The 53,410-nt window shown below is 43.6% G+C and overlaps 3 protein-coding genes across 3 annotated transcripts; 1 reads left to right on the forward strand and 2 right to left on the reverse strand.

The window, feature by feature from the left end:
- Positions 1-17,728: 17,728 nt before the first annotated feature.
- Positions 17,729-18,169, reverse strand: LOC141041886 (uncharacterized). Its single transcript, XM_073509449.1, has one exon. It carries the CDS (start codon positions 18,167-18,169, stop codon positions 17,729-17,731), a length of 441 nt encoding a protein of 146 aa, XP_073365550.1.
- A 16,633-nt stretch (positions 18,170-34,802) lies between these two features.
- On the reverse strand, positions 34,803-37,338 carry LOC109736056 (phenylalanine ammonia-lyase-like). Its single transcript, XM_020295274.2, has 2 exons — positions 36,878-37,338; positions 34,803-36,757 (listed from the first exon to the last, which is right to left on the reverse strand). Exons 1-2 carry the CDS (start codon positions 37,253-37,255, stop codon positions 35,015-35,017), a joined length of 2,121 nt encoding a protein of 706 aa, XP_020150863.1. The 5' UTR covers positions 37,256-37,338; the 3' UTR covers positions 34,803-35,014.
- Positions 37,339-38,554: 1,216 nt separating this feature from the next.
- On the forward strand, positions 38,555-40,779 carry LOC109736039 (uncharacterized). The gene is made up of 2 exons (XM_020295255.1): positions 38,555-39,411; positions 39,762-40,779. Exons 1-2 carry the CDS (start codon positions 38,555-38,557, stop codon positions 40,777-40,779), a joined length of 1,875 nt encoding a protein of 624 aa, XP_020150844.1.
- The last annotated feature ends 12,631 nt before the right edge of the window (positions 40,780-53,410 follow it).

Below are 53,410 nucleotides of genomic sequence, written 5' to 3' on the forward strand. Positions count from 1 at the left end.
ACGTTTTGAATAAACGGATCTACGAAAAAAGGGAAACTCACAGGTTGCGACAAGTGGCGCGCTGCATGTGTGCCACTTGTCGCGATCTGGGAAAGTGGAGTGTTCTTTGCAACGAGTACTCCTTAATTAGTGATTTCGCAGTCAACCCGCCTATATTATATTTTTATTTTTATTTTTTTATAAAGCAAGGTGCGTTTCTTCAATTTTTCATCCGTTCATCGCCAAATTTCTTTTTCCTATCCGAAGTGATACTAATTTTTTGTGTGTCCACTACAAAAGAAAAAGGTTTGTCCAGAATTCTACAATTGGACCGCACGCGCTCCTGCCCAACGAAGCCAGCCCAGTAATTATCCTTCCCAGGCAGTTGGAAAGACCTTTTTGTCGACCAGGGCGACAAATAGTTGAAGCTAGGCAGATGTCGCCCATGACTGGGTCGGACCATTTTTATTTTTCTAGTGTTTTGTTTATATTTTTCTTTTTCTGTTACTTTCCTTTCCTTTTTCTTTTTCATTTTTAACTTATTTATTTTTACTTTTCCATGAACTAAGAATTTACAAAAAATTATTCAGAATTTCAATTTGTTTTCAAATATCCGAAAAATGTTCGTAATTACAAATTTTTGTTTCTGTTTTGCAAAATATTCGAAACCTTCAAAAGAATCCAGTTTAGAAATTTTCTTAACATTTAAAAAAATATTCCTGTTTTGTTTTTAAGAAAATCGTGTTTTTCACAATTGTTCTAGATTTTATATTTTATAAAATGTTCCACACTCAAAGAATATTCCTGTTTTAGTGAAATATTCAGAAATAAAAATAATGTGTATGTCAAAGATTTTTTTCCTAAAATTGATCTAAATGTTCCCCTTTTCAGAAAAAAGTCAAAAATGTTTTTGTTTTTATAAAAGGTTGGTTTTTCATAATATTGCTTGCGAATTTAAGAAAATATTCATGTTTCTAATTTTGTTCATGTTTTTTGGAAAAATATACATAATTTGCAAAAAAAAAACAAATGTTCGCATATTTGAAAACTGATCGGGGTTTCAAAAATTTTAACATTTCCAAACAATTTCGGCAGTTCATATTTCTTTGAATGTTCAAAAAGAATCAAATAATATTTCGAATCTGACACCAGAGTATTTTCTTAAATATATGCGTTGGCCATTGGTTAGCAGCACACGATTGTCCTATGCTGGTTAGTTATAAATTAAAGAAATTGTGGGCATGTGCCAATAAAAGAGAATATGTTGTTTGCCTCTAATTAGGAAAAAAATGTGAGCATGTGAGCGCTAAAATAATCAAAGAGAATAAACCGTCATAAAGAAGTAACATTCATTGTTACGCCGTTGTGGGAGAGAGTGGTCGAAGCAACTGTGCCGCGAACATCGCCGCACATCCACCAAATAAGGAGGCATGCACAATCCTGAGATGTAGGCGGACCAGGAAGAAAAATGGCACGAGTAGATGCTGGCCGCCACGCCGACCAAAATTTCGCGGGTCAAACATGTCCACCAAGAAGACCACAACTCCTTACTCTGTCACCTACCATTGTGGAGACCATTTTTTATGGACACATTAGTTATCTTTCCGTTGATTGTCGAAAAAAAAATCTCTTCGTTGCAACGCACGAGCATATGTTTTAGTGTTAAATAATCCCACATGGCTCCCTTAAATTAATTCTCATCATTTATATACATTCAACATCATTGTCTGGTGTGAGCTAATTAAAGGGATCATTCATATTCAAGGTGGGAGACTGGGAGGTGCGTTGCCTCGTGGTGCATAAAAGGCATGTTTGAAATCAATAAACCAAGAAGATACCCAAGATTCTTGAAACATGCATGATCTTGAATTAATGGGAGAGGGACCATCGGCTCATGCATGGTGCAATCATGTTGTGGGCAAACGTTGTGGACTGAGAGAAGAGTTGTGTTGTGATTTTCAGCCGAAAAACGGATTTTGGCCAAATTTCGGCCATCTCGGCCTTGGGTGGAAAGTACCTTTAGGCCGAAAAATAGATTTTAGTCAAATGTGGCAAACTTTGGTCAAATTTCAGCCAAAGTTCGGTCAAATTTCAGCCCATTTTTTTTAAATGGCCGCAATCCAGACATCTCGGCATGGGGCAAAACATTCACAAACCGAAAATCAAAACTTTGGAGAAGAAACCCCTGATTAAGTTGGAAAGTTGGCTAATTAAAAGGGATTTGTGAGAACCACATGACACATGCGGTAAGCAATCCAAACAATTCAAAAAGAAATTAAAAAAAGGGATTTGAGAGAGTGTGATTCGTGAGACTTGCATCTGTTGGATGAGAGACTTTGAAATTAAATAGGCGCTCATGCGCACATAGTTGGCTAATTAAATCGATAGATAGATAAAATTATTGGGCAAGAGAGATCGGATTAAATAGGACATCAATTAAATGTAGCATGTCCAATTGGTAAGTGAACCAAATGATCTTTTTTAGTATTTGTTTGAATTAAAAGTGGAGCATACATGGTAAAATTGCTTTAAATAATGTGAGACTATTTGATAATAAATTCTGTAGTGGCCTTATAATTCTTGTCAAGCTAATTTGTTTCTGGATCATGGGGTGGTCTATATTGCAGATAAAGGAGAAAAACAAAGAGGTGTTGATGATGGGAACAAGGTTGCTAGAGCAAGTAGCAGGTGAACTGTACTAATTAATCGTCACAAGGTTGGAGATACAACATGCTACGAATTGCTGGCTTGATGTCAAAGGTGGTGGTGATCTGTTCACGTGATGCTTCTATTCTGCGTGATGTTTCAATGCTACCCAGTGGGGGGTGTTTCATCTTTTGTTGCTTTTATTCCCAGTAGTAGTTTGTATTAGGGGCTTAAAAGATCATGTGGTTTAGCGAACTTTGGGCGTAGCGGGGATAGCACTACATGCTGATTTAACCAACCCCCTACCGATGCTGCGGAACTTGTCGCTTCCGATTGTAATCCTGTGACTATGGAATAAATACCCTATATTCCCCTGCAAAAAAATAGACCATGTGGTTTCTTATAATGTAAATGGAAGGGGGTGGCCCTCCTTATGATAAAAAAGACTGTCTCACCATCGATACAATCCAGGGAACACAATACAATTCTACCGCAGGTCCATAGATCAATGCTCCTCTTGGATACAACAACAGAAAAAGGGATACCGCCAATGGTTCGGCTGACAAAGCAAACCATGTCCTCCAGCCCACAAACAGCTAGCAACAGTTGCATTGTGTCTCCTTACCTGAACTGAAGAAAGATGAATGTGTGACATTTATTCATTGTTCTTCAGTTCAAGTAAGGAGATATGTTGCATTTGTTTACAGAAAGAGGAAAAAAAATTGCACTACATAGACGTGTGTGCCCATACGTAGTTTACCACTGCACACGAGTAAAATACGCCCTTCCCACCACTTCATAGTAGGGGATCACATTCGGTTCAAGACAGCCTCGATTAGGACTGAACAAATTTCCGACACCTAGCCAGTTCAATCATAGATAAATACTCATCCTCACTGATTTCTTGTCTCCCAAGTCCCAAAATCCAGATTTATGTTGAGACTATAAATTTGCAGTTAATCTGGACTATTTAAGTTGGATTATGTTGCTGTGCGAGAAGATATTGCAGTCTTTAGTCATTGTACTTGCACATACTTTGACTGATTGTTTTTCGCATCAAGCCAGTGCTATATAATGCTTTAATTTTTTATTTATTTAGATGAGGTCAAAGAGTTAGGGGGCACTTCATTGACACTTTCTTTTTGTAGCGAAACTCTAATGCGATCCAACAATTATGTATGATATTTTCTAAGTTTTTATGCGTGCTGACCTCCCGTAACTTTCGACTTGTAGTATCGGTTTTACAGGGAATACATATGCGGGACTGGAGACAAAGATGAAGAGCATACCTGGAGGTGAGACGTCGATTCTTCTGAAATGCAGCATCCCTTGTGTCACCCCGTTTATGATCTCGAGTCTTCTGAGCCGAGCATTGCCTCGATAGCACCCTGCAGCCCTTGTTGTGTCTACTCTTCCTAATGCGGTAGTGTCGTGTGTTAACTGCTGCCTTGCTGCAATCACCCACCATTGATAAAAGTGTGAGTAAAGCCAAGATGCTCTGTCCATTGGCTACAGAAATAGGATCAATATGGTGTAGGACAAGAAGGAGATTGAAGCCATCCGTCGGGCAAACACGGTGTAAGTCAAGTTCACATGGAGGAGAACAAAAGCTTGTATCGACTTCAGGGCATCGTGTCCTGCCGCTGACATCTGCTGCAATATCAACAGAAACAAGACAACCGTTATTCTTCCAGGTGCCATAGAATGAACACGCTCGAAACAGCATGGAGAACTTGAGGGCGGCACGAGTGCAACTTATCATATATATTATATAGAATGAATACTCACCTCCTTTCTGCAGTGAATTATCGGTGATGCTGCAATTCACACCTTCAGTCCCTGAACTCTTCATGGACAGCAGCTTTTGCAGAGGTTTCCGGCGCACGCTAGTTAGCAAAGACGTGGCAAGTTCTTTAGTTCAGGCAAGGGGGAAAAAAGTTGCCACGGTTTAGATAAAAATAATTACATCACTAGGATGCATGTATTATGCATGTAATACCTCCTACGCCTTTTCACCCATAACAATGAATTCAAAGTTGTAGGGAGAATGTCGGGGCCAACTGAAAATTGGGCGTGCTTGTTTTGTTGAGCAAAGGCGTCAACAATACACCACATGATGTCCATGTCGATTCCTTTTGTCCTTTAATGGTATAACAAAAACAAGTTTGTGAGAATGAATATGAAAGACATACTGTCAGTCCATCTGAGTAATGAAGTTAGCAAGTCACCTAAGGACAATAAGGACAATACTTTGTATCAGCAGAATTGCATAACCTGTCATAAACTGTGCTTAGCTGCCTACCTTTCTGTCCCAAACTTACTAATGATCTCACTGTCAGATCTCTCTGCTTCGAGAGCTTCTGAATTGGTTGTAAGTTGTGATGTAAGATCAAACTACTTTGTTTTCTTGTTGCACTGTTGCAAAAAGGCTAAACAGCAGCCCCCCCCCCCCCCCCCCCCCCAACATATGAAACAAAACCAGAAGCAGAATATCCCGTACCAGATAATTTTTTCCTTGTCGATGCCCAACATGAAATCAGTTGTATACTTTATATTTCTTCTGATACTTCGGTATGAGGCAAAACATTCGTTCAAGGACTGCTGCCTGACTCGGTTAAATATGCTGCATGGTGTTGCTTTGCCATAGGTCTTGAGAAACATTCTGGCCCAGTCAAAATACCGGTACACACACAGCAGGAGGGTATTCTTGTCTATCACTACCATCCCAGTGATGGGCAAGGATTGATGAACTCTGCAGGCACAAAATCGTAGAGTGCGTCAGGTATGCATAGGTACGTACAAAACATGCGCTTAAGACCAAATTATGTTCCTACACGACTAAGTTTTTTTTTTTTTTTTGCGGGAGGACTAAGAATTATCGTGGCAGTAGACAGTGAATGTTGTAATTATCCCGAAATAAACTTTAAAAAGGAAAATGGCTGGAACGATTTAGAGTTTTGTGTATTATTATGGTATATATACCCGTACCTGTTTTTGGCAGGATCATCAGCAAGTATGTTCGTCATCAGCTCATTGTGGAGTCTGTTGACATCATGGTTCACCTTCTTCTGCAGGGTGTTTTCCTCTTTCACCAGCGCTTCCAGCCTAAAAGATGTGCAGAAAACATATAAAGTATGTATATATATATAGTTGCATAGGTTTCTGAACTGAAATTCAGCGACGAGTAAACTAAAGAGGAGAACCCGGCCCAATTAAGACCAGATCTTGCTGCTATTATTACGTTTGGTAGCAAGTAGGGATGATACGGGAAAGAAAGGGGGCAAACATAGCAAAGCAGAAGAGCAAGAAGAAAGCGTGGTCATCCCTTGGATCGATCCGCGGGACTGCGATAAAAGCAGAGGCGGAGCTCCCCCTCGCTCCCTGCAGAGTGGCGGCCATGGAGGAGCCGTTTGCTTTAGATCCCCGCGATCGTAGGAGGTACTATCCATTTCCGTTTGCTCATCAACTTCTCCATAGCGCGCGCGATGGCCAAGAGTTACCCAACGCCTTTTGTGCCGCGCGCGGATCTTGTTATTCTTCCCCCGCCTCATCTACTGCTCCTCTCCATCCAAATCAATTTCTTCGCCCAATTCATATATGTTGCAATTCTGACCCGTTTGTCCTGATGCCCAAGCCGCTTTCTGGTTATTTTTCGTTGCAAATCCATGTCGTTTGTCCAAATCAGAGCTCCCGCTGCCTTGATTGGGGCGACTGGTTTGCTTTTTCTTTATTACATGGAACTTGCAGGTTCAAGTCTACATGTAGTTTTATATATTTCGCTGACTCGACGTCTTTCAACTTGTCTAGCTAGTTACATAATTCTTGTTCTAGAACTCTAATGCAGAGAAACAAGCAATGTAAAACAGGAGTGTTCGTCCAAAATATCATCATTACTACATGTATTTTGTTATTGGCTTTTGCAGTTATGTCACGGCTTGACTAGCTGTTAAGGGAGGCGTTTATTTCGCCATGAAAGCCTCCCTGTGGAATGGCTGTGTAACCAAATTAGAGATGAAATCAGCCTCCTAAGGCCATGTTCGGTTAAGCCACTCCCCAAGTGGATTGGAGTGGAATGAAGGGATTTTGGGCGGAATTTGAACTAGATGGGATTTAATCCCTGTCAATCTCTCTCATTTATCATGGAACCGAACAAGGCCTAAGGGACCCGTGGGAGTAGGGTTTTCCCCATGTACAGCTGACCTGATTTTTTTTCAGTCTCAGGCCCTCTTTTGCATTCTTCTTCTTTCTTAAGGCATCTTGCCTTTGTAAAGCCCCCCCCCCCCCTACTATAATGAAAAGGCAGAGCACCTGCCATTCCGGTCAAAAACAAAGCAAATGATCACTTAGTTTTGTCCTTGAAGAATTATCTAAATCTTTTGGTGAAAACCTCATAGCTACGTCAGTCAGACACAAAGCTCTTATGTGCCATGGACCATTTACATGGTACACAACTACATACATTTGAACATACACTATCATAAAACTTCCAAACTTTGGAAGCAAGTTGCCAATCAATCATGGTCGATTAGTTTGTAGTAAGTTAAACATATGCTAGTTATGCACCAATGTAAAAGAATAATTAAGATACCATTTTATAGAATGCAAATTAATTTAAAATACAATGATGACGAAAACATTCTGATGGCTAAATTAATTTTAAGATATATTAAGTTAAAAGAGAGTACATGTCCTACTCCAATCAATTCAGTAGATACTACATTTTTCCAATACCAAAGTGAAAAACAATTCTAAGCTTGGTTAGCAGTTTTTATTGTACTCAACAACCTATGATGATCGGCAACGCCTTTAAGTTCGCCCATAAACTTGAAGCAACCAAAGAATCATATTGCTCCACACTATTGAGCAGATCAAAAGTATTTCGATCTAGAGTTAACATAAGTTCAGATCTTGTGAAACTATTTTCAGCTCACATTTCTTACCTTATAGATAAACAGCAAAATGGAATAATGATTCCAATTACGCATCTGACATTAATAAATAGTCCCGGGAAAGATCAGTAAGGTAAAACAAAAGTAATTAGTAACATACAAGCAACCCCATTGCCATTGTCACATTGTAAATCAACATAACACATAGAGGGCATACTGTGAAGTTTTTTTAGTTGTATCACTATATAAGGTAGCCAGCATAAATGACATGATAGGCTAATATCGCGGAAAATTCATATATCCAATAAAAGAAACACAAAACAAAGCACAACCATATTTCTTGTAGGTTCAGGAACACGTTAACATGGTCTTTTTCCGGGTTAGCTTCGATTCCACATGCCGGCACGCTGAAACCGAGCAGCTTCCCCAAAGGTGTTGGAACTAATATTGTTATTAGTGCTAGGTTTAGATTATTAGCTTTTTTTTGAGCCATGCATGTAGTAGTAGCTGCGGCAGTGTGCACCCATAGAGGCGTGTTCATGTGCAGGTCGTGAGTAGTGGCTGGTCATACATGGCCAAGTCGTGTGTATACCGAGTTGCCGACTGATTTTAGAAGGTGGTGTGTTACTGCATCAGTTAGTGCGTGCATGCATTACTTAATCCCTTGTATAAATATGACATTGAATGCAGTCCATGTGAGTGCCAAGGGAGAGTCTCGGCAAAGCTTCTGTGTTCTTTCTTGGTGTATATGAGTGTGTGTTCTTGTGTGTAGAGTTTCTCACCGTGAGTGTGTTTGTGAGAGAGAAGAAGTGCACTGTGCGTGCCACGGGAGGTCTCTGGTGTTCATTATCTTCTTCCACCTTGCGTGTGTGCGTGCGTGTGTGCGTTCCTGGGCAGAACCAATAGAAGGCACCCCAAAAACACACGTTTCCGGGTTAAGCTTCATGTCATATCTCATGTGAGATGCAAAGGTCTCTGCCAAATTGGCTATGAGATCAGTCTCCTTGGCCGTTGATGATGATGCCATCGACATATGCTTCCACATTCCTTCTAACCTGCGAATGTAAACAATCTTGACGTATACACTAGTATGTAGCATCTGCATTTTTCAGTCCAAATGGCATGGTGATATAGCAAACAAAAAACAAGGTGATGAATGACGTTTTTATTTGATCCGACAACTTCATCTTAATCTGGTGATAACTAGAATAAGCATCTAAATACATAAGCTCTCGTACACAGCAGTGAAATCAACTATCTGGTCTATGCGAGGCAAAGAAAAATGGTCTTTGGGGTATATACGATTCACATCCTTGAAATGAATGCACATGCACCAAGACTTGTCCCTTTTAGAAACCAAGACTGGATTTGCCAACCATTCCGGGTGAAGAACTTCTTTGATGAATCCGGCTACGAGGAGTCGGGCTATTTCTTCTTCGACCGCCTTATGCTTCGGCTTGGAGAAAGGACAAAGAGTCTTCTTGACCGGCTTGATGCCTTTCGTGATGTTGAGAGAGTGCTCAGCCAGCTCCCTTGGAACACCCGGCGTTTCAGATGGTTGCCACGCAAAGATGGTCGAATTCTCAGGAGGAAGATGATGAGCGCAATTTCCTATTTCTCCCCAAGATTAGTCGCAATCAAGTCCATTTTGGAATAAGTCCTCGGGGTGGACTTGGACCTTCTTGGTATCTTTAACCGACAGAAAAGTGAGTTCAGTATCCGTCTTGTTCACAAGAGAAAGTTCTACTGCATCAACCGCGTTATTGTACTCTTCCAACTCTGTAGTTGCCAGGTGCGACTCAGCAATGTACGCACTCTTTTGGGCGCACTACTCCGCGCTTGGGATCTCCCAAAATGGTGATAACGCTCTTTGATCCCGGCATCTTCAACTTTTGGTAAACATAGCACTACCCATGAACCTCGCATAAGACGACCGCCCAAAGACGGTGTGATACACACTGTCAATGTTGACCACCTCAATGATGAGGTTCCCCAGTCAGAAATTCTGCTTGGTGCCCAAGACAACTTCCAGGGAAATTTGGCCCATAGGCTTATCCTTGATGACTAGGATCACACCCTGAAACATGAGGTTGTTGACCTAGATTTTGGATTATGGATTGCCCATCTTATTCAGAATACTGGCATAGAGAATGTTGATACTGCTGCCCCCATCCATCAAAACTTTGCGCAGTCAGAACCCACTAACAAGTAGATCTCTAACCAGAGCATGCCTGCCCAGGGACGTAACACGACCTGGGTGATCAGACCGATTGAATGACACCTTGGACCAGTTCAAATATTCGGTGACAGCCAACTGAACAACATTAACTTCCCAACTACAAAGCTTACGGAACCAACTAGACTTTAGCCCTGCAAATATCATGAGCACCCCTTTTACCTGGGATACACTAAGGACGAACCATCTGTTGCCTCATTGCCCTCACCATCAGATGCAGGAGGAGGAGCTTTCTCTGATAGAAGATTCTTTAGCACCATACACTGCCGAGTTGTGTAGCCAGCTGGGCCATTTTCGTTCTTGTTGTGAATTAGAGATGGCTTTCAAAGGGTCTCTTAAAATGAATGTTTCTTGGGGGTGGAAGGTCCACTCTTTCTTCTGAACGCCTCCACGCTTGCCTTGTACAACGACGACCACCAGCTCAACACTACTGACACCATCATCACTCAGGGCCTTGCGCTTCTTTTCTTGGTTGTCGTTCCTTCATCCCTGATCTAGTTGTTTCCTAGGCCTCGAGAAGTCAGCTTGCCCCTGCCTTTGGAAGCCTTTGTTTCATACTGCATAACCACTTTGCCATTTGCATACTTATGGGCAATCTCCATAAGTGGCTCATGGTCTGGACATTGGTACGCCCCAGCTTGAGTCGCATGGGCTCATACTTCACTCCTTGCGATAAGGCTTGGACCGCTTGGATTTCAGAGACATTTTTGACTGAATTGTGGAGCACGGTCCACCTCTGTATGTAATCCCGATTTGATTCACCACATTTCTGCACACAAAACCACATGTCTCCTCAAATTCTTGACAAAATGCTCCTTGAAATCTCGCTAGTCATGGATGCTGTCTACAGGCAAGTTGTTGATCCAAACATAATAATAGACCTCGGGCATCAATGGGACATTTAGCATGGCCACTTGATCATTGCCTCTACCAATCATACAAGCAATACGATAATCGTCCAACAATGTATTTGACTTTGAGGTACCATTATATGTTTCGATGCCAGAAGCAATATAGAATTACTTGGGTAGCTACATGGTGCGGATCTCCTAACTTACCTGAGCCACTTAAACGACCATGATCAGTCCTACGTCAAATGGTCCATGCACGACCACCCAATTCCGTGCCAGAACATCCCACACATTCCGAGGCCTACCAGGTGAATAACACCAACGAGGGTTATCTCGACAACGGAGAGAACCATCCCATCGACGAGGAGAAACATCCCCGCACTGCGGTGAACCATCACAGTGCTGAGGGGAATCGTCATTGCATTGCCGGGAGAAACACCCCGAAGGCATGACGAAACATCCTACCTCTAGGAATAAACATCCCGGCGACAATTTGCGCGATCACGGTCAGCACCACCCCGATCATCATGACGCCAATTATTGAGTTGACTTGGCTGAGCTGATTCGAAAGTAACAACATGACTCACCGTGCGCCTACATGCCAATTGGCGATAGAGCGAGAAGGAATCCGTCGATTACTGGGAATATGCATTATTCTCATTGACTGCTGCCTTCACAAAGTTGGCCATCCGATGAATGTTTTTGCGAGGTCCCTTTCCTCTTATTGGCTCATGTCTGCTAGTACGGTGGGTGCAGTCAAGTCTTGCATTGGGGGTGAGGCAAACCCAGAAATCACCTGCATTACCGATCGCCAGGGAGTCATGAACGTCGCGACCCGCCTAACCATCGATGGAGAACACGGTGGCAATGTCGACTTGCTCCGATCGCGCCACGCCCACACGCCTCCATTAACTACCTCAAACGCTCTAGGCGATTACACTTGGCCAAGGTGGCCACACATTGAGCCTCCAGGGCCTTCTCCACCAGGGATTCAATCGTAATAGGCATGCACAGGAGCTGATTGATAGCTCTGGACTTCACCACAGAAGCCACGGTACCATAATCGTTGTCAGCACCATCATTACCCATAGTGACATTGCAAGTAGGATCGCCGTTGCGCGGTGGTGGGGTGTTGGCCATGAAGATCTCTGCCACAGAAGCGTTGCTGCCGAAAGTTTCATCCCCATCAGATCCACACCAAGAGGGTTACAGTGAGTCAGGGTTGATCATATTGACTAGCCAGCAAGCGAGGTTGTTTGGGCTGTCGGTGGTGCTTCCCGGTTCAAATCTTTTTGTAGGGTGACATAGCACAATGAGGCGGGGATGCTGACTTGGAGGCTTGGCATGGGAAGGTCGTCATCCACAAATGCATCAGGCGGTGGTGATCATGGTGCGCTCGTGTGTGCTTGTTGTATGGAGACAGAAGGTCGGACAGGGAGAGTATGGTAAGGGCTAACAGCAAGGCAGGAAAGAAGGAGGCTGGAGGGAAGATCACTAGGTCGGGTGATGTCTATATAGGGCTTGGGTGGGGCATATGGCGACGCATCCATGCCTCGCACCATGGATGGATGGCTGGGGGCATGGGGGGTGGAGGGAGGTGGGTGACGAGGCACAGTGGCTCGGGCTTGGCTGTGGGAAAGAAGCGGAAGATGGGCCAAAAGGGTTGTATAGTGCAGTTGGCGACAGCCCGATATTCAGCTTCAGCGCTGGATCGGGACACCGTGTGCTGCCGTTTAGAAGACCAGGAGACAAGGTTTGCACCGAGAAAGACACAAAAGCCAGAGGTAGATTCGCGGGTATCCGGACAGCCAACCTAGTCGGCATCAGAATAAGAAATGAGGTCATGAGATGGCAACTTATAGAATTGCAAACCGTAGTGCGAAGTGCCCTTAAGATAACGCAAGATGCGCTTAACCAATTGGTAGTGGGTGGTGCGTGGAGCATGCATGAAGAGGCACACATGTTGCACAACGTAGGATATATCTGGGCGGGTGATGGTTAGGTACTGTAGGGCTCCAGCTAGGCTGCGGTACAAGGTGGGATTGGAAAGATCGCCATCGTGAAGGGAGAGTTTGGCTTTGGTGTCTACGGGTGTGGAGATAGGATTGCAGTTGATCATGTTGGCACGTTCTAATATCCCAAGCACATATTGCTATTGGGAAAGAAAGAGGCCAGAGTGGTTACGTGTGACATTGACGCCAAGAAAATGGTGAATATCACCTAAGTCTGACATGGCAAACTCCGTCTTAAGGGAAGTGATAATGGAGTGAAGAGTGGTAGTGGTGTTGGCAGTGAGTATGATATCATCTACATAGAGTAAAAGATATGCAACGGAGGAGCCATGGTGGTAGATAAAGAGGGAAGAGTCACACTTAGAAGCCACGAAGCCCAAAGACAAGATGAAGGCCTGAAAGCGCAAAAAACCAAGTCCGGGGGGCCTGTTTTGACCCATAGAGAGATTTCTGGAGAAGACAAACGTGGTTGGGAAAGGAAGAGTCGACAAAGCCCGCTGGTTGTTGACAATAGACTGTCTCACCAAGATTGCCATGGAGGAACGCGTTCTTGACATCGAGTTGATGAATGGGCCAAGAATGCGCGGTGGCGATGCTGAGAACAACCCGAACGGTGGCCGGTTTCACAACCGGGCTGAAGGTCTTAGTATAATCCACACCTTCCTATTGAGTGAAGCCACGTAGGATCCAACGCGCCTTATATCGTGCCAGCGTACTGTCGGAGTGAAATTTGTGACGGAAGATCCACTTCCCGGTGACCACATTAACACATGCAGGACGGGGAACCAAAATCCAAGAATCGTTCGTTAGCAAAGCATTAAATTCGTCAAGCATTGCGTCATGCCAATGGTGATCTTTGAGAGTAGCTTTGTAAGAGGAGGGAAGAGGAGAAATGGCAGGGGTGGCCGCGAGGGAAAATAAGCGGCATGGTTGAGAAAAGCCCCGCTTGGCTCGGGTTGTCATTTTATGTGAATTGACAGGTGGAGCAACTGGGACAACAGGGAGACGTGGAGGGCTAGGAGTGGCTGGCACAGAGGGCAAGGAAGATATGGTGTGTCGCTGGGCAGATTGGGCGGCAGATCGTAGGTGAGCAGGCGCGGGCGATCCGAGGGAAGCAGGCGCGGGCGATCCGAGGGGAGCAGTATCAGGTGGGTCAGGCGAATCTGGCGATGGCGAACCCGGGGAGGGCGTGTGGCATGTTGTTTTGCGGAGAGGTGTGAGGGCAAGAGAGACGATATACGATACCGTTGGTCGAGAAAAAGTGGCGGAGAGAGGTATTGATGAACTCCCCGCCATTGTCACACTGCATACATTTGATGAGAGTGTGAAATTGTGTGAGGATATAGGTGAAGAAGCGCGTTGTAAGGTAGAAGAGGTGTCGGAGTTGTGGCGCAAGGGGAAGGACCAGGAGTAATGGGAGTAATCATCGAGAATTATGAGATAGTATTGATAACCAGAGAAACTTACAACCGGAGAGGTCCACAAATCACAATGAATAAGTTGAAAAGGTGCACTAGTACAATTTTGGGAAGATGAAAAAGATAAACGGGGCTGCCGTCCTAATTGACATGCCGTACAAGGAGAGCGGGCAGTGTTATTACAATCTGGAAGAAAATCCTTGGAGATAGAGGCAAGGGAAGCTTTGCCCGGATGGCCGAGGCGCTGGTGCCACAAATCGCCTGGAGTGGTGAAGAAAGCAGCGCCATCGACAGACTTATTGCCATAGAACGGGTAGAGGGGACCAGCGCTACTGGACGTCAGAAGAGGAGTCCGGGTTGGAAGTGCCTTCACAGAGAAACCAGAAGGATTAAAGTCAACGGAAACATTATTGTCAGTAGATAATTTGCGAACAGAGATAAGATCTTTGACAATATGAGGACAGACAAGAACATCTTTGAGGAAAAGATTAGAAGGAGGAAGGGTGGTAGATCCTATGCCAATGATAGGGAGACGATCACCATTACCGACGATAATGCTAGATGAATTATGCTTTGGAAAAGAAAGAAACGTAGAGAGGTTACCAGGGTTGCCGGTGACGTGTGTGGCCGTGCTGGAGTCGAGGATCCAGTCAGCTCCGTGGTGAGGAAGGCCCTGCTGGCTGTAGGCGTGCTAGAACAGGGCGGCGTGATCCCACGAAGGCGGGCCGGCCTGGAACGACTGTGTAGACAGAGGCGACGGTGACGGCCCGGACAACATCAGTGGATACGCCTGGGAGTGGACACCAGGACGAGGTCCGAGCACACCGGCAGCATTGGGAGGAACCCACCCGGAGCGAGGGGCGGGGAGGGCCATGCCGTACGGAGCAAAGTACCCTGTCCAAGGGGACGGCTGAGACGGGGCAGACCCACGACCACCCGAGTCAGATCGGCCGCGACCACGCCCGCGATCACCGCTGCCAGAGCCACGACCATTGTTGCCGTCAGAGCCACGGCCCGACGGGGGGGGGGGGGGGGGGGGGGGCGATCGTTGTGGTCGGCGCGGTCACCGCGGTCGTTGTTGGAGTTGAGACCGCCGGAGATGGTGAGAGTGGCAGAGCCGGCCTCCGCCGCCCGGAGGTTGATGTTGTATTCGGCGAGATCCAGGCGGGACCGAGCGACGTGAAACGGTGGCAAGGGCACCGTATCGCCAACGCCACGACACTGGCGACGGCGAGACAGAGGGGAGAAAAGTGGGGAATGGGATCTAATTATTGCAGGTCGGGGTGTGGTGGGTAAGGGCGTGTATAACAGTGACGAGCGCAGGGCAGAGCTTGCCACCGCAGTACATGCACGGTGTAGGCACCAATGTGACCAAATATAGTTGTGGCGGGCGACAGCGAGGACCCGCCACCCCAGCTCTGAAAAGATTTGAATTTTTTTGACGCGTGGGTACCCAAATATAGTTGTGGCGGGCGCGCAACATCACCTGCCACAGCTGCTTGTCACCCATGAAGGAATTAGAAATTGCATAGTTGTGGCGGTTCTCCGGCCGTGCCCGCCACTGTTACATGTGTAGCCGTGGCGAGCTCCTTTTAGCACCCGCCACTGCTTATTCTAAAAAATAGTTGTGGCGGGTGACCCGTCTCGCCCGCCGCTCATTTGGATTCACCTATAAGTCCTTTCCCGGTGGTGTGGTTGCCGGCTGATCGAACATGCAAGTATATATATTTTTTAGGGGTGCAAGTACATATGTATGTTAGTCTTTTGCCTGTTGGGCTCTTATTTTTTTCATAATGCACTGCGAGTCGGTCAAAGGCCTGTTCCACCGGCTTGGTCCACTGCCCACGCGCTGGAATTAGTGTGACTTTGTGTGATCTACTGCTTTGTCTCAAAAAAGAAGTGTGATGTACTGTTGTGTCTATGAATTAGTACCATCTCGCTACTTGACAAGAAAACTGAGATGAGACGACTATACGAAGGGGTCCCGGTGAGTTGCTCGTAGGAGCCCCGCACAGCTAGCTGTTTTTAGCTGCTAGCCGCAGTTCATGCGCGAAGCGCGACAACGCAATAAATCAGGGTGTTGCGCTTTATATAGCATAAAGAAAAAAAATGAAAAACATTGATGTTCTGATTTTTCGGTTCCGTGGTTTTTCGTTACATACCGAAACACCCGCCGATCCAAATGGTATGGAAATCTCATATGATACCGAAAAACTTGGTTTGGTTTTAAAATGCATAGGGTGACCATCGTGACCGTCCAAGTGTTCATGGATTTTAAAATAAATCATCATGTTTGAAAGAAATTGTTCATGAATTTGAAAAAAACAAATCATGAACTTTGAAAAAAGTTTTAAAAATTTAAAAGAGTTCCTGGATTTGCAAAAAAGTTCACTAATTTAAAAAAACAGTTCGCAAGAAAATGTTCACGAATTTGGAAAAAAAAGTTCACTGATTTGAAAACAAAGTTCGTAAATTTAAGAAAATGTTCGCGAATTTAAAATTTCATGGATTTAATAAAAATTCTCGATTTAAATATAGTTCACGGTTTAATAGAAAATAAAATGAAAAAGAAAATAAAGAGAAGAAAACCAGACAAACAAAAACCAAAAAAAGAAAGAAAACCAAACAGGCTTACATTGGTTAGTGTTATATTTGAAGAAGGAAAAATAAGGTAACTAGGCACAACAAGAGAGTAGTCCAGCTGATCAGCGCGCTTGTGCTAAGCTAGTAGTTGCTGGCCGGGTTTGAATCTTGCCAGGCACTCTTTTTTAAAGGGTTTTACAGAAAAGGGAAAACTGGAAATTGTGCCGGCCCAGGCCGGAGGGTGTGTGTGTGCGGGCTGTAGGTGCACAAACTGCGTATCGGAGGCGACGTATTTTCAGAAAAGAGCATCCTACCTTTTATTATGAAGGGGTATGTAGAGATCTTCTTCATTGATGTGTTTAAAGGAGTTGTACAGCAGAAGTGGCATGAGGTCGCCGCGTGAGACATACGATGGCAAGAAACGACCTCACCGCCAACCGTGAGCTACCATCGAAGCCCTTGCAGCCCACAGTCGAGAAGCAGGTGTCGGGTTCAGCGAGCCCGCGGACACCGCGCCTCTGTGAACACCGACACTTGTCGTCAGACTACAAGCCGACCCAAATCTCCCGGGGAATGTGACGAAGGTGATCTATAGGACAGTGGAGCTCCAAGATGACGTGTCTCCAAGTCAAGAGAACGGCTGGATATATAACATTAAGCAACTTGGCCGCCAGAAACGCCAAACTAAAGAAACATTATATAGAGCCGGCTTGATGGAAGAAAACAATCCGATTGAAGCATGTGCAACGATTACAGACTGCAATATTTCGCACAACAACATAATCCGACATACATGGTCCACCATGTGGTGGTGGTGGGTGTCTAAACTGTAAATACATATTGTGGTACATGAGCTTACAAGCCAAATGGCAGTGACAACCGCATCAAACTGAGGTAGAGTCAGTTAAGACGCTAGTGTTGTGTGCATGCACACTCTAATACAAACACGTAGTTCATATAGTGGAATTATTATATATTGTAGCTTATAGAAATACAAATACATACTCCCTCCGTAACTTAATACAAGACGTTTTTTAACACTGTCATGGTTACAAAAAATGTCTTATATTGAGTCACTGAGGGAATAGCTCCCAAAAGCCGGCAGGCGTGTGGATCAGTTGGTGGAAGCAACCCTGAGAAAATCTAGCTCCAGCAGGTAACCATCGCCGTAATGCGCCTTCCCAACAAGATTCATGCCTCCGTCGTCCTTGTAGATGCGGCACCCGTAAGGACCAAGGGCGATGGTGTAGCCAAGTTCTGCGAGCTGGCCAGTGGAGACGAGGTTCGCGTCAAGCCCAGGGATGTAGAGAACATCTTGCAGAATTATGTTGGTGGTGTTCACCGAACCACGGCCATGGACTGCCATACAGCCCATACTAGGCGTATCGATAACTTGATCGCCAGAGGCAGCAGGGGTGTAGTCGACCAAATGGTTGAGGTAACCTGTCATATGTTGCGGAGCAGCAGATGCCACGTGCCAGGTTTGCGCGGGCGGCTCGTCTGGAGTCAATAAGCTCAACTTGTCCGCAGATATAGGGTCAGATCTGTAATTCATAGCAGCCCAAAGAGTTATTATATAGATGGACAAGATTGAGATCTTAACTCGAAGAGAGAAGAGCAGCGTGAGAGATCAATTTTAAGCAGTATTGCACAGGATTTCTCAGAATTTGTTAAATTGAGTGAATCAAACATAGCCATCTCAGATTCAACAATAATAAGCATCAAAGTGCGAAATGCGTGTGGCTCAGATGGTTAGGTTTTGTGTGGTGGAACCAACCTACTAGGGTTCAAGTCCTAGACTTGGCATTGGTGCCCGCATTTTCCTAAATTTATTTCAGCATTTTCGGCGATATTCATTCAATACGAGATACGTTCCTGTTTAAAAGAAAAAGAAAAGAAAGGAACAGTTGAATCTGAGATGCAGCAAAACTAGAGACTTGCTTCCTATAGCTGTCCGCTATTGTTGCCGTTGTTCACCTGCCTGATGCCGCCGAACATTGTCCACATACCCGCCGCCGCCATCAGAATGGTCTAACCGGGTTCTTCACCCGCTCACATGGTGTGGCTACATGCTCTCGATGCCTCATAGCTTGGTCGCAACCAGACCCAAGTTTCACTAGTGACTACCCCTTCCTTTTATCTTAATTTTTCCCCCAGTGATTAGTGACTTCATGCCAAGGTTTACTTTCTCAATATCTTTTTCTTCGTCAAGTCAAAGAGTCTATAAATAGCTTTACAGAAGTTCGTCAGCAAATTCGAAACTAAACACACAGAAAATGATTAAAAACTAGAGACTTGCTTTCTACAGTAATAAACAGAGACCCCAAATTTGGTTGTGTGCATCATGATGATGCAAAGGCAGGGATTATCCCCTTTTCGAAAAAAATAAGTACAAACCCTAAAACCCATAAACCCTAAAGGATTGCGATATCCGCTCGAGAAACTACATGCAATCTACCCTGACATAGAATGAATTAGCTATCACATGCGGAGAAGGGAAAACCGGAGGATCCAGTACATAAGCTGAAGTTGGAGGTGGTAGTTGCCCCGTCCCAAAGACCTCAACTGGTCAAGAGTGTGTTAGTTAGGGTGATTGGGTGAAGGCACTTCGTTGACAGGGCGGAACCAAAGCCTCATACCGTTGAATCGGAAGATTTAATTTCAGCACTACACAACCTGGTAATTGTGAGATCTCGCAACTTAACGGGATCCAACTACCACATGGTGTTCATGCTATGTTCAATTGGAATAGGGCATGGCGAGCTAAGAGCATCTCCAGCCGTTGGCCCCCCAGGGGGCGCCTAAAATCGCCGCCTGGGGGTGACCCGGCGCAAAAATGGGCCGGGGGCGAGTTGGTCCCCAGCCGCCGCCCCCCGGGCCGCCCCCAGGCGCGTTCAAAAAATAAAAATATATAGCAAATTTAGGCAAAGTTCGGCGAAGTTCGGCTAAACACGACAAATTTCGGCAAACTTGGGCATATATTAGACATGTTCACGGATTTTCATTACATACATAGCGAATATATAAACTAATCTAAAAAAACTAGCTGAACGCCGAGTAGTCGCCGTCGTCGCCGCCATCGTCGGCCTTCTCCTCCTTGACGCGGGCGCCCCTGCTGGACCCCTCCCCGGCGTCGCCATGGCGGACTGGTGGCGGCGGCGGCGCGTCGTCGTCGTCGCTGTCGTCGATGACGACTCCTCCTTCGTCGCGGCCTCGGCGGTGCTGCGCGAAGCGCCGCAGGGCGGCGCACTGGTGCTCCCTCGCCATCTTCAGGGAGTCCTGGCGTGCCCATTCAAGGGCCGCGTCGTCGTCGAGCCCGACCTCGCCGTGCTTCGTTTTCACGGCGGGGAGACCCGGCTCCGTCTTCACCGGCGCGAGCCCCGGCTCCGTCTTTGGCTTGACGAAGCGCGTAGGAGGAGCCGACGAGGAGGCGCGCCAGCCGCCCTCGTTGATGACGATGCCGGCGCTGCGAGTGCGCCGGCCGAGCGGCGTCTCCGCCGCGGGCTCGGCCTTGACGCCGAGCAGCGTCGGAGTGCCGGAGGAGTGGGGGGAAGAGCGCGAGGAGGAAGAAGAGGAGGAGGAGCCGAACCTCCTTGGCGCCCATTGCCCGTCGCGTCGGCGGTGCGCCGGGGCGGCCGCCCTCGCCGGGGGGTACGCCAACGGCGGGTTGTTGCCGCCCTCGAGGTGCGTCAGCACGCCCTCAAGTGTGCGGCCGGGGGCGCCCCTCGCTGTTCTTCACGCCGCCGACCACCGGCGCACCGTTGGTGGACGCCAGTTGCTGCTGCTGACGGCGCTCGAAGTACGCCGCCCAAGCCGCGTGGTTGTCGGCGGCGTACTGGGGGAGGGAGAGTTGGGCGTCGGTGAGGGAGGCGCACACGACCTCGACCTCGTCAGCGAAGTAGGAGGGTTTGGCCACGGCATCAGGCAACGGGGGAATGGGCACTCCCCCGTTGCTGAGCCTCCAGCCCGTCGGCCCGGCGCGCATGTCCAGCGGCGCCGGGATGTTCGCCTGGAACAGGAGCCAGGACTCCTGTTCGCGGAGCGAGCGGCGGCCGAAGCCGTTGGCCGCCGCCTCGTCTCCGAGGAAACGCTCGGCCGTCAGGAAAGGGGAGGGAGATGGAGGGGCTGGGCGGCGGCTCACGGGAGAGGGAGGGCTGGGGGAGAGCTCGGCGGCGGCGCTCGGGAGAGGTAGCGCTCATCAGAGGCGAGCGAGGCCATATATAGCCGCACCGCGCCCGTGTGTACGCGTCCGAGGGAGGGGAGGCGTCGGCGCGCCGTCCCGTGACGCGCCGCCCGTGAGGAATCAATGCCAAAGCTGACCGGCGGCAGCCTTGCCATTGATTCCCCGCGGGAAACCGAGGCGTTGGAGAAGACGAGGCGGTGTCGCTGACGCGGCTGGCCCGCGGCTCTTTCGCGCCAAAAACGATTCGCTCGGCGCCCCAGCGCGCCGGGTTCGGGTTGGGTCCGCCGGCGCCAATTTCGGCCCGAGCCGGCGAAAACTGGGCCCTTGGGGCGACTGGGCCGATTTTTTGGCGCCGGCGGCCGAAAAGTCGCCTGGGGGGCCTTGTTGGGGGCGCGGCTGGAGATGCTCTAAGTTTCATTCATGGGAACAACACTTTACTAATGATATTTCCTAATAAAGCTAAACCAGTGGAGTTGAACAATTTAAAGCCTTTTTCCTTGCTAAGGATTGGGGCGGTAATTGCAATGGATTTTGGGAATCCAACCAACAATGCTAAAGGTAAATTGCGTAATGTGTTTGGCTCATATGATTAGGGTACTTGATTCTTTGAGATATTACCTTTGATCTTATGAAATTTGGGTCTGATTTGGGGCTTGTAGTTGATATTGATGTGAAAAACATGAACCCTAGCGAGGAAATCAGATTCAAAGTGGGGGTTAGAGATCTACATAGGATTCATGTGGGTACGGATATTACAACCGAGGAGTTACTGCTATATGATATTGGTTTTGCTATTGAGTCTGTTGCTGAGCAGGGATGGTATAAGAATGAAGAGGGTAACAATAGGAAAACCTTTGATTCCATCAATGTTGAGAGCTTGGAAGGAATTAATAAAGATGAAGTTAGGGGGGAAAAGAGGAAAAATGTCTGAGATTAATGTTGCAAATATGACCTTGGGGAGTATGTCTTTGAAACAGTATGAAGAGGTGTTAAAAGGACAGGAGCAGGTCAATATGTTAACCGGAGGAAGCCACTATGTAAATGCGGGTGAGACTGAGACATCAAACAGTAAGAATGCCAATGAGGATTTACTTATTAGGTTACAAATTGTTGAAGAAACTACTGGTAGACATGCATCACAGTTAGTCATTGAGGAAAGGGGGAGGAAACATATGGAAATTCAGAAGAAAAAAGGTCTAGATAAAGAGGTCAAAAGACAACATGAATTGCTACAACATAACATGCTTGAAGGTATGGGAACTCAGAATGCTATTAAGGATCTGGAAGAAGTGGATGGGGCTCCGAAGAGGAGGAAAAAGATGTTCATGACAATAATAATGATCATGATAGTGAGTATTTGGAGGAGATGCTCCAGATTGAAATATAAACAATTATGGTAAGCCACTTTTCGCCTACTGTTGTGACATTTTCTAATCCCAGCTTGTCCAATATGGCTTCCTGTGTGGATCAATTTGGGCTGTTCTCTTGACATGGTTAATTAATAATATTAATCACTTTAAAATATGTTGAGCAAGCTAGACTTGATCTTGCGATGCAAGCTAGCGTGCAATCACGTGAGCCTCATGTTGAGGAGTCGCAAAGAACATTTTTGTGGTTGAATTATTTAATAAGGGGCTTGATCAGGTTCAATATCGTAGGACTTTTTGGGATGAATCTTTGGATTTATGGGAACATGTAAAAGAAGCTTGGGAACATTTTGAACTTACGGATCAGAGGGACACCATTCAATGGACACTAATCAGAAGTGGTGTTTACCAAGTTAAATCTTACTATAGAAACTTGATTGAGAATGGGGAAGCTGTCACAGGGACGGGGATGGGGGTCCAATACTAGCCCGGGTAATCCTATTGCCACCTCGACTTGTCGTGGCTGATGTTATGGAGGTAACATCTAAATTGTTGCCTAGACTAAAGTTGAATGTTATTCTCATGCTCTTAGCGGCTCTGATGTGTAGTTACCCATATCATGATGTAGTGTTCAGGGGCTCTTTCTTTAGATGTCCCCTTGGGAGGCAGGAGTCGCTTTTGCTCCTATTGCTTCTCTGTGATCTGGTGTAGTTTGGGTGCTTGCTTACCCATGTTGTACAGATCATGCATCGTCTGTCTAGTTCGCCTTTTAGTTTGCTTCGTAGTAGTAGCTTTTAAGACATTACCGTTTTAGTTAAATGAAACCAGAGGGGCCACTATCTTTATAAAAAAAATACATTTCCCTGATATTTTCCAAGATTTTTGTGCATTGACTTAGGATGAAGAAGATGTTGTTTATTTGGGATGGGAGACATAGATGAAGAAGGTACCTGGAGACAAGTCCTCTGATCTTGCGACATGTGTTCTGTCGTTTCTGATCTCGAGCCCTCTGTGCCAAGCATCGTCGTCTTGGTGCCACCCTACGACCCTTGCTCCGTCTAATCCTCCTAAGGCGGCGGCGTGTGTCCTTTATTTCAGTCTCACCAAGATCACCTGCTGCTAAACTCATGAGAAGGCATGCTATAGAAAGAGGATCGACTGAAGGTTGGTCGATGTTTCGCTGTTCAGCGAGGTCGTCGACGATGCACCACAAGATGTCCATGTCGATCCTTTTTTTCCTTGCATAGGAGAACAAGAGCAAAGTTTGTGACTGAATGAATATCTGAATAATCAAGTTAGCAAGCCAACCTAAATCCATTACACTTTGCATCGGCAGAATTTGATGATATGTCCTAAACGTGCCAAAATCTCTTTGATTCGAAAGTTTCTGAACCGCTCTTAACTTAGGGTGTAAGATCAAACTACTTAGCTTTCTCCACAGACTGAAATGCCATACCTGGTAGCTTTTTGATTGTCGATGCCCAGCATGAAATCAATTGTAACCTTTATTTTCCTTCTGATACTTGTTAGGTCTGAGGCAAAGGACTGGCTGACTCGATTAAATATGCGACGTGGTAGTGTGTCGGTGTCAAATTCCCAGACATGCCTCACGAGGGTTGTCTTGCCAACTCCTCCAATCCCAATGAGGGGCAATATGGAAAAGGGTTGATGCATTCTGCAGGCATCAAATCGTGAAAATGCGTCAAATGTGCATACATATATATTTTGGTTTTATTTAATAGTCCTCTTTCAATCAAAATAAAGAAGAATTGAACTATTCTCAACTTCCTTATGTTGTCTGTCGAGAAATGTTTGGTTCCTACATTTCAGTATTTACATACGCGTAAACAAAAAAGAACAATTGTATTCCTAAATTATAGACACATAAATGTCTAGGCTTCACTGTGGCAATGGTACACAATCAAATTGATGCTTTTCTGACTCAGCGTAATTATTATTTGTTGCAAACATTCAATACTATGCGTAGCTCAAATTCTCATGTTTCTTCCTCCCCATACTATGTTTCTACAAGGCTATTAGTGGATCTTGCAATTATCTGATGCACAAAAGCCAAAATAAATTTAGAAACGAAAAAAGGCTAGCACAGTTTACAATTTGTGTGTCAATCTTGTATACCCGTATTTCGCAAAAACAATAACATGGTACCTGTTGTTATCAAGATCATCAACAAGTTTATCCCTTGTCGTTTGGCCATATGGCTTAGTATATGTTGTTCCTCCTTGGGCCCTGGATGGCCGCATCTCATAGTGCATCATCACACAGTGCAATTCCTCTTGCAACCACGCTTGCACCCTAAAAGATGTAAACACATATAGTATGTACAATCTTATATATTTCCAACTTGAATTTTTTTTTTGCGGGGGATTTCCAACTTGAAATTAATGGATGATCAGACTAAAGAGGACAAAAATTAAAATCAGATCGTGCTGCTGTTACGTTGCTAGCAGTATTTACGTATGAAATTGTGTGTTAGACCGCACATTGTAGACCCAAATTAATCACGATAGAGATGGGCAGCTCCGTCAGAAAAATATGTGGAATCAGGGGGAAACTCTCTCACATGGTAAGAAGAGGCAAAAATGGCCAAAACATAATCAATTTGATACTTTCCTTTAGCAGAGAGTAATTACCATTTGTTGCAATGCAAATGTTCAATACTATGCCTACCTCGAGTAGTCATGTTCATTCATGTCCAAACTATGTTCCCCTACATGACTAAATAGTACTCCCTCCATAAAGAAATATAAGAGTGTTTAGATCACTAGTTTACAAAGGGAGTAAGAATTATCGCGGCAATAGACAGCGGTTATTTTAATTATCCGCTAAAAAGCTGACATGATAAATTTTAAAAGATGTGCAGAAAACATACATAATTGTAAGAATTTCCCAGTCGAAATTCAGGGATGTTGCTGCTAGCAGTCGCAGTACTAAATAACAGGATTGAGAGCAGTACTCTTAACAAAATCTATATGTGAAATCAGGGGAAAGCTCTCCTCATGTATATGCTGAAGAAAGAAAGATTCAGAAGCAGAAGAGCAAGGAAACGTGGATCCATGAACATGAATTGCGGTAACGAACTAGAAGAAATAGTCGTGCTGCTCAGTACCTCGGTGGTAAGCCGGCTTCAGGCTCCATGGCGAGCTTGGGGGAGGAACAAGGACGGGTGATTTCAGTCATAGGGGGGAAGGTTGACGGGCTTAACAACACAAGTGCCAGTCATGTGGCCTTTCTTCTTGTCCTAGGGGCACCTCCGTGCCGCTTCAGTTTCTCCTCTACCTTGGTAGCTAGCTAGCTTACGGCCGGCCGGCGTACGCCTAAGGACAAACCTGCCGGCCACCGACGGCAGCATGACCTGTTGGACTTTTGTGTTGTTTGTCACACGGCTTAATTGGAAACCTTACCTAAAGATTTGTTTTCGGGGTTGCCCAAGCACGCCTTGGAAAAATAAAACATATCATTAACCGGCCTGTTCTCCTACTGTACGTCTCCGGCCGGTTCCCCTGTCTGTAATTCACACAGTTTATCCTCCGAGGCTGACCATGGACGACATTATGGAGGAGCTGAAAGCCAGATTGAACCTGGATACCTCCGTTCACGTTGGCAGCAGGAGGCGCTTTCCATTTGATGATGGGCTCTTGCGTAGCCCTATGGAACAGCACAAAATCCTTGCCCTGTCTCCGGCCGCGCCTCTCCTACGCCATGGTTACCCTGTCTATTCACCCATCATCCTCCAAGGAGATACAACTTTTGTGAGGCGGACCATGGAGGAACCGGATAGCCCCGTTGGCTCGATATCGAGGTACTTACTTTCCATTATTTGATCATGCATGGGGTCTTGCATAGCCCTAGCCCTATATATAGAACAACACAAAATCGTGATTCATCCGTCCGAGCCCCACACTCATCATTTATCTCACGTACGTTAACCCATATTTTATTTGATTATCTGTCTAACTATTTCCGTCCTGCAGATTCTTTGACAATCATTCTGCGTCCCAGTGGAAGACGGGTCCTACTGGGACGAAAGTGTCTGATGCCACTTTCACTTCGCTGGATTTCATACGTCTCTGGCTCCGGAAAATCTCTAGGGGCATAGATCCCAAAGACGGCCGGCAAGAGGGGGTCAGTATGTATATCAAGCGTCTCGAACAAGATCTCAGTGGATTACTCTCCAGAGTCAGTTATGTCAAGCCTAGGGCCCTGGCGCATGATCATCCTTTCCACACCCAGCACATGGACAGGTTTGGCGAGCTGCTGGATGAAATATTGAAGGGGGTGGTAAGTACCTAGTAGCTCTAGTTTCCATGTTTGCGAAGCCAAGACCTTATGTTTTACCTTCCCATGGAAATGTCAGTGCCTGGATTTTCTACGGGTGTCGCATGGTCCGCATGCGAGCTTGATTCTGAACAGCATTCTCTCAAAAAACGAGGGACCAAAATGGATTTCTCATGTGCAGCGCATTATTGGTATCATCATGAAACATCTGCAAAGCAAAAGGTCCTTTTCTTTTTCTTTTTTCTACTTTTGGGTCTATCTGGACGACAAATACCAGGCAGGGTGGTGGCAGGATTTTGATTTTTTATTAGTGAACCATGAGTGCGTGTATACGTCTGGAGGAAAGTCCGTCATTTATTCAAGTTGAAACATTAATCAAACACATACCGGTTTTAAAAGGATTTTTAGGGAAGTTTAAAGAAGACTTAGATCATTATATGGTCCTACAAAATGTAACAAAAAAAGCACCACTTACGTCCATGACATGCGGGTCACCATGAGTCTATGATGTACTGACTTCAGGTTTTCTTTTTGAACTTTGCTTCGGTACACCCCTTAGAAAAGTTTACGGATTTCAATGCAGATAAAGGTGGACATTAAAAGGATAATATAGTCTTTTGTATTCAAATCAATATACTCAATACGTTTGATCTGCATGCTAATATTGTGTTAGTCTTTTTAAGTAGCTTTAATATTCATGCAAACTTTTAAGGAGGGTGTACCAAAGCAAAACTCTTTCTTTATGGGTATAAAGAATTTTGTTAGGAAAAATAAGGAAATGTCCTGTGATGTGTGATATTTACAAAGACATGCAAGAGATCGATACATAATATAGCAACCAATGTAGATTTGCGAATTTCAAAAGATCCTAAAAAGAATCGTAAATGTAGGTCTGAAAATCATCCAACAAAAACGAGCAAACCGGAACCCTATGCATCGCTCCCCAAGCAATGCTTGAGTGCCCTAGCGCCACCACCAAGACTCCACGCCGAGGCTCCTCCTCTAGCATCTGGCGCCAGGGTGGAGGCCGCCTCGTGAGGGGCGATGGTGTGCGATTGCCACGGCAATGGCCCTAGGACTTGTCGGCATGTAGCGGTGGTCTGCAAGCACGGTGTTCAACAGTTGCTACCACTCTCACAACGGTGAGGGAGGATCTCAGCGCTACGGTAGCCACTATGCTCAGGCTAACTTGATCTTGACACTGCATTGGTGGGCCTACTGCTAGCATGCACATGGTCTTGGGCTCGTGGAGGAGACGACGACACAAGACGGTGGTGGAGGTTCATTGCGTGCGAGCATGCTATTGTCAACGCATTCAGCGAGAGTAGGTGCTCCTCTTGTTCAAGCGACATAACCGCTTGCTCTGTTTGGCGATGCTTGTTGCACCGTTGGTTGGCTGATGTTCTCATTGCTCGATAGCCTTCTGGGGCACTCACTACGGCACTAGTTGGCTGATATGTGTCTGTGGAGGGGGAGAACCTTGCAAAAGTCTCATTTGAGGACTAGTCAGGCACATCTAGACCGACTTGATCTGGTGACGGTCGGCCTCCCTACGGCATCTCAGTCTCGGTCCCCTGCCATTGTGACCTGGGAGGAGGGGTGCACGATACGGCCGCTAGGGCTTTGCTGCTAATCTTGCTTTCGTGGTCATCCATTGGCATGGGGTAAAGTGGCTGGAGTGACCACTAGAGCCGACGGTGGTGGCTGCTCGATGGTGGTGTGGCGAGTGGCGACATGGTCGTCGGGCCTCGCGTGGCATGTTACCACCATGCTTCCCACCCCTGTAATGGATTTTCCACAACTGGTATATGTTGTCTACCAGTGACGATTGGGTTGTGCATATTAATTAGCTCGCTTGTTGATGTTTGCGATGGAAGATCTAGTGCCTCAACATTTGCCCATTCTGTGGAGCATCGTGATAACAACTCCAGCGCCGGTCAGGGGATTGCGGCATGGCTTCTCATAGCAAGTTGGTGCCGAAACACATGGGATTTCATTTATGCTCGTGTTCTCATGAGTACAAGGCCTCAAGTTCCAAGGTGAAAATGCTAGGTCTGGCCTTTACTAGTTATACCTAGAAATGGTGGTTTACACCTCCTTATCGAAGGCAGTGCATGGAGTTTTGTTCGGACTTCCTCTCCTAGGTAAAAACCCATGATCTAGCCTACACAATTAGATCTGGCATCGACAACATTCATGCACTATTTCCTTGTTGAAGGTCTTGCTATTGGGAAACATTCTCGTAGTCTGGTTGTTGTAAAGAGTAGTGTTAGTTTGTTGATGTTTTGTTGGAGTGGGTCATTTGCCTCATCTTGACCCTTACGTGTTTTTTCTTTTCCTTGTTGGTTGTGTGCATCCTAATTATGTAGAAGTCGGGTGTGTACTTGTTGTGTTTGTATCCCCTTGATTTGACATTATGATTCAAGCCCTTTCTCAAAAAGAAAACATGTAGGTTCTAAACAATATTCATGAGAAATTATTAATGTTTGTAGTTTTCACAAATAATAACAAAGATTCATCAACAATGGCGAATTCAAACTTGGATTGCTATGTAAAATGTATCATGCTTGCACCATTTGCAATAATTAGAATTGTATCATGGTAATTACTAGTAAGTGTTTTTAAAAGAAATTCCTTCCTAAGCAAATATATCATTGTACTTTGTTAAATAATATTGGAGCTTGGGAGCCATTACGAATTATTCTTGTAGCAACTACATTATCAAATGTACTACCTCCGTTCCTATATATGACAGTTTGGCAGTTTAAACTGCCAAAACGTCTTATATTTAGAAACATAGGGTGTTTTTGCTTTTATGCACAACTCACCCATGGGCATATTTTATCTGGTACACATATTTTGCAAAATGCATATACATATATTTTTACGTTTGGTTACACCCACGTGTGTTTCTACGTTTTAGATATTGTCTGTTATACAAGATGGTATGTATCTGCAATATGTAGTATATAAGAATATTTATATTGTATACCTAGTATTTGTTAGGTTATATGTACTATATTGTCAGCATAATATATTTTTGTACAAATATGAAAGTATTTCAAAAGTATACATAAAACTATGGGCTTAGTAACAATTTTTATGTAGTTCACTTTGAACGAACATACTAGAGCAGCATCAATTAATATGAATCAGAGAAAGTATATATACTATCCCACAGTAGTATATATAAGATGTGGGTGTAACGGTGTAACTACATTTGGTAGTAGGATGTATCTTTTCTATCGTGATGTATTTATAATTTATGTTTCCAACTATATACACATAGAAATGCTTGATCGAGTCTGAACATGCAGAGAAGAAATCAGCGAGGATAAATTCTTATCTATGATTAAAAGCGGTCCTGTCCAAACTTGGTACATTCCTAACCGAGTGTGTCTTGAACTGAATGTGATCCCGCACACCGGAGGGTTGTATTTTACTCGCGTGGAGTGGCACACAAGGTATGTGTACTTGCATCCACATAATGTACTATTTTCTACTTCTTCTAAAACAATGCAACCTGAATGTCTTTGTACTGGCCAGCGTGCGTAACAAACTTGTGCAACTGCTGCTGTTTGTGGACTGGAGTGGCATGGAAGGTCATGGTGTTTTTCCGACAACTCTTCAAATTCAGGAGGTCAAAGGTGAGACTTCAACTATCTTTCATCCATCTTTTCTTGGTGTGCATCTCCATCTACTAAAAGCAGAGTAGCCGCTGAGTCAAGTAGGTCAAGCTAAGTCAAGTTAGAGAAATAAAAATAGCCAACCAAAGTGCAACCAGAGTTCTCCGTGGGGTGGAGCACTAGTGAGTAGTAGGACTAAGGGCCCGGCTAGTGAGAACAAGCCGTTGGGGAATTAATTCCCACAAAAGGGAAGGACTTATTCTCAATGAAAAAAGTGCTCTATGGACCGAGCGTGGAAGTTCTTTTCCATCAAGCGGTTGTTCACGTAGCTCAAATGCAAATGCGCTTAAATAATACGATGGTTTTTCTTAAGCATTGATACTTATTTGTAGAGCGTAGATGTTTAATTAGGCATAGTTTGAGAAATATATTCACGCCTGCAGCGATTCTTAAAAAAATGCGTGGTGTTCAAGAAGAATCTAGCTTACATATTTTTGTAACCACACTTACAAACACCCTATTTGCATCGTAGATGGCATAATAATAATGAGTTCTTAACATTGTTTGTTTAAGTTTCTTACTACATAATAACAATTATCTAATGTAGTGCTATGACAGAACAATATTAATGATTGATTATCTTGCAGACCCGGCTTGCTATGTCAGTCGAACCATTGCCGGCACCGGTGGCGATATTATCCCTCCTTATGCCGGGCGCCTACGTCCTGTCGGTACTTTGAAAAAAAGACGGCAGCGTGTTTTGACGACCGGCAGCAGCAGTGCCACCCCTTATTACATCACTCAAAGCGGTCATCGTCTTGGCATTTCCAAAAGGAGCATTGGACTCTCAACCGACAATGGGAGCTTCCATCCGTTGGATTCACCTCTATGGATCCATGACACCGGGTCTAGCTTCTCTATGACGGGGGACCCGAGCCTCCTTCGAGGCGTGCACGACGCTACTGAAATTCGTTCACGTGGAGTCAATGGGGCAGAGCTCGTGTCCACAAAATGCGGGCGCGTGACTGGGGCGGTGAATCTCTCAGGGGTAAGGTACTTCCCTGGAGCGAAGGCCAACCTGATCAGCGGCGGCCTCTTTGGGTCCCTGGGTTGCGAGATCATACAGAACGCTAAAGGATGCACAATCATGAAGGGCGGACAGGTGATCGGGGGCGGCCGCCTGCTGCCGAATCGCACTTACTCCGTCGACTTCCTTGATGACAAGTTACTTGGTGCTACAATTTGCTCCAACTGCCGGCATTACTAGTTATGAGCTTCTTCTTCCTTCTGGAAATACAGCTGGGCTGGGTATATGGGTCATTTTGTCTTCGGGTTTTTGTGAGAATACCCTTATGTTCTCACTGGTACACGTTGTAATATTGAGTACTCCTACAGACACATGTGAATCGCTCGATGCATTTTGCAGTTGAGGAGGTTGTACAGTAAACTTCGTACATTAGTTGCTCTCTATTGGCAATGGGTGGCCGAAGAACACGAAGAGTTCGGTCAATGCAGCTATGAGATCCAGAGAATGCTTACTTCAGCTAGAATTGTTGACATCCAAATTTTCCGTGTTGCTTCGAGCGCTGGTCAAAGCTCCTTTGTTCTTTCATGTCAGTCCGACCTTGTGGTTTGTCACAGGATCAAGTATCTATTAGTTATTCCCCTGTGTGATGTTGGGTCTAGATAGCAGTCCCTCCTACAATACAGAGACGCCAGGATTGAGAACCAAGGCCGCCAAGCTTTGCTGCGCTCCACGTTGAAGATTGTTCCATGGGGAGAAGATTTGTTTGACCCCTCCCACCCCTTCCGTGTCGCCCCCGCGCGGCGACCCAAGGGAAACCCTAGCGCCATCGCATCCGCGACCCTCCCCTCACCTCTCCTCCTTGCCGCCGCCTGAGGAGGTTCTCCTACTGGTTCGATAACCTTGGTCTCATCACTGAGGAAAATACCTACCGTCGCTATACTGCATCATCCCTTCCTCTTTGGGGAAATACCGACGTAGTTCTAGCAGACATCAGCACCCTCCACATACACGGAGTGTCAAACGAGTTATGTCAGCCAACCTCGTGGGATTAGAGCGGCATAGGTTCACTCTATCAGACGTATCGTTCCTCTTCGATGGCGTCGAGGTTTGCGGATATGCTTGTGGTAGCCTCGAATAATACAACATTTTTTGGTGTGTGCTCTGGTAGCGGTGAAGGCCCTCGAGTGCCCCGACCGAGTGTGTTGTGGGGTCTTCGCCTTCTGGCGTTTTGTATGTATTGTGATGCTTTAGGCCTAACCTAGCTATTCGTAGTTTAGGTTTTTGCCCGGTTTTCCTCAATAAACCGAGCAACATTTTTTCCTTTTTCTGTTTTTTTGGTAAATTTTCCATGATTTTTGTTTTTTTAGTCACTACCTTGCATTTTGTATGCCCTTTTCAATATACTACATGGCAACATAGATTTTTGATGCATTTTTCCTGAAATTTTGTGCATCTTTACATACAAAAATGCATGGCAAATTATGTATGCATTGACTGGTAGTTTTTATACCCTTTTCAACTCACCATGTCAGCCAAATGTGAAAATGTTTTCTAATGGTCACATGGAAAATTAAAGAAACTTCCTTGTTTTTTGAAAACACGTCAAATTTAAGAAATTTGCCATGGTCTATTTTTAGGTGTCCACCCATGGCAAATTTGCCATGATTTTGTATAGGATTATATCTAGGTTTGCCATGGATTATGGCAAATATTTCTCTGTTCATGTTCCTAATGGCATAATCATATATGGTTACATGGCAAATTCACAAACTTTTGCTTTGCAACCATGGAAAATTGTATAAATCTTTCGGGAATGTCTACATAGCAAATCCACAAATTAATAACTTTCCATGTGGCAAATTTATATATTCTTGAAAATCTTCACATATTTTTGTTACATTCATATGTAAAGTTTCACAATTTTTGTGTTCTAAAACATGGTTCCTTATAGGATATGTTTTTTTGCATTTGGTACACGCCATTTTTACATTTTCTCTGTTCCACTTAAATCATTGCGCTTTAATTTGTTTTGGGGGGGGGGGGGGGGGGTCTTTTTTAGATGGCAAAATTACGCTTTTTTGTGTACAAGACATGGCGATTTTTTGGGAATGTTTTGACCTATCACATGAGGCGAAAATGCTTTTTGTGTATAAGACATGACAAGTTTAGAGAATTTTTCTCCTGGTCACATGGCAAATTCATAACATTTCTGTAATCCAAACATCGCAAAATTTGACCATGTCAATTCCTTTGTAATAACTTATTTTGGGACCATGTCAATTTTATTGTGCACACCATTGAAAGTTATTTTCAATAGCAGAGAAATTATTTAAACATAGCATGGCAATTTTATCTTAACACACATCATGTCAAAATCTTTTGTGATTTTATGATGGCATACCCAGAATGTTTTAGGGTATATAACATGTCATCTTTGTTTGTGTGTTTAAGATGTAAATTTTATAAATACATGAATCTTGAAAATGGGCAAACATTTTTTCAACATATAGGTAAATATTTATCATGTACATGGCAACCTCTTTTCCTGCCGTTTTTAATATGGTAAAAATTCTGAAATTTTGTTTCCCATACTACCAATGGGTAAATTAAATCAATTTCCCTATGTGTTTTTCCCCAACAGTTTGGCAATTTACTTGCTTGCATAATGGCATTTTTGTGTGTTTTCCTCTTCTTCCTGACAATCTTTTGTAATACTGTTTATTTTTACCCACAACATGGCATTTTTGTGTGTTTTGATTCGCGGCCGCAGAACATCAGCTGGATATTCGCGTATATATGGGGCTTGAACTCGATCATGATCTCGAGTATTATATTTGTTCTATAATTTTCCTGCTGCTTTCCGACGAATTAATTAGCTGCAAAGATCCTCCAATGTTACGGTAACAGTTTGATTGAAGTGAGCAGTCAGGTACGTGGAGAGACTATAAATAATGTCTGCAGCTAGCATGTGGCTTCCTTACACCAGTGATTATTAGTCTGGTACGGAGATGGGGCCGAACTGCGCCCACGAGGACGAGGCACGCGTTGCACGCGGCATGTGCCTCACGAGTTCATGTGGCGTTTGAATTTTCTCATGAAGGAGGAACCCGGCGTACGCTGGTCCTGCGCACGGGCAGTGACCACCCAGTACACACCGTGGCCACGCATGCATGGCAGTGAAATTTGCTTTTTGAATCACACTTGGTGGGATATACTGAAAAGAAATGCCAACCTTGGACATGTCGGGAGAGTGAGCAAAATCAGTTTTGAGAGGGCTATATAGAAATAACATTGTTTTTATTAACTTACACGTACAGTATTTTATAATCATTTACATGTTATCTACAAGTATGCACACATGTTACAGCTCTTGTGGGCGTGACAATATTCGAATGGATTCTCGAGATGGTTTTCAGAGGGCTCCTTGCCTTTCGTCTTGCAAGCTTATTTTGAATGCCCTTTCAAATTACGTGTGAACCTGGTATTTTGTTTTCATGAACTTTTTCGTTGCCGAAAGAAACTATTTGTGTTCGGCCACCAACAAAGAAATAAAAAAATTATTTATCCAACATATGTTCCTAGCGCAAAGTTAAGTCAGAGAACAGCGTATGAAGTGCCTTTGTCACATTTCAGACTGAAATTGGTAAATAGAACACTTAAATAGCAACAACTGGATACAAGACTAAGAGTTCGGAGAAGCCATCACATTGTGTTGATGGAACTAGCCACGACGGAGATACTACCGATCAGTACTCACCACTGATCAACTCCGTGAGAATATTACAAAACATCGACCTCTAAGAAAATCCAACGGAAAAACAACATTATTACTTATAAACTAAAAACGTCTGAAGCCTTCATAGCTCTGAAGCACGCTATCTTCTCTTCAAGTTCTCGATGTTTAGCGGATCGGAAGGGGCTCACCAGTCCACTCCTTGAGACACTCCAGCAATGCGTCGATGTGCTTGCCCTTGTTCATGGCAACAAACACCTTGTCCACCTCTTCACCAGGAGACCTTGTCTTCTCCCCGGCCAAGTACTCTGTCCCAAGCTCCTTGCGCACGAACCGGTAGAGCGGGTATGATCGGCATTCAATGATACGATTCTGCTGTGCGGCAGTACCGTTCTCCACGGCACTCCGGGCAGCCTCGACCTCCTTTGGCAGCAGTGCACGGAGCTCTTGCTCGGACATGGCAAGTTTAGCAAACACTGATGTCTCCACATCGCGCTCGGCCTCACCATTGGCCAAGGCATTCTCCACAAGGACTGCACGCATCTTCTGCATTAATGGGTAGTTGGAGCTGCAAGGGTCATCTGCATACGCGAAGACCGCCTCACGGTCGACTGTGAGCAACAAGTCCTCCTCGCAAAAGCGCGCATTGTGGAGATGACCATTGTTGTTGGTGACCAGTGTCTTCCTAGCCACCATCTTCACACAATTCTTGACAACATTCTTGACATTCTCCTCAAGGTGGCGGAGGTCTATAGCCTGACACAATGCGACCAAGAATGTCGAGGACATGAGCTTCAATATCTCAATGGCCTCGGCGGTCTTCCTAGAGGAGATGAGACCGAGAGAGTTGACACCTTGGTTGTGTTGCTCTGCGCTCTGGACATGGTTGGTCACAGGGTTTCCCAAGAATTGGAGCTCGGAGCAGTATGAGGCCATCACAATCTCGGCACCCTTGAAGCCATAGTCCAAGCTTAGGTTACGCCCGCCGGAGAGGTTGGAAGGCAAACCATTGTTGTAGAAGTCGTTCACTAGCTCTGAGAACTGTGCAAACATGAGCTTGCCTATAGCAGCAATGGAAAGCCCGGTGTTGTCCATGGACACACCAATGGGTGTGCCCTGGAAGTTTCCACCATGGATAGCCTTGCCACGGGAGACGTCGATGAGTGGGTTGTTGTTGACAGAGTTGATCTCCCGCTCAATCGACTTGGTGGCAGAACGGATGTCCTCAATCTGAGGGCCAAGCCACTGCGGCGACGTGCAGAGTGCATACCTATCTTGCTTCGGCTTCATTGGTGTATCAAGCTCGTCGAGCTTCTTCTTGAGCATCATGTAGGAGCTCCCTTCAAGAATGTGCTCCATGATGGCGGCGGCCTCGATCTGTCCGGGGTGGTGCTTCAGCTTGTGGGTCAAGTGGTCGGTGTACTCCGGGTTGCCGTTCATGACCTCACAGAAGACAGCTGACAGGACCTCAGCAAGGAGACCAAGGATGTTAGCCTCGAAAAGCACCATGGATGCAAGCCCTGAGCCCACCGCCGTGCTATTCATCATTGCAAGCCCTTCCTTGGGCTGCAGCTCGAAGAAGCCATGTTGGATGCCGGCGATATTAAATGCCTCCGCGGCATTAACCTTCGTGCCATCCGGAGTTGTGGCCATGCAGTTTGGGCGGCCGGTTACCAGGCCCGCAATATAGGAAAGCGGGACGAGGTCACCGGACGCAGTGAGGGTGCCCCGGAGAGGTTGGCATGGTGTCACGTTGGTGTTGAGAAGTGTGACAATTGTCTCGAGGATCTGGAAGCGGACGCCAGAATATCCCTGGAGCAAGGTATTGACACGGACGAGCATCACCGCTCTCGTCGCCGCAGCAGGCAAAACATGGCCGTCTTTGCCGGTGCCGAAGGCTCCCGCGCGCATTAAAGCATCTTAACAGCAAGGAATACATGCACAATTTTTTTTAAAAAAATAAGGCTTCCATAACTCACAAACAGAGACGATGAAGAAGTGTAATATAATTCGTTTTTCCTGGGTTAGCTTGTACCTGACGAGCTCCCTCTGGAGAGCGCTGACCTCCTTGGTCGTCCGGTGGGAGGTGGCGTCACCGTAGTAGCTGTCGGTGCCGTTGGTCATGCTATTCATGACCCAGTCGCTGCTCTCCTTGACGCGTCCGCGGGCGGAGTCGTCGAGCTCCACCCTGGTCACGGCGCCGGCAGCCACCGCAGCGACCATGGCGACGGTCAGGCTGGCGCCCTCCATGGTCACCACGGGCCTACGGTACTCCTCAACCATGCGCTTAACCGCATCCAAATGGCTCCCTGAGAGCTCCTCCGCCGCCTTCCCCCAGTTCAGTGGGTCAGCCCGCGCTGGCTGCGCCACGCACAAGTTGGCGGCGACGTGCCCGTTCTCGCACTCCATCGAGATATGCAAAGAAGTGCTAGAGCAAGTAAGCTAGCTAGATTCTCGAAGGACTTGTGATGGGTAGGAGCTCTAGCTGGAGAGGAAGCTGAGGCTTTTCTTGGAGGGAATGGAGGGAGGGGACGGGTTAAGTAGGCAGCGCAGCTGAGTAGGTAGGTGCGAGAGTGAGGATTATTATTATTGTTATTATTTGACCAAAGAAGAGTTCAGTATTAATCCGCCCCGCTGCGTAGAGTTGTTGAGCGTACATATGTATTAACATTTTTTCTTTAACATTTTTTCTGCGTACATATGTATTAACTACCATGCATTTTATGTGCAGAGTTGCTGAGCTCACAGATGGAATAAGATGTACATTCTATGTGGACCTGTTGCTGGTTGATGGTTGCTGAAGGGGGCATCACCTAAGAGCATCTCCAACAGGCGCGCGGTTGCGTGGCGCGCTAAAATATTTATTCAGCATTGAAATAGTGTTTTTTACTTATTGACCTTCCCCTCCGCGACCGTCTTTACACCTGGTCCAATCGCCAGTCCTCCCCTATCCTTGCTCGGCTCGACCGGGTCCTTGTCAACGTGTCTTGGGACGCTAAGTTTCCCACATCCACTCTCTCCTCCTTCACCCGCTCTACGTCCGACCACGTCCCCCTTGTTGCGTCGATCTCTTCCGCCGCTCCCAAAACCCGCATCTTCCGTTACGAGAAAGCTTGGGTCCTGCATCCCTCGTTTCGCTCTTCGGTCGTTGCAGCCTGGGCCTCTGCTTTTCGGCCAGATCCTACTGCTCGACTCGTTGCTCGTCTCCGTCAAGTCAAGCTTTGCTGTAAACGATGGACGAGGCGGGCGGGGCCAGCTTCCCGCCGTGAGCAGGATTGTCGGGTGCTCGTTGGCTTCCTTGATTGCATTGAGGAGCTACGCCCCCTCTCTCCCCTCGAACGTCTCCTCCGCTCTCTCACTATCGATGCCCTGCACCTCTCCATTAAAGAGCGGGTCCTATATTGGAAACTCTGCGCCAAAGTTCGTTTTTCCGTGGATGGGGACGAGAATATTGGCTTCTTTCACGCCTCCGCCTCCTCCCGTTTTCGGAAAAACTGTATTCTCGTCCTTTCCGTCAACGGGGTCGATCTCCTTTCTCATGATGACAAAGCTGCTACCCTCCGGACCTTCTACAAAGATCTCTTGGGTACTGCACCTGCCTGCTGTTGGAGTTTCTCCCTCTCTGACCTTTACCCAGACACGGCTCCGCTTTCCGATGACCTCACGGCCCCCTTTTGTTCGGACGAGATCCGTCGGGCCTTTTTCGACATGAACCGTCTCTCCAGCCCCGGACCCGATGGCTTTGGTCCCTCTTTCTTCGTCTCATTTTGGGATACTGTTGTTTCTGATGTCGAGGGGGTCTTTCATGACTTCTATGATGGTACTCTTGATCTCACCCACATAAACCACACCTTCCTCGTCCTTCTCCCTAAGTTCGAGGCGGCTCGCTCACCGTCAGATTTTCGTCCCATCTCCCTGCAAAACTACATCATGAAGGCCATCACCAAAGCGTTGTGCTCCCGCTTGCAGCATTACATTCACTCTCTGGTTGACCCTGACCAGACAGGGTTCCTTCCTGGCCGCCGTATCTCCGAGAATATTGTCTACGCGGCCGACCTTCTTCGCGCTTGCCACACCCGGAGAGCTCCTACCGTGGTGTTTAAAATTGATTTCCGGAAGGCGTTTGACTCCGTCAACTGGGCTAGCCTTCTCACCGTCCTCTCGGCTAGGGGTTTTGACTCAAAGTGGCGCGGGTGGATCCACGCTATCTTGTCTAGCGGCCACACCTCGGTTCTCCTCAATAATGTCCCCGGGGATTGGATCCTTTGTCGCAACGGCCTGCGTCAAGGCGACGCGCTCTATCCTTACCTTTTTATTATCATTGTCGATGTCCTTCAACGCCTCGTTCGCCGCGCTTCCGCGGAGGGTCGGGTCACCCACCCCATTGATCCTTCCCTCCCGTGCCCCGTTTTGCAATACGCCGACGATACCCTTATCCTCTGCCATGCAGACATCCCCTCGGTTACCCACCTCAAATCCTTGCTGGACGCTTTTGCCCTTGCTACCGGGCTCGCCATCAATTTTCACAAATCTGGGTTCATCCCGATGCACTGTAGTGATGGGCTGTCTGCGGCCTTGGCTAGGGCCCTGGGCTGCCCTATCTCTTTTTTTCCTCAACCCTACTTAGGGCTGCCCTTCTCTCCGTTGAAACTCCCCATCTCCGCCTATGACCCCCTCATCCGTTCTTTCGACCGCTACCTCTCTGGATGGCGTGCCTTGCTTCTTTCTTCTGGTGGCCGAATGGTCCTTTGTAATGCCGTTCTTAATAACCTCTCTACTTATTTTAGGTGCTCTTACCTGCTTCCCTCTGGTGTGATTGAGTTGATCGATCATAGACGTCGTGCTTTTTTTTGGACCGGTAAGGATACCTGTTCTGGCGCTCGTTGTCTTGTTGCTTGGGATAATGTGTGTGCAGATGTGCAGGAGGGTGGCTTCGGGATTCGCGATCTTCGTCGGAAGAACATGTGCCTGCTCCTCAACTTCGTCCACAAGCTTCACCAACTGGACTATCCTCCGTGGAAGAGTTGGCTCCTCCGCAACATCAGGGGGACGTGGGCGACTGCTCTTCGGCTCCTTCCTTCCTCAAGGTCATCGTCCGCCAGGGCCTCCCGACGTACAGGGCCATCACTCGTGTGGATCTTGGGGACGGGCGCGCCACCTCCTTCTGGCATGACCGCTGGTGCCCCGGTGGTGCCCTCTGCTTCGAGTACGCAGCGCTCTTCTCCCACTCCACGTGTCCCAACGCCTCCGTGGCGGTGGTCGCCCTCGACGGTCTTCATCTCCAGAGACGCCTCTCCTCTGTCGCTGCTTCTCAGCTGGGTGCGGTTCGGACTCTCATCCGTGCCCTGCAGCTTGTAGACGCTCCGGACCGCCGGTTCATGGCTTGGGGAGAGGACCTCGAGTTCAGCTCGCGCGTTGCGTTTCGGGTTCTCTTCTCAAATGGAGTGCTCTGCCAGTCCTCCATCGACATCTGGTGCTCCAAACTCCCCCGGAAGATCAAGATCTTCGCTTGCTTGCTGGTTCGTGACCGCCTCATCACGCGTGTGAACCTGTACGCGAAGAGCTGCGCTCCCTCTAGCATATGTGCCTCCTGTTCTACAGAGGAGACTACTGCGCACATCTTCACCTCGTGCAGGCGCGCGGCCTCCACCTGGGCTCGTCTAGGGCTGGGCCCCTTCCACTCGGTTGACGGGGTTCTCTCCTCGCCCCCGGGTGCATCGACCTCGGTTGCGCTTTGGAAGGACGGGCTCCTTGTGTTGCTTTGGCAGCTTTGGAAAGCCCGGAACAACGCCACATTCAACGGTGTCGACTGCAACGCTTGCGACATCCTCTCCAGAACAGCGGACGACATCATGCTATGGAGCTGCCGCTACGACACTCCTGATCGCGCGCTTCTCCTTGAGACGCACGCTTTTTTTCTTTCGGCCATGTAACTCTCCCTCCCCCTCTTTTCAGTTTTTCCGCTGCTTAGCTGGTAGTTTTTTATCTCTTCGACAAAAAACTCTGTATGACTGCCAAGTCCTTCGAGTAATATAACAACCGGTGGGGCCCCCGGCCCCCCGTCATTCCCGGAAAAAAAATAGTGTTTTTTTAGCGCATAGGAGGGCCTTGCTCCAACGGGCGCTGCAAAATATGGCGCGCGCTATAGCTCCAGCAGATGCTGCAAAATCCAGCGTGTGAGCAGCCGGTTATGGGCATGCAAATTATACTAACTAGGTAATGCCCCGCACATTGCTGCGGGAACCTTAATAAAACAAATGCATAAATAGATGCTGTAAAACTAAAATTATTGTGATTTTTTTAGAGATTGCTCTCAGTTTATATTTTAAAAACAATAAAGCATGTGATGAAATATTGTATAAAAAGAGAAAAATGTTGGATTGAAGTCAACGGGGTGCCTAGATAAAAGTGTATAAGATGACCCGCATATATTTGCTCCAAGCCGTCGCGTCTATGCCCACACAAAAATTAGTGAAACAAATTGACATGCATGATTGTTGAGGTGGCACGATTGCATGGTTAGGTTAGTGCATAAATTGTAACTTATGACCACATGCATGACTTCATGATGTGGCATAGTTGCATGAAGAGAAAAAATAAATAATGGGTTGCAACTATTTAAGAATGAAGGCTGCATCCAGCGCGTCCCTAGGCAAGACCTATATGTGTCAAGCCTCACACCGGTCATGTGTGTTTTTCTTTGGACCCCAATATCCACCTGACATTCGATCTAGGCAGGTTCCTAAAATGAACAAATCGTTGCTCATGGAAAGATCTACCTGTTTTTGTTCGATCTAGGAGGAGAGTGGAGTGGAACGAACAGTTAAGATATCTATATTTGTACCATTTCTAGTATTTTTACCGTGTTGCTTCAATTTTGAAAAATACTTTAATTTGCAATTCAAATTATTATAAGAAGCAAGAGTTCATATATAGTAAAATACATTAAAATATTTGGATCAATTTACGATTACCCACAATCCGTCCCTTTTTTTGACTCCTCGCGATTTTATGTATAGTTGCGCATTTCTGTGCCAATACAATATTTGGATCAGAATTTGTTATATGATATTTTTACAAGTTGAAAAATAGTTGTCCTCAAACCACTGCATAACTTGAGAAATTTGTTGATATTATGTCTATGTATTACTATTCTAGCTAAAGGAGTTCAATCTCGAGGATGTTTCAAGTTGCTCCCTGCTTGTCGCCTTGTTTTTCTTTACTTCTTCTATTGGTTTCATGGCGGTAAGCAACACGACGATATTTGCACATAAAAATATTAGAAAATCTAATCGAATTAAACATAATCTTCGATATGGATCATGTACGTTTATGAAAATTGTTCATCAATATTTAGTCAACTCTTCGAGGTGCTATTATCACCAAATTCTAAGTAGTTGTCTAGAAAGGATGTTTTTTCTTCATCAACTTTCATCACTGTTGTAACGAAAAGGACAACGTTTTTTGACATTGTTCTTCAATGATCACAATTTTTCATGCTCCCAGCTCGAAGGTCTCAAATACATAGATTAGTCCTCCCTTATTTCTAGCTTAAACTTCTTGAATAATATGTTCCCATTAAAAGCATGGATCATACTGCATGCCCAAAACACAAAGAAAATATTAGCAAACTTATAGAAAGCAAATTGTGAGTGTTATCAATGAGCCTTCTCATTTGATAAAATTGTATCAGTGTTGATAAGTTCATTAGTAGATAAGTTAGTTGTGTGCTAAAGTATTAAAATATTGACCTTAATGGTCCATGTCTCAGCTCTTGTAGTCAATGCATTTAGCGGTGTTGTAGGTACTATACTGTTTGAGGAACAAAAAATAGGAATAGGCATATTGATTAGTAAAGCGAGTGATTTGATGGCTGGGCCGGGGCAAGAGTGTTCTATGTATAATTAGAATTACGGCAAAGGAAGCGTTTTGGTGATATTAATTTACCTAGGATGTGCATAGTACAGATTTTTATTTAATCATGAACATATAATAATAATAATATACATATGTGCAATTTCTCTACATGAATACTTTGTTGAGTACAAATAAAGTATCATTGATCTATTATATCAATTCATCAAACTGATATACACTGAATTAGACTTGTTAAGTACCATTTGGTATTAATTTGGTATAAACTTGGTCAAAGTTTACAAAGTTTGACTCGAGACAATGCTAATATGTGAAGTAAATAAAAACAGAGGGAGTAAGTTTTTACAATCTATAAGCATGTTTCATACACATTATTAACATTTTCATACACATGATTAACATTTTCTAATTGTTTGTCATTTCACATTGTATATTTTCCGTATACATCAAAAACATTTTTATACAAGTTTAATATTTTTCAAATGCAAGATTAGTATTTTTATGGTTTATTTTAGGGGAATTTTTGTAATATATATATATATATATATATATATATATATATATATATATATTTCAAATATTTCTAAATATAAAATCAAGTCAAAAGACAGAATTGTGAATAAAAAATGGAAGAAAGAAAACATGTCGTCAACAGACGAGCCATGGCTACTGGGTCGGTCCAAAACCTGCTCCGTGTAAGTAGGACTAGACGCCGCCAGAGCTATATCTCGCTTATAGCAAGATATATGCCCGGCTACCTGATGGTTTTTCCCTGCTCGCTGTAGTAATTGGCTGGCCGTACGTTGTTCGCACGCTGCATTCGCTGCCTTCGATCCATTCGCTTCACTAGTTCACTTTGATTTATTTTTTCTTTTCGTTGTTTTCTTTTTCTTTCGGTTTTCCAATATTCCTTCAATGGTTTTCGTCGGTTTTCTGTTTATCCTTTGTTTCTTCACCGTTTTGGTCGTTTATTTAATCGGTCTGCACTTTTTTTCATTATTTTTCCTCTCCTTTCCCTTGTTTACTTCACCTGTTTTATATGGATTTTCTTTTTCAATGGCTTTCTTCTGTTTTTCTTTTGTTCTTCATTATACTTTGATTTTCTTTCTTTATTTTTTTGTTTTTATTTTGTGTCTTTGCTTATTCTTTTTCTTTCTTTGTTCATTTCTTGATTTTTATCGGTTTTCTTTGTTATTCAATGCGTGTAAGTTTTTTCTGTACACATTCTACATTTTCCGTACGCATCGGAAACATTTTTTATATACATGTTAATTTTTTTTTGAAATAATATGTTTTATTTTTAAAAAAACTTGATTAACAGAAAAGGCAAGATTATTTCTTTGCAGGTAGTTTTGATTGACATTGAAGAAATAGCTTCATTAAAATTTCTTTGTATGGAAAAATAGCTTGATTAACATTTTCCAAAAACTAGCTGAAAAACAAAATGGGAAAACATAGTATTTTGTACGTCTACTTTTTCCATAGAGTATCATTTTTTAGATAATATAGAAATTTAGTACACGGTCAACATGGTTTGTATACACATTTAACATTTTCAAATGCTTGAATAATATTTTTAAAGTTCAAGATTGATTGTTTTTAATACGTGGTCAAAAAAAATATACATTTAATATGTTTTCAAATGCTTGATTAACATTTTACAAATACGACACTAATAATTTTCCAAGATTCTTGATTAACATTCTATAGATACATGTTCAACTTTTTCCACATTGGTTTTTTTCTATCTATGTCTTTTGTATCGATAAGAAACGTTTTCTCTATACACATTTAACATTATTTTCAACTGCTTGGTGAACATTTAGTATTTATTTATTTTGAATATTTTGAAATATAAACCAAAGTAAAATAGAAACAAAACAAAAAAGCGGTTGTGGCATCCCGCACTCCTGGGCTGGCCCATCTTGTGGCTCCATTCAGGCGAGGCTTCCCTCGGTCTGGCTAGAAGCAAGGTACAGCCACGCTCGCTAGACGCACCTCTTAAAGCAGGGAGCTCCTATACGGCGCTTTCAGCTCCGATGGTTGCACCTGGCGTTCATGTGTCGGACTCCTAGACTAGCCCAAAAGTATGCTCTCAAAACATAGAGAAAAGAGGATATTCCTGTCAATTGACAGTTGATCGTTGTAGCTAGTAACCAATAGGTCGAGCTTATTTGGCTGACCACAATCAGGAAATAGTGCTATTTGACCCTTCCTTCAGTTAACATATATTTAGAAAAAAGTATAAATTTTTAAAAGATTTCTTTACAATATTGAAAACAACCACGACTTAAAACAAGGTTCCTAGAAATTGGAAAAAGGTTGAAGAAATGAAAAAAAAAAAAGTTCATGAACTTGTGAAAAGGTCTTGAATTTGGAAAAGCTCAACAATTTGGAAATTATGTTAGAATTTCCAAAATTACTTCATGAAATCAAAAAAGTTCATCAATTTTGAAAAACAATTCCTTGATTTTGAAAAAAAAAAACTTCGATTATGAAAAAGATACACAAATTTAGGAAAATGATATATTTTTCTAAAAAGTTCATAAATTTCAAAATATAGTTCAAGAATTGCGAAAAAGTTCACCTATTTGTAAAAAAACTAATAGGTTTTGGGAAAAATTATAAAAATAGGAAAGTGTTCGTGGATTCGAAAAAATTTCATCGGTTTGATAAGTCCATGGGTTTTGTGAAAAAGGTTCTTGAATTTGTAAAAAAACTGTTTCAAAATGAAAAATGTTTCAAGCATTTAAAAAAATGAAAAACGAAGAAAAGAAAAAAGAAAACCCCGTCAAGTAGAAATTAGGATTTTGCGAACAGAAAGAAAGAATAGAAGAAGAAGAAGAAGAAGGTAGTAAGTAAATTACAAGATGTGTGCTGTCCAGGCTGGTTACCGCAGAGTTTTGGCGGTTTAACAGAAAAAAGAAAAAAACTAAAAGGGCCGCCACGGCGTGAAGGGAGGGTGTGAGCCGGTTTGCAGATTTACACAGTAACTAGCGTTGAAGGCGCCGAATAGGAAATCCTATTTTCAAATATAGGCATCGCCTGAAACAATCATAGTTGGCCTAGCGACTATACCCATGCTTTATTTTCCTCTCAGTTTGTTCTCGCTTGTTTGTTTCCCTTTTCTCCATTTTTTTCAAATGGTAATAAAATAGGAAAATATTTTTATGAAGGTCGTTTGACATGAATTTTCGAAATTATTTGTATCTCAGAAAAATGTAAGTTGACTATTAATATATTTTACAATGTGTATTTAAAAATTCTTTACTGATTGTCTAGAAAATGTTCATGTATTTGCAAATAGTTCCATTTTACTAATTTTATTGACGAAATCACACTGTATTAAAAAATCCGTTTATATTGAAAAACGTTCATGGTTTTTCAATAAGATATTTTTGACATATTAAAAAATCATAGTGTATTAGACATATATCGCCAATAACAGAATTGTTCATCACGTAATTCGAATACTAATCGTCATGACTCATGTGATTGATATTTATCATGTTTAAAAATTATTTTTTATTTATTCAAAAAATATTCATATGATTTGAAAAGATTTTACTCAATTTTAATAATATTTGTGTATTCTTAAGAAAAGTTCCTGCATTTTCAAAACCTTTTGTGCATTCTTTAAATAGAAACAATAGTAGGAAACAAAAAATAAACATAAAAAGGACCTAACCAATAAAACAGAAATAAAATAGAAAACTAGTTTTATATTAAAAAACTCATTGTGTACTATCTAACGTTCATCATATTAATGAACAGCATATCGTATATCTTAAAAATGAACCTGATTTACAAGAATATTTGTCAGCTAATAAAAAAACTACCGTGAAATAAACATATACTCAAGTGATTAAAAATGTTCATAAACTCTTCAAAAAAGTGTGTTCGAACATCTTTAATAATTGTTTATATATTTCGAAAAGAATGTTGATGCATTTTATTAATGTCGGTATATTTTTAAATTAAAAAAACATAACAAAGAAAAAAAATAGGAAAGAAACCTTAGAAACTAAAAATAAAGAGAGAAGAAAGAAAATAAATGAAAAGGTAGAAAGAAAGACCAAAGGCCCAAAAAATCTAGAGAAAAATGGACATGAGCCAGAAAAATAAAAAATACAGCGAAAGGACACAGAAAAGGAAAGGGAAAAAAAAGAAGAAAAGATAAATACAATCAGAACAAAGAGATAGTGAACCGCCCCAGAAGACGGAATGGAAGTATCAGATAATATTTTGAAGTAAAAGTTCTGAATCGCCAGCTGAAGTCAGGAGTGCTGTGGGCGAGCAGGGGAGAACGCTCGCAGTAAGCAATGTATAGAATTTAGTATTTATGTACTATGTGGAGCCTATACCGAGCCATAGCCCACTTAGCGCAAAGCCGGGGTAGTGCGGCCCATTATACTTGTCACTATTTTAGTTCAAATTATTTTCTTTATCATAAACTTAAAAGTATTTATATTTCTCTAACGAAAACCTAAAAGTATTTATAGTACTAATTTACACACCAGTAATTTATTGAAAAAAGATAATTGGAACTACTTGATTTTTTACATATTTTGGATAAGGTTCATGTAATTACAAAAATATTCACCTATTTTGAGAAATGATCATGTAATTGAAAAAGTGTTCACGTATTTTAATAAATATTCATGTAATTTGGAAAATTGTTGAACTGTTGAAAAGTACTATTAATTTATTATTAAAAAGTATTCATCTATTTTTTTAAATGGTAATGAATTTTGAAAAGTGTTCATGCATTTTTCAGAAGTGTTCACCAGTTTGTCAAAACGTTTGTATGACTTTACTATGTTTTCATGCCTTTTACCAAAAAATGTATTTAAATTGGTAATTTTTGTGAGTATTTGAAAATTTGTATTCATAAAAATGTCCAATTTTTTGCGAAGGTGGAAACAAAAACGGAAATAGAAAAGAAAACTAAAAATGATAAAATAAAATATCCAAATATTTTTGAATGGATAAAGAGTGCACGTGTCGCTTTTCAGTTTTAGAAATAGAAGTTAGGAGCTGGTCATTTTAATATATAGTAACAACACAATTGTGGTAATACCAAAGTTTACAAAACCAAGGTAGTTATTGTATACAAACACCTCAAAATATTTTTGTCTATGGTTTACTTTAAAAACATTAAAATCAAATAAGGACAAAATGTTTCCTGGTTTAATCGCCTTTTGTGTAAAATAAATATTGTTTCATTCTGTGTGAGGCTTGTCCCTAACAGACATGACACACCTAGTAAATGTTTGTCAGATTAGCCACATGTGTGTTTTAATTTGTACTTTTATACGGTTTCATTCCCTATGAATCTTGACCCGAACCGACAGAACACATGCCTTGTTGGGGGACTACTGGACGATATATGTTTGTCAGACTAGCCGCGTTTTGTTTTAATTTGTAGACATGATATGATTCTTCTTCCAAATGGTTTATAATTTGTAGACATGATAATAACTCTTAAAACATAGGACGATTATTAACATGTCGAATCTTCGGTGGTGTTTGCCAGAGTTAGTATATATGGGGCACGACGTTTTGGCTCCGAGGTAAACAGTAAATTTGCTTAAATTAGTAAAAAGAAAAAGAAAAAAATCCAATTTTTTGTGATGCTAGATGCTCATGTGTATGAAGTCCGTGCCAAATTTCATGGAGTTTGGACATTTCAGTTGCTCTTAGCAAAAAAGATAATTTTAGGGCTGTAAGAAAGTTCACTGTTCACGTATTGTTTTCACCAATTTTGTCTTTTTTGCAATGAGCTCCTCATATGTCCGAACAAGCTGAATTTTGGCACAAACATTATGCATCGGAACATCTTCCACCTAAAAGAAATTCAGAAGTTTTTGAAATTTTTAAGTTTTCTTTTTTGAATTTACTGTTTACCGGGTGCAGATGAGCCTGGGCAACGAATTAAATATCTGCATTGTTTTTGTTTAAAGAAAGTATATGTGCACAACTACACATATATGGCTTCTGCGACACCTTGGGCCTTGCTAAAGTATGGCACGGTGCCTGATTCTGCGAGGCACAAGCGGGCCGGGGCTATTTTGAGCCCAGCTAGTTAGCACGAGTCCAAGCTTCCTTACCAACTTGAGCTGCAGAGTACACTTCATCAATTCACAAATAAGTGACTTTTGGAATACTTCCAGTCAAAATTTTCAAACTTGGACCATCAATAATGTTTTAGGCATTATTGTGAACTTATAAGCTATATGTGTCTTGAGATATGTATTTTTAAGCATCACATTTTTTTTGCATTTATGCGCAGGAAAAAGTATAAATTAGTGGTCAAACTGTTTATATTGATAACGGTGTCAAAATCTAAAAGGTCACTTATTTGTGAACTGGATGGAACAAGATTCCAATCAACTCTTCGATCGAATACACATAGATAGCACAACCACGTATATAGCTTTCATTGGCTCAGAAGGGGATTTTCTGCTCCCGGGAACATTTCTTCCGAAAAGGATACCCCGACCTCCGCATCGGTTGATGCAGGAAAAATATTCTCCAGAGCAGATATGCACCCTTTAGTTTAAGGAAATAAAAAAAGTTATGTTCTGAAATTTCTACAAATCTGGAAAAGAAAAACTCAACCATGTAATAAGTACCTGCAAATTTTCACGAGAAAACACACTTGTATGTCTTCTTCACAAAATAAAGAAGCAAAAATGAGTGACTAGAACATCAACTTGTTGTGCAATGAGTTTTCCTTGAGAATTTTGTAAGAATGAAAAATAAGTTTTTGAGCCAGGACGAGCAAGGCTCGCCTAGGAGTTGCCGTCGTCAGCCATGCAATCAGTGAACCAATCACTTGGCTCTTGGCTGCTATTCCAAGCCACTATAATATGCCAATGTTTCTCTTCATACTCCCCACACTGCACTGCACCACGTGAAATGCCTTTTGTTTTTCGGCCGGGCCAACGAACCATGCATCCTGTCCACATCCACATCCGCATCCAATCAACAGAAAGGAACCAACCAAACGGACCAAGGAAAGGAACAACCAAAAAGGGAATGGAATACGGCCACAAATAAACTATTAGCTACATGTACATAGATGTATCTCCTTCTTCAACTTCAACGTATGTACAGTACTAGTGATCTAAACGCTTTTATATTTATTTATGGAGGGAGTATTTGTTAAGCGCCTTCTATGATCTCAATTCCCACAAGTAAAATAGTTCGCGCTTTCAAAGAAAAGAAACAATTTTATTCTTGGTGGTACGGTGCTCTCTAAAGGACACAATGAATTTTATTTTCGGATAGTTAAGTTTATTGTTTTCGAACAGCAAAGCATTTTTATTTTTGTACTTATAGAACCAACTTTTGGGACGCTTAATTATTTGCAGTCACAGAGATGCACCAAGAATATGTAACAATTTCCGTGGTTAAACTGAGATAGTCCTAGAATCTCATGCGATCCAAAGAAGAAGAAAAAACATATAGTACACCATCAAATATCCTAGATAATTAGTAGAGAAGAGGGTGGTTCACATGGCATGTACTCTACTACTAATTTAGTGCTCAAGGTTGACATCACAGTACCAACTGAAGCCGAAGTCTAACTGCACACTAACCTTTTGGTACAACAGAAACATCTATGCCATTTAATGCTAGTACGATACCAGAATCTTCTAAATTTCCACAAACCATTTTCCCCATCATTAAAAACAACAGGAGCGTGTATCTCTCTCAGACTGCTATTGGAGGGGGGCTGCTGGTGATAGATAGTGAGTCCACATAGCAATTTTTGGTGTGCCATTGGAGGGGGGCAGTTAGTCGTGGGGCCCACGGGGCAGTGGGTTCCAACGACCTCTAACAACCAGGGAGAGTGTGGCTGCTGCTGCTTTAATGCCACTGGAAGTGAAGTCCACTTTGCTGAGAGTGTGAAGCACTCCACTCCACTACCACTACTCTTGCTACTGACTGCAGATCAGCTATATATGCTCCTCCCTTTCTTGATTAGTAGTTGGTGACTACTGCTCAACTTAACTTGAGATTCTAAGTACAACACACACCACCACTCTCCCTTTTATTTTTTGCAATCCCATCCATCGCAGATCGTCGATCATACTCATAATTTGAGATCAGAATTCTCCTGTAAGAACTAATTGAGTAAATGAAATACTATGTCAAGCTCTATAAATGTGTGTCTATGTCATTAGTGGGTAAGTGCATACACAACTAGTCAAGCTCGCAAAACCTGACAAAAATAACCAAAACAGCCAAGAAGCATCTTCTTATTTTGCAGTATGGATATTATACCAAATAGAAGCACAACTCAGTGTCCGTAGTTGTTGACACTTGACAAGCTATAGACCGAAGAGTGTGGTCCTAATGTAATGAAGGACTAATGATCACTGATCAACTCCTCCTGCAGAGTGTACTGCCAGTAGGGTCGGTAAAGTTTATGTACATTAAGAAAATATGATACCACCAAGCTCCATGTGCCATTCTCTCAAGCATCTGGGCATTTAATCCCCAAGAGACGTGCTTAACTAATTGATGTTGAACATAAAACAGACTTTACTTAATTTGGGGCTTAACTAGGCACGTTCAGATCAGACTTAACATGCCCGCACTTCAATGCGTCTTCTATTTAATTTTGGAGATTAGTGTCATTCTCATAGTGGGGAGTATACTAGTATCATACATATGATACTAGTGTATGATAATATCTTCATAGTGCATAGTATCATAGAGTAGTATCATAGGTAATCTTATTTATTATGATACGGTACCTACCTATGTTACTCTAACCCTATTTTTTTTAATTCGCTGCCACATCAGTGTATTTGCTATTCCCGAGTGAATGATACTATACCACCACTATGGCTAGCCTTGGTATTTTCTTAGACGATAAGTGTGCTTGAAGGGTCATCATATTATATTGTATATATCGGAGTGTGCACAACTGTTTGCATCTCCGGACCTTATGTATTCATTTATGTTGTCGGCAGCTAGCCATGTTACAATCTTGAATATTGGTTGATTCATTCATGTTATCATTGTTCTTCTTCAATTTCACTTAAGATTGTTACATGGATGGATGGTATGTAGCCCCTTTTCACGCACCTTACGGCACGAAGTGCTTTCATGGATCAGATGGACCTCCCGGCTCCCTGCCATCGACAAGGAGGACTTGGTGGATTAGTGGCAACATGACATCCACTCCACCCACACCATCATGAGAAGACATACACTTCTTCGCTACCATGGTCACGGCATGGTGAATCTTGGAGCAACACGACGCGGTCTTCTTTGACACAGTCAGGGCATAAGCCCGTACATTCATGTGCTAGACATGGGTGGTGGGCCTCGCGGCAATACTTCCGGTGATGCGTGGACTAGGGACGCACATTGTAATTTGGATTTTCTGTGGCCCACTACTGAGTGGCAGCTCTAGGGGGTTCCTGTATAGTCAGTTGACTACCCACGATCTTGGCCAAAAAAAAATTACATAAGTATAAATATGCAAAAAAGCAAAAAATGTGTAAATACATGTATTTGACATCACAACTTTGCACTTCTTGCTTCGCCGCTACCTTTACTAGTTTCCATAAGACCTTTTCTTCTATCAATGCATCGAGACACATATGATTTTGTGTTTCCTTGGAGAAAAGAAGAAATGAATTATATTTATGGGTTGCTAGATTAACCTCATGATGTGCCTAACTGCTGGTATTAAAGTATCTCATGGGGACTACCTAGTTGGTTTATGAAAAGGAAGGGGCTCACAGCACACACCAAAGTGATGTGTGCTCACATGTTTCATCAGCTCTCAGAGCAGCTGTAGCATGGCATGTAGCCTACTGACTATTGAGCGGTGCAGTGTGGTGTGGTGTGGTTGGGAAGGTGAAGTGATCTTTACCAAACCCATCCATTATTATTAGGGTTTCTTTTCTATGGTATACCGGTAGTGCCACTAAGTTAATTTATCGATCAATTAATCAACCAGGTAATTCACACAAATAAATACTACAAAAAGACTTACTTTTTATGTGACATACATGGTCGACTGGTATAATCGCGTATGAAGTTTCACGAAGAAATGACATCCGTGGTGTTTTGGCAAAAATGACAAAAATCGGAGCTCTATGCAAAAACACTATTTGAATGAATAGCAAGGCCGGATTGTATTTTCTTCACTAAGAAATAACCCAAATGCCATTACTTCCTTCTCTGAACTTCGCACGTGAGTAGAATGGTCAACTAAGTTTGATACCCCAAAATTTCAGTATGTTATGATTTTCTAGTTTTTTTCTTCAAATTTACAATTCACGTGGATGCACGTGGAACCATGTTCAACTTTGTATTTTTGGAAAACAAGTTTTTAGTTGCAAATTAAGCTTCCACCTTCAGAAGTTGCAGATAGTGAACATTGTTGTTCACGCCGAAATGTAAGCAAGGGTTTCGACAATAGCAATAATATATTTTTTTCCTGAGACGGCGATTTGCTACACAGATCATGGCCGCTGGCATCTTCCAGTCCTTGACTCCATTTGGCCAGACATGTTGTGTTCCACAGGTCCTGTGCAGCTATTTATTTTTTCAGGACGGCGATTTGCTACACAAGTCATAGCCGCCGGCATTTTCTGGTCCACATCGATGACTTCCCGACCGTCTCTTATACAAGCTCTCGTGTTTCAACAAGTTTGCTCG

Source organism: Aegilops tauschii, chromosome 2 (assembly GCF_002575655.3).
Source record: "Aegilops tauschii subsp. strangulata cultivar AL8/78 chromosome 2, Aet v6.0, whole genome shotgun sequence".
NCBI classification, from domain to species: Eukaryota; Viridiplantae; Streptophyta; class Magnoliopsida; order Poales; family Poaceae; genus Aegilops; species Aegilops tauschii.

What these genes read in the sequence shown, in the direction of transcription:
- LOC109736039 (XM_020295255.1), top strand. Translation starts at nt 38,555, where the DNA reads ATGAACCGTCTCTCCAGCCCCGGACCCGATGGCTTTGGTCCCTCTTTC. An exon ending in ATGCACTGTAGTGATGGGCT is followed by an intron (nt 39,412 to 39,761) that starts GTCTGCGGCCTT and finishes ATGTGTGTGCAG; the next exon opens with ATGTGCAGGAGGGTGGCTTC.
- LOC109736056 (XM_020295274.2), bottom strand. Translation starts at nt 37,255, where the DNA reads ATGGAGTGCGAGAACGGGCACGTCGCCGCCAACTTGTGCGTGGCGCAG. An exon ending in AGAGGGAGCTCGTCAGGTAC is followed by an intron (nt 36,758 to 36,877) that starts AAGCTAACCCAG and finishes TAAGATGCTTTA; the next exon opens with ATGCGCGCGGGAGCCTTCGG.
- LOC141041886 (XM_073509449.1), bottom strand. Translation starts at nt 18,169, where the DNA reads ATGAATTACAGATCTGACCCTATATCTGCGGACAAGTTGAGCTTATTG.